General features: G+C 30.7%; 5 protein-coding genes across 10 annotated transcripts; 2 read left to right on the top strand and 3 right to left on the bottom strand.

Annotated features, from left to right (window-relative positions):
* Nucleotides 1-16,071: 16,071 nt before the first annotated feature.
* On the bottom strand, nt 16,072-20,960 carry LOC111317888 (uncharacterized). Of its 5 annotated transcripts, none has more exons than XM_022920392.2 (9): nt 20,768-20,960; nt 19,802-20,153; nt 19,152-19,185; nt 18,793-19,020; nt 18,193-18,282; nt 17,316-17,381; nt 17,114-17,205; nt 16,944-16,991; nt 16,072-16,344 (listed from the first exon to the last, which is right to left on the bottom strand). In XM_022920392.2, exons 2-9 carry the CDS (start codon nt 20,122-20,124, stop codon nt 16,227-16,229), a joined length of 999 nt encoding a protein of 332 aa, XP_022776127.2. In that variant the 5' UTR covers nt 20,125-20,153; nt 20,768-20,960; the 3' UTR covers nt 16,072-16,226. The 5 variants fall into 5 exon arrangements, with proteins under 5 accessions (XP_022776127.2, XP_022776128.2, XP_022776129.2 ...); XM_022920393.2 differs by having other exon boundaries at nt 20,669-20,944; XM_022920394.2 differs by having other exon boundaries at nt 19,802-20,156; nt 20,768-20,917.
* Nucleotides 20,961-21,696: 736 nt separating this feature from the next.
* On the bottom strand, nt 21,697-28,147 carry CAF2 (RNA-binding CRS1 / YhbY (CRM) domain-containing protein). The gene is made up of 6 exons (XM_022920389.2): nt 27,334-28,147; nt 27,131-27,258; nt 25,176-25,401; nt 24,920-25,047; nt 23,219-23,363; nt 21,697-22,387 (listed from the first exon to the last, which is right to left on the bottom strand). Exons 1-6 carry the CDS (start codon nt 27,977-27,979, stop codon nt 21,969-21,971), a joined length of 1,692 nt encoding a protein of 563 aa, XP_022776124.2. The 5' UTR covers nt 27,980-28,147; the 3' UTR covers nt 21,697-21,968.
* A 17,762-nt stretch (nt 28,148-45,909) lies between these two features.
* LOC111280249 (ubiquitin-ribosomal protein eS31 fusion protein) lies at nt 45,910-46,592 on the top strand. Its single transcript, XM_022867458.2, has one exon. It carries the CDS (start codon nt 45,974-45,976, stop codon nt 46,442-46,444), a length of 471 nt encoding a protein of 156 aa, XP_022723193.2. The 5' UTR covers nt 45,910-45,973; the 3' UTR covers nt 46,445-46,592.
* A 135-nt stretch (nt 46,593-46,727) lies between these two features.
* Nucleotides 46,728-53,061, top strand: INO (Plant-specific transcription factor YABBY family protein). Its single transcript, XM_089751970.1, has 7 exons — nt 46,728-50,300; nt 50,393-50,530; nt 50,663-50,795; nt 50,889-50,937; nt 51,042-51,117; nt 51,446-51,544; nt 52,622-53,061. The coding sequence occupies exons 1-7, from the start codon at nt 50,220-50,222 to the stop codon at nt 52,697-52,699; spliced, it is 654 nt and encodes a 217-aa protein (XP_089608096.1). The 5' UTR covers nt 46,728-50,219; the 3' UTR covers nt 52,700-53,061.
* On the bottom strand, nt 51,024-54,980 carry LOC111317670 (uncharacterized). Of its 2 annotated transcripts, none has more exons than XM_089751977.1 (4): nt 54,122-54,980; nt 53,850-53,955; nt 53,660-53,740; nt 51,024-51,103 (listed from the first exon to the last, which is right to left on the bottom strand). In XM_089751977.1, the coding sequence occupies exons 1-4, from the start codon at nt 54,188-54,190 to the stop codon at nt 51,066-51,068; spliced, it is 294 nt and encodes a 97-aa protein (XP_089608103.1). In that variant the 5' UTR covers nt 54,191-54,980; the 3' UTR covers nt 51,024-51,065. The 2 variants fall into 2 exon arrangements, with proteins under 2 accessions (XP_089608103.1, XP_022775843.1); XM_022920108.2 differs by lacking the exon at nt 51,024-51,103 and adding an exon at nt 53,186-53,420 and having other exon boundaries at nt 54,122-54,966.
* Nucleotides 54,981-72,089: the final 17,109 nt, after the last annotated feature.

Here is a 72,089-nt window from a genome sequence, read left to right as displayed (position 1 = left end):
ATTAGATTTAAGTTATCTAATTTTGATTTAGTTTGTTTATTTTGGTTTTGCATATTAGTTTAATAATTGCTTTAATTTTTAGTTTTCTAAATATAGTGAAAGTTGTTCAATTTTGGTACTTAATTATCTCTATTAAAGTTTTTGTGGGAACAAACTTTACTTATTCTATACACTTGCATATATTCAATCAAGTTTTTGGCACCGTTGCTAAGAATTGATGCAATGAAACTAATATTAATACTAAACTTATTGACTGTAGTTCATATTTTTATTTTATTTTGTTTTACTTCATTTGGTTCTTGGATACGTAGGTCTAAGAGTTTAGGGCTTATCCCTCTTGACCTTAAAATTGAAAGAGCTTTTAAGAGGCTAAGACGAGAAAAAAAACTAGCTCTTACTTTACAAAATATTATGGTTGAACCTCAAGAGCCTAGAATACTAAGGGACTATGTTGTCCCACAAATAGATGGTTTTCAACTCTCAATAAAAAGGCCTGTGATACATGCTAATAATTTTGAAATAAAGCCATCAATCAGACAAATGGTCCAAACTTTTGTATAGTTTGGAAAGTTGCCCAATGATGACTCCAATACTCATTTGTCTAATTTTCTTGAGATGTGCGATACTTTTAAACATAATGGTTTTATTGATGATGCCATTAGACTAAGATTATTTTATTTTTCTCTAAAGGATAAAGCTAAAAGCTAGTTAGTGTCTTTTTTTCTTTACTCTATTACTACATGGGATGATCTAGTAAAGAAGTTTCTTGCCACATTCTTCCCCTACGCTAAAACTGTAAATATGCATAATGATATCATAAATTTTATACAGTTTGAGTCTGAATCCTTGTATAAGGCTTGTGAGAAGTACGAGGAAATGTTAAGAAAATGCATGCAATATAGTTTATTTAAGTGGTTACAAATCCAAAATTTCTACAATGGTTTACTGAGGCAGATTACAACTAGCATTGATGCTGCTGCTAAAAGTGTTTTAATGAGTAAGTCTATTAATAAGGTTTATAAATTAATTAAAGATATGGCAAGCAATAACTACAGGTGGTCTAATGAAAAATGTTGGCATTTATGATATTTATGCCCTTTTCACCTTAACCTCCCAAATTACTGCCTTAGCCAAAGAGGTAAAAGCTATTAGAACCAACCCCATCCTTTCCCATGTCCAATCCATTCAAAGTTTTTTTTTTAACTTGTAATACTTGTAGGGGTAACCATTCTAGTGATAAGTTCCTATACATGTTGAAACAACTCAATATTTTGCTTTACCCAAGCAATAATATAATCCATATAGTAACATTTATAACTAAAGTTGGAAAACACCACTTAAACTTCTCATAAGGTAACCGAGGCCAAACTTCAAATTCAAATTTCAAACCTTTTTACCCCATAGTTTTCAACCACCACCGCCACAATACCAAACACCACATCCACAATACTAACCTCCTCTAGCACCATAAGAAAAGAAATAATTTTTTGAGGACATGTTCAAGCAAATCCTTCAAAATGAAATAACCACCATCCAAAATCAAGCAATCTCCATAAAGAACCTTAAGTTACAGGTGGGTCAATTAGCCAATGTTTTATATAACTTTTCTTAAGGCACCTTATCAAGTAACATAGAGACAAATCCAAGAAGGCAATGTTATTAATTCATCAAAGGATGAAGGGTTGAATAAGGTTGATTATGATTATGATGATATGATGAAAGAGCCCATTGTGGTGAAGATGTTTAGGTTTGTGAAGGTAATGAAATATGATCTTATTAAAGATGAAGGTTTAATGGATGAGGATGAAGTAATTGAAGAAGATCTTATTGAAAAAGATGATTCAACATTAATAGAGACTAAAGATAAGAAATTTAAAATTAAAAAAAAAAGAACCTATGGTAGGAGATGAAATGAAACTAGTGTTTGATCATGTGGTAGCGAATGAGGAAATTGAATGGAAAAGAAAATCATGGATGATGATGAGAAACATGAAGATGTGGGAAAAAATGCTAAAATTAAAGATTTAGATTTTATGAAAAAAATTGTTAATTTTAAATTTTAAGAAGAAAAGGTAAAGGAAAAGATAAAGCTAACTCTCAGAATGTCTATTCCAAATAAGTTATCATTTGATATCACTTAAGTAAAGAAGCTTGATATGGATGTTGTATTTCAAGAATTGGACAAAGTTACACTTACTTAGAAGAAATTAGTGCACCAAACTTAATGATCCAGGGAGTTTTTCTATTCCTTATTCTATTGGCTCTATTTTTTAAAAAAAAGTTTTATGTGATTTAGGATTTAGTATAAACCTAGTACCTTTTCTATTTTTATATAGCTTGGTATTGGATAATTGAAGCCTTTAAACACATACCTTCAACTAGCTGATAAATCTATGAAATATCCAAAAAAAAATGGTAAAAAATATTTTGGTAAATTAGATAAGTATACCTTCTCTATTTATTTTATGGTGCTTGATATAGCTATTGATAAGAAAGCTTCTATCATCCTAGGAATGCCATTTTTAGCAATTTCAAGATCATTAATAGATGTTTACAATGGGGAGCTAATCATGATATTTCAAGAAAGAAACATTGTGTTCAAAATTGATGATCCTATTGTTGTGAAAGTAAAAGTAGGTTGGAAACAAATCTTTAATGAAGATGCAAAGTTAGTGAAGAATGAGCTTATGATAGTAAAGCTAAGCCAACTTATAAAAGTCCAATAAAGAAAAAGAACAAAGTGAAAAATGCTATACCATGAAGAAAGGATAGGTTAACTAGTAAGAAATTACAAGTGCAATCTCTTTATATAATACCGGCCAATATGAGAAAAGTAAGTGTGTATAAGGAAATTGCATTTGTTGAGACATGCCCACCCAATTTATTAGAGCATCATCCAATGAAAGAGATCATGAAAAAAATGGTTAAGTGGATGGATGCTTTTACAAAAAAGGGTGTGGTGGATTTAAATGAAGGAATTTTATAGATAGTCAAGTTTAACTATAACTAGCACTTTTTTAGAAGCAATTCAAGTTTTAATTTTTAAGTTTTTTTCATACTTAGGACTAGATTTCTTTATTTCAATTTTTATTAGGAACAAATAACTCTTGTTTTGTTTGCTTCAGTTTTGTAGGAAAAAGAACTTATGGAAGCTAGGAGATAGAGAATTCCTGTAATTCATATTCAAATTTTAGTGAATTAGGAGAGTATCTCTCTTCTATTTAGCCTTTTATTATTCTTTTTTTGACGTTGAGGACAATGTGTCACTTAAGTTGGGGGAGAGAAAATTTGTACAAATTTTTTTCAAATTTTTTATTTTTAAGCTTAAATTGTTATGCTTTGAATCAGTATATTACTTTCTTTGTTTATTTTCTCACAATCCAATGATAGAAATTTGATTGACTTTGATTATAGCTTATTAGAAAAAAATAAATTTAGTGAAAGCATGAAATGGGTTTTTGAGTTTGTTTCTTTTTAATTGTGATATTTCTAAATTCTTAAGCACTTAGTTTTGATCATGAAAATACAAGCATATTTAGTTAAGGTTTACGTAGATATAGGATTGCAATGATCTTTAAAGTTATGTTTTGATTTTAAAATTTATTTAAGCATCTTTTAAGGCGAAATCATAGATTACACTTAACTCAATAGATGATTAAGGTCATCTTTAGACTATTTTAGCCTTTCAAGCTAACCTTATATGTTTATCCTTAGTTACCTTTTTTTAGCCTAATATGAATACCCTTTTTTTTTTTTAACCTATATGAAATAGTCATCTTTTAAATTATTATTTTTATCTTTCTACCTTACCCATATGCATATAGCTCAATCAATCAATTAAAATATGAGACCTATATTTCATTAGGATGGAAAGGTGGAGCTTGAAAAGAAAATAGTATGGAAATTTTGTTGTAAACAAAGAAAAGAAAAGATGAAAATAGTTTTTAAATAAAGAAAAACTGAATTCAAAAAGAGAAAAAAACAAGGGTGAAAATAAGAAAACATCAAGGTATACATGCAAATCATTAAGAAATTGTTATTTAAGAAGAAAGGAAAGAAGAATTTAAGTTGCGGGTGTTACAATTCTTGAAAGCTCTCTCATCAATATAAAAGATCTTAACTAATGCATATGTAAGGCTTATAAGCTTAAATTTTCCTTTATGCTATCTTAACCCTAGCCTGACATCATAAGCTTAATAAAGACCTATTGATTTTTGGTTAAATGTGTTACATTAGTGGATAGAGTATGTGAAAAGTAAACTTATGAAATTTATGCATGCTTTTTAAGATTCTATGTTAATTTCATGTTTGCATAACTTTAATTGAATGTCTTGCATTGATATGAGATAGATTATTCACATACGCATGAAAATTTACAATTGAAAGGGAGCTTATTCTTGAATGTATCTGGTGTTTAATCTATACTTAAGATTTTCTCTAATTTATATTCTTTATGCAATTTTTTAAGACCTTATGAGAATCTAATATTGGGAGTTATGTGCTATGATCTCTAGCAAATTTTTCTAATCTAGCTTAGTTTTATTTTGCTTAAGGACAAATTCGATTTAGAGGGTTTGATAACTCTATAAAATAGAGTTATTTTTAGTGCTTAATTTTATGAATTTTGCTTAGTTCTTGGTAAAATAATTTAATTTCCTTTTTTAATTTGTTTAATTTCTACATGTGTAAGAAAAATTTTGGAAAAAATGAAAAAAGATAAATTTTGAGGCAATTTGGCTAGATTTTGAAATTAAAATGCATAGGATATCATGAGATTGTGTCGCAATGGTTTTGGGACTGCCAGACGTAAAAAGTTTTAAAATCGAGAGAATAAAAGGGGAGTCACCATCAATCTTTTTTAGGGTGTGATTGATCACCCAAAAGTTTATCTTTTTAACAAAACTATAAAAACGAGTTTAAAGTTTATCAAAAAGATAAATTTTGATTTATGAAAAAACAGGTTGGGTTCGAGAGTCGGTTATGTGTGGGGAGGGATTAACACCCCCACAACGCCCATAAATTGGTACCATTTAATTACACGCTATTTTCGGTGTTGGATAAAAATGGTTTCAATTTGAAATTTAACACTAATTCCCTTCATTTGGAAAAATAAAATTTTGCTAAAACTCTTTATTTAGGAATATTGAGAAATCTCAAAGTTAAAGAATTATTTTAAAATTCTTCAACATCTAGGTAGAATTTAAAATAACTCTTTTCGCTCGAGATTTAACACAATAATTCTTAAAATGAAATAACAATCTTTATAAAAGATAATTGTTAGTGACTCTCCAATATCAAGGCAGAGTACCAAGAATTATTTCTTTCGGAATGTTATTTTTATTTTATTTTATAATATCACAATTTTTTTTAAATGTATTATTTTTTTTATTATAAAATATTTTATCATCAAATAGTAAATAAAAATTAAAGAGAGAATAATGCAGACAATTATCGATGATAACACACTAACGTATGTATGCTAATAAATGTCATGTAAAAAGAAATGCAATTTAAAAGTTAAATTTTTAAGTATAATTAGACCACCCTGACTCTCCAACATCTAGGCAGAGCTTAGGTGCGACTGTTTATATTTAAGATCTCAATTTACTATTATACTTGTTATTTATTAACCCTATTATTAAAGCGAATTAAGGACTCGTTTGAAAAACTCAATGGAATAAAATTTCCTAAATACCTCATCATCTAGGGGGTATTCGGGAACAAATTACTCAACTTGAGATTTTCACACATATCCTTAGAGTTTCAGAATGGGTTTGAGTAAGGGCTTGGGTGGACGTTTTAAAGGTTAGGATTTCAAGATTTTAAAGATTCGAAAATGCATATCAAATTTGGGTCTTTACCTTTCGATTTTAGGGGTTTTTAGAAATTTGGATTTTCAGGCTTTGGATCTTACGGTTTGGGATTTTTTAATTTTAGGATTTTAAAACATGAATATCTCTAAAAATCTTTAACATCTAGGTGGACTTTCGGAGCAAATTCAATTTTTTATGATTTTTTTAAAAAAATAATTTAAAAAAACATATATTTTCTTTTTATAAAAAAAAAAACTGTTTAAAAAATTCTTTTTTATGAAAACTTATTATCAAAAATATTATTAACTTATTTAGTATTTTGTTTATAATAATAATTTCTCAATATCTAGGCGAAATTATTATATTTTAAAACATGATTTAATTCCCTCCAACATTTAGGCAGGGAATATAAAAATATCATTTTATTATTCTTTTAAGCATTTTTAGTATTTTTGCTTTTAGTTATTATTATTATTAAAAATATTCAAATATTTATTTTAACAAATTTTAAAAAAAATTATCATGCATGAATATATATATAAAAAAACTCAAAATAACCAAAATAATAATATATAAAAAATTAAAAATTAAAAAAAAAAAACCTGAACTGAACAGGTCAACGTCGGTTCGATTGGGCCGAAAACAGTGGTGGCTCGGTAAGCGGTTCAGTTTGGCGGCCTACAGTTTGGTCCGACTCGAAACCAGTTCAATTGGATCGATCAGCAGCTGTGGAAAAAATAGGTCAACGAGTTGGGTTGCACGGATCTCGAGTCAGATCAGGGTCAACGCGCAGATCCTCTTTGGCCTAAACGACGTCGTTTTGGGCAATAACTTTATATATATAACCAATTTTTTTTTTGTTCAGCTCATTTTTCTTTTGTTCTAGAAAAAAATTTCAAAGCTTCTGGAAGAGCTTTTAGGTTCTTCCGGCGTCAGACCATCGCTCTGACCACCGTCTGGGTCACCACCAACGATTGTTGTCGGTGGTTGAAAACACCAAAAAACTTTCAGAAGCTTCTTTCAACAAGATATTTCCAACGTCCGTTTTACCAGAAACAGCCGCGATCAACGTAGATCGGGGCTTGAAGCTTTCGGTTTCCTTTTTTTTTTGTTTTTTTAAGAAACTGACTTTTTGTTTTTGGTTTATTTTGCAGGGCTTGTTCAGCGCTAATGGTTCCTCGTCGTAGGTGAGGACTGTATTTTTTTTTTTTTTGTTTTGGGTATAGATTTGGGGTTTTTGGGTTAAGGGCTTTGATGGGTTTGAAAGCTTTCCCCCCTTGAGGCCGAAAGGAAAGAGATCTAGTACTTTATAGGGCTGAGATGGTGGTAGCAGGTTAAGCTGGTAAGGTGCAAGGTATGGTGAGGGGATAGGGGTGGGTGGCCAGTGGTGCCATGCAAGGCACCACTGCCATCCTAGTTCTCTTTTTTTTCTATATTTTATATTTTATATTATTTTTTTAATAATTTTTAATTAATTAATTTTAAATTTTAATTAAACCAATATTATTATTAATAATAAACAAGAATTGAAAATAGTAAACCCAGACAAAATCAGTGTCTACAGATTGCATGAGAGAAACAAAACAAAATTAAAATTCTATTTTATCCCAAGAGATCGAAATCAATAAGAACTCTCCAAGAAGTCATCTTTCATTCAAGAACTCTACTTCAAATTAAAGAAGCATTATGCTCTTATCAAGATTACAACCCTTAGGATTCTTTATCTAGAAATAGTTATAATTTGTTAAGAGAAAGGACATATAGTAGTTGGGTGACAAACCAACTTATCTTTAGTGTTCTTTAGCTTTCTTGTTCTTTTAGTTTTTTTAAATTTCCAATTTTTTAAAATTTTCTTTATGCAAATTTGATTCTTGCACTTTTACTTTCTTGCAATTTAATTTCAAGTTTGTTTTAATTCCAATTCAAGCTCTTTTAATTTGTGTTCATGTGATTTAAGTTTCATTTGAATTTTGGTTTAATCTAAGTTGTTTTACGATTCTAATTTAATGTTCTTTAACAGTTTTGGTTTAGATTAAATTTTTTGCATTATAGTTCTTTGATAGTTTCAGTTTTTAGTTCATTGTTTAGGTCTAATTTTACTGCATTAATTCTTGTTTTAGCTACTACATATCTTAGAATTAATTTAGGGTTCAACTTCATTATTTTGCATTGTAGTTAATTCTTATTCACTATTTTAGCTACTGTATTAATTTTTTTGCACTATTTAATTGTTTTGCATATAATTCAGGTTTAATTTTATATTTTAGCACTTTTAAAAATTGTTTAGTACTTAAATTATAGCTACTGCATTAGTTTACTTAAACAATTCAATATTAGATTTAAGTTATTTAATTTCGATTTAGTTTGTTTATTTTGGTTTTGCATTAATTGTTTTAATTTTTGATTTTCTAAATATAGTTAAAGGTGTTCAATTTTGGTATTTAATTCTCTCTATTAAAGTCTTTGTGGGAATGAACCCTACTTATCAATTTATTACTTGATACAATTGTGTACTTGCATATATTCAATCATAACATGCCTTGCACACTTTCATTGTTGCATTAAGGCTAGAAGTGTAATCAATCGAGTTTGAGTCGATATAGTATTAAACTTGAGCTCAAGCTCGACTCCAAATTCGAGGCTCAAAACTCAGCTCGAACTCGATTAAGTTTTATTTTTTAACTCGAGCTTGACTTGAGATAGAAATTGAGCTACTCAAGCTCACTCAGCTAGGCTCAATTAACATGTAAAAAAAAGTTTGATTCTTATATTTGACAAAAGCTTGATTATTTGTGCTCGAACTCGAACTCAAATTTGAGATATTTTATCAATTAAAATAATTAAAATTTATTAAAATATAAAAACTTGATTAAGTTCGAGAGTTACTCAAGTCGAGCATAAAAATGTTCGAACTTGGCTCGATTGATTAGTCGAGCTACTCGAGCTCAAGCTTAACTTGATAATAATCGAGCCAAATTTGAATTTTATTCGAGTCAAACCAAATAGCTTGTGAACATTAATGTATTATTTACATCCCTAATTAAGGCTTCCACATCAACATGTCCTATGTGCCTTCATTATTGTGTTAAGGCTCCCACGCTAACATGCCTTAAGTGCTTTCATTTTTGCATTAAGGCTCCCATGTCAACATTCCTACCGTGCCTTGCACATCATTATCAATTGTGTTAAAGCTCAATGCCAACACACTCAATGTACCTTGCATGCTACATATCTCTCTGTGTTAAGATTACTATGTCAACATGCCCATTGGGCCCCGCACGCCATCTTTATCTCAGCAATACGACTCTTACACCAACATGACTAAATGAGGCTCATGCACCAAGATAAAATCACAACAAAAGGACTATCCTACAAAAGGTAACACACTTGCTATTTTTAACAAACCCATTTTGTTTTTATGCGAAAGTAGATGTACCTAAGTATTATCATATTACAATTTTCTTATAAGCTAAGTTCTTTTCAATTCCACAACCATCCCAGTATCATTTTATAAAGTAAGTAAGCAAATTATCACACAAGTTGAAAAAGTCTAAAGAGACAACCTTTCTAGTAAAAAGAATGCTCAAAACATCCACTGTGTAAATTTTTCAGCACACAATGTCTTATGATGGCTACCCAAGTCACTTAATGATTTTATTAAGTTTAATCTAGCAAATTTTCATATTCCTTTGTATTTTCAAATACTTAGTATTGAGAAGATAATTAAGTTCAAGGCACACATGTTGGACAAAATCAAGCTTGTTATGTTGGTATAAAGTTTTCAGTTGTGACCACGTAAGTTAAATCATTTAAGTAGAAAGGCAAAGGTGAATTGTTGAAAATTTCTATCTTAGCTATTTTTATATGTTGACAAGTACCATGAAATTGTTATTGACAAGTACCGAGAAATAGTTAAGTAAAAAAAACAATAAGGCAAGTATATATTGGTGTGAAATTTCTTTTTTATTGATACCAAATGTGAAAGCAAGAACAATAATGTAAAAACAAAAATACAAGGCAAGAAACAAAAAAATCTTAAGCAATAGAAGAAAGGCCACCATCAGGAGGAGCAAAGGTTTCTTTACTCAACATAATCATAACCTCAATTGGGGGAACAACCGTATTAGCTTCAACTTCGCTGCCCACAAAAGTAGGCCTTACACTAAAATTGCTAGCTTGAAGATAATTAGAATAGGTACAGCATTCAGATCAAGGCCCACCAAGATTTTACTCATCCTTTTAGACACCCTTACTTTTTTTAACAGGGCCATATCTTTTAGGAATACAATATTGAAGCCTTCTGGTGGCATCTTTATTTTTGAAAAGTCCACCCTTTTAAATCTTCAAGCCCACTTATGGCTGAACTTGGTACAAGGATGATAGTCTATACTGCTCGCTAGTGGCCAAGCAAACCCCAGTCCACTTATCCTCCTGTTCATTTAGCTTTCTAGAAGACTCAGCTTTCTCCCCCTTTAGCTTTACCTTAAGTTTGACTAGCTTTTCTTCCGATTGAAGGGTGTGCACTAGTGCTTGATTCTTCTTACTTGTATCTAGTTGGTACGTACAGTGGCCGCTACCAGCTCACTTTGCAGTATGTTATTTTTTTCCTTTACCTCCTTTAGGTAGATGCTAGTTCTATCTAATAGCTATTACAAGGCCAGTTTCCTACTGGTAGTCTCCCTTAGTTGGGCCATCAACTCTTTAAATAGGAGGCATTAAGAATCTTTAGCCCTTCAATGGAGGCATTCCTTTCTTTGACCAACACCTCTTGGTCGGCCCTGCTCTTTACCTCATTTTGCTGGTCTTTGACTTTCGCCCGTAACTCCTCCACATGCAACTTTACTTACTTGTAAAGGCCTACCTTATTTGTTAAAGATTTCAGTAAAAGCATAAGTGTAATTAGATAAGGTGTAACAAGAAGCAATTCCATATATCCACAACACAATAATAACAACCCAACATTATCCATTACTTACCTTAATAGCCAAACACAGCTCAGCTGTATGTTGCTAATTCGAGGGAACTACTACATTCTTTCCCTGACGAATCTAGGAACGCTAAGAACAATGTTGAGGGTGTTTGGTTGATTACCATGAAATTTACAAAAAACATACAGTCTAGACAGCCACTAATGTACCTTGTAACCAAAGTAGCATTTTCAAATCGGCCTCCAATTATTTGTTGGTGGGTCTGTTGGCACCAATGCTTACAACCACTAAAGGCATGTTGACAGGTGGTAGATGAGGCAATATAGCAATGGGAGTTGGAATGGTAAAAGCAGCAATAGTTGTTGCAAGTTTAGGCACAGCTACTATAGGCTTGGCCACTTTTACAAGAGGCTTAAGTGTTAATGGAATAGCAAGAGCAAGAGTTGGTGCATTCACAACTACAGTAACAGGCACTTTTAGAGAAGAGATAATTAATGCAAGCATAACTCTACTCAGTGTGTTGGAACTCCCTACTGCTAGCCTTTTTACAGGAAAGGGGTTGGCATATAAAAACCTTTTCCCATTTTGCTTTACTTGTTAGAACATTTATGAAGCTCGAAAGCATGATCCATCTTTGTAGAACAAACATACAATAATTAGAATCAGTTAGTTATGAACAAAGTCAGTAGCATAAATAAAAATTACCTTTAAAAAAGGCTCTTAGTATCTAGCATGCCTGCCCTTTAGTCTCCCCAACATCCCCTGCCAGTTCGACACCCTAACCACCCTTTGCCTTCTCAACCCCCTACACACTAACAAGGATAGCCTTACTTGACCTCTCATTAGGCAACTAGAACACACCTTCAACAAATGGATCGTCCTAATGAGCGTCAGGCTTTTTATCCTTCATAACTACCTTTTTCACTACAACAACATAACAACACAATTCACGGTGTCAATTAACTATCACAGCAACATAACAACACCATAATTCATAACAAAAATAGTATAATACATAACAAGTAAATGGATTTATGTTTTTTTGTCTTGAGTAGCCCTTTTTTTTTCTCTTGGTTGCTTCTTCCTACCCACTTTTATCCTCATCTAAAACTCATTGGATGGCAGCAATGAAGGCCTAGTCTTCACTTGAGATCAAGTAGTACTTATGAATGTTCTCACTCATGGCCACCTCTTGATAGAAAATTTTGGTTTCCTTCTGGGCGTGGATTTATTTGGCTTCATCATTTCCAAGCTTTATACTCCTTCAGTCAATGTGCTAGCATAGGACCTCTTTATTTTGAAAAGAAACCTCATGCCTAGCATCTTTGTTCGTGCCATAATGTACTTATCATAGTGGGAATGATTGTTGGAAAATAACTCCACTATGCAAGATCTTCCATGTGCTTGGAGGTAGTACAACAAGCCATTAATCTCCTGCAGTATGTATAATGCCAAAATAACGTATATTGGATGCACCCACTTCTATAGTTTGCAATAAATCAAGTAAGTGACTAGGATTGTCCATGTATTTGATTCCATCCATGATGTTGCAATATTGAAGGTGGTCAGCACCAAATGTAGGAAGAGATGCAGTAACAAGTAAAACCCATACCTAAAATTATGCAAGTAAAACCCTACCATTCCCTTAAAGTCTCCTATTTCTATGATAGTGAAACCTAGAGGTGGTAGGAGACCTTGTACATGGGATTGGAAGGGTTCAGTACCACACAATTTAGCATCAGCTCCACCATGACTGGCATTGCACAGGAAAGATATACATTTTGCAACCATGTCTCTGGAGCCGATTCCTTAAGCTTTTTTACCTCAACCTTTATGCCCTTTCATTTTTCCCCTTCCTTTTGATAGCAGTTGGGGTGGTCACATCAATTAAGGGTGTCCCCACTTCTCTAATCATGATATTGTGTCCACAGTCTCCACTACTGTGCCCTGTTTGGCCCCTGCCTCTTCCTTAAGCCCTTTCTCTTTCCCCTAGCCCCCTAAGTAGCCTTTTCCCTACCCTGGCCGCCAACGTTGGTGGTCAGTGCCCTAACCCTCTCCTCATCATTAAAGCTATCAATTATGATTGTCCTTTTTGAAGCGATTCCTCTCTCAAAGACCAAAAAAGATAACATAATGTAATAAAACGTAAAGGATTTCCCTTACTAACAAATTTTTTTTGCTGAAAACTCGAAGGATAATAAGCAAACACGATGACACTCACAATAAGATTTCTTTAAAAGCAAGTAGTAGAAATGAGTTTGAAAATTCCTAAGTGTTTTATTTATATTCAACCAAACACCACAAGTGAAATGATGCCAATTAGGTCCATTTCAAGCATTAAATGATATCTTTGAAAAGGTATCAATTCGAATCATTTCAGTCAATCCCTAAACAATCCAAATTAATCCCTCATAAAACTTGACCCTTTGGTTACCCTTTTTCAAAACAAACACATTCATTCCCCTTTAAAAAATTGGTTCATTTTTTAAATTTAAAAACATTAATTATGTCTGACCACTCTCCAATCCTCAGGCATCATGTATTTCGAATAATCGCACCATTCAGAAACATAGCATGTACCCCATACCACCGCAATAGACACGTTCCATCCACATGCACTTAACACAGAGCATCAATTTTTTCCTCAAATTTTTCCCAATCCCCATCTATTGTTCCTAGTGTCTTGACAAACATCACCGCTTGCCAAGAGCATACCTCCGGCCTCATAAGAACACATCATCAACACAGCTAGTTAAAAGCGCGCTTTTGCCTCACAAGGACTCATCATCAACACAGCTTGCCAAGAACGTCCCTTTTACCTCACAAAAATACATCATCAACACAACTCACTCAGAGTGTGCCCTTCACTTCACAAGGACACATCATTAACATAGCTCACCAAGATCGTGCTCCACACCTCAAAGGTAGACGAAACCAGCATCGTTTGTCAAGAATGCAATCCTTGCCTTAGAAAGACACATCATCAAAAGTAGTTCGTCAAGGCAACGTTGCCTCCCTGCCAAACACATTTCCCTAGATGATTGGTTAATGGGTCTAAGGATGGTCACTTTATAACCCTCTTTCAAACCCAATGGCAACGTTCATTTGCAACTTTTTGTCCGCCTAACTAGCACATGTCCAACTACCACGTCACCTTGCTTGAAGAATTGGCTTGCCCATCGTGAAAGAAAGACTCACCCAACATATCCACTAACATTTTATCAAGACATCATTTTAAAACTGAATATTTAATTTCCAATTTGTCTAAGACTATTAAATGTAGCTCACGTTTGTTTGAGATCATTAAATGCAGTTTGCAATCACTTACATAAACACTCCTCAAATTTCACGTAGACTTACTTTCAATCAAAAACTGTTAATTATCTTAATTAAGTCACCACCATTCATCTTAAAAAAGAAGTTTAGGTACAAATACATAGGACTTAAGACTTAAGTATTTTTCCTTCATTGTAGCTTCCTTCACAAATCTCACCTTTTTTCTCTCTTAACCCTAAATACCTTTCTAACTGAAGCATCAAAGTGCGTCTCGGATAACAAACTTCAATGCTCTTTGACCGTATAGGTTCAGTCCACCTCACCTTCAAACTCTCACCAGCTCCTTCCAACTAAGACATCCAAATACCATCAACAATTACATTAGATGCTAAATTTTAACAAGCAACATCATTTAGAGAAATGAAAACTAGCCAAAACAACTCATTTTGTATTTGATGTTTTGAGATGGACAACAAAACCAAAAATGATGATTGAAAACAGTTAAATTGACTTTTTTTTTCCCAAGAGAATGAATTTGAAAACTCATCAACCCTCGGTCAAGAATAAAGAATTGAAGATAGAGTAGTATTGTTTTGACACATGAATTAATACGATGGAGCTAAAATCCTCCGGTCAACACTGTACAGCTCCTCTCTCAATCTCTCTAGTTGACTTGGTTTTGCAAGTTGCTTTGCAAACTAGTATTTGCCAAAGGAAACAGAATCAAATTCCATACTTTCCACAGAAAAAGAAATTCCCTGATGTCCCCGGAGCCATAAAATAAATAAAAACATTTTCCATATTTGGGGAAATCAATATTAATCATGATTCGAAAATGAGGCTTTTGCTTAGGTATCACTATCTGACAAGTCACAAGTGCTCGCGTGTTTTGTCACATGCACTGCAAACTCCGTGAAGTATGGGATACTTAATTTTAGGTCTCTACTTTGACAATTGCCTAATTGGTAGTATTTGGTAGTGTTCACTTCAGATTATTTTCTTTCTTTTTTTTTTTGTGGGCGGGGGGGGGGGGGGTGGTTCATGGGCAGACAGTATTGACCTTTGTTCATTTTCATGCTCACCGCAGTCCAGTCCAGTCTAGTGCCCATTTTTATTTCATTTGTGCCATCAACGGACTATATCTGTGAGTTTGGAGAGTAGACGTTTTTTTTAAAAGAGCGGACAGAACCGCGTAAACAATACAAGCCTGAGGTCTTATTAAGCCATTATTATCTTTTTGAGTAAACCTAATTAAGTAATCTGACTGAAAACTCTACCCCTACCATATAGTTTATCTATTAGCATGTACAAATTGGGGTAAAATATAATAAATCTTTATACTTCATTAAATTTATTATATGTTTTCAACGACGGATTTAAAATTTTTTAAAAGTATTTATTTATAATATATATAAGATTATTCACAAATTTAATTAATTTTATCAACGAAAAGTGTTTAAAGTTTTTATAAGTGTTTAAAAGAAAGTTTTTGTTTCAAATTTTTTATTTTTTAAATGTTTATGAATAATCTAGTCCAAAGAGTGAATCTGCCACTGTATGTCTTTTTTATTTATTATATTCAATTAACCCTCTAATAATTTATTTATAATCAATTAAGACCTCATTAGGTTGAAAATTACTTTAACACTATTAACTCCTTCAACCAACTGAAATATAATTGCCAACGACAAGCTGAATGACGTGGAACAAATATTACCCCGTGACATTGTTTTAGACGTGTTAAAATTTTATAAAAAATTATTACATGTGTCGAAAATGGCCACCTTTTATGACACATGTCCAAAAAAATGCCACGTGACTATTAATTTCATATGCGACACGAAAATTCTAAACTAGTTGACAAAGGAATTTAATGATGATAAAATTTTTTAACCAAACAAGACTATTGATTATAAATATGAGATTAAAGATTCAATTAATGGTAACAAAAAAAAAAATCGAGACTCATGATATATTTTAAAAAGTAGATAAGCTTATTTTGTGTTTTGGCAACGAAGTTTCTATGTATAGTATGCAAGTCGTACAACCTTGGATATTTGAATTAAAAATCTTCTGCATTTACCATGTGGACAATAGTTGCCATACAAACTCAATCACATATTGATATAACCACCCACCATGAATCCGAGATCTCCCTATATCTTGCATTACCTTCAATTTCAACATCAACAATCTCTTCTTTTTCTTTTTACACCCTTTTCCGAAACGACTCGGGGAATGACCTTGACAAAGAAAAGTCCTTGATTTTAATAATTAAAGCAAAGAAGCCATAGCATGGGATGTGCATCAGTCCTACTCCCAAGTACCTGTTTTAGTCCAAGATGGAAACAGAGATGGTGAGCACGTTGGCAGGAACTAGTGAGTTAACTTCAGTACTGAGACAATCACCACAAGTTGCCTACATTTAATAGCAAAACAAATAAACATACAGGCGTTGCCATCTTTCCAACACCCTCTACAGATATAAACAGCACAAGGAACTAAACGTTGCATTTGCTTTAGGATAAGGTCACTACTTCTCTACAGACATATTTTAGCAACAAATTGGTAACTGCAATAACTTTTAGGATGACAAAAGCTACATCCCCCTCAAATGAAGCCTTTCAGTAATGCCCCGTTTGGGAGCTCAGGCCAGTGTGATGGGAGGGTTGGCACCCAAATTGTCACTGGAACCGTGACTCCTAAGAGCATAACAATTTTAGAAACAAACTGATGCCTAACAAATCTTTCTGCAATATCAAGAACCCCAATTTCTAAATGTAAGTAAAATTCAGCCAATCAAAGAATTTCCACTTCAATTGGTTTCTTAAGATTTAAATACATAAAAGAAAAAAGCTCTAAATGTATGTATGCTTTGTACCAAAATATAACCGAAATGATATTTAATAAAAGTTCAAATATGTACCATAAGGGAGCATATGAAGATGACAAGTCAAGAAATGGATATGGCCACCTGCAAAGAGATAGGTGCCAAAATATTAGTTTAAGCCTTTCACAAAGAGAGAGAGAGGAAAAAGAGTAAAATAAAATATTTGAACTAGTAAATAAAACTGTAAAATTAAAATATAACTTTACCAAAGGTTAACACAAGCATGAATGATCCATTGGAAAACAACAAATGTGCCCGTCCATAAAACAAAATACGCAATTCGAAACAAAGGGAACCGCTGCAAGGAAAAGGTAGAATTAGCTTTTCAATTGATCAGAATATACTGGAAAATGGAAATGAAATACCACTGGGGCTACTTTTTTTTTTTTTTTAAAAAGGAATACTTACCATGCAATTCAAAATTGTGTCACCAAAGAGGAAAACAGCATTGACTGAGTGCAGAGAGACAATCAGCTGCAGTTGAAAGTGTGGACATAAATCCCGGATAAAAGATGTCATATAAATAACAGAAGAGCAATTCCACTCTTCTTACTTGAAAAGCTAAACAGCAACAGGTGAAAACACAGCAAAGACTTTCCATCTTTTATAACCCAAGTTACTTAACAGTAAAACCAACAGATTGAGACACTTTCAAAATTGTACATTTACTACATGTCATGTGATGATATTTGCTTATAAGTGAAGGAATCTAATGACATGTAACCAAATATTTTGACAAAATTTAGAAGTTACACTCTCGGAAGGCTTCTAGACAGTCAACAAACTTTCATGGAGTTCAGTCCTCATATTGAAAACACAAATAAAGGTCACAGTAAGAGGTTTTGTGGTTTCATTGTAGGTTATCTGGCCCACTATGCGCATATGCATGCACAAGATGAAGAATGAAAGAATTAATGAATTAGAGAAGTAAAGAAGTTAACAGCACTAGCCACAAAACTTTTTGATCACCTTCCCAAGTTCACATTGCAGTGTGTTGCAGATATTTAGGCACAATGGTCAAGTTCAAAATTGAATGGACTGCTAAGCCAATTTGTGTTTCAAATTATTTATCAACTTAAAATAAAATAAGATAGATAAAACCTTGTCAACTTGCTCTACCTCTGTATACCCAATAAGCTTACATAAGATCTCTCCTTTTATTTTGAAACATGTTATAATTCAGCCAATAGAGTGAAGGGGCTTCATCACATGCACAGCAACAACTGTTCCAATTAAAAGAAGCAGATAAATCTCAGGCAACTAAAGTTTCTAGCCTCATACTTACAAAATTCAGACCAAAATCTTCGGATGTTAGGAATGGAAAAAGAATAAGCCAAAATACTGAATCAGTGAGCATTACTGCACCTGCGCAAATCTATTGGGAGACACCAAGAAAAGAACAAAATATCAGGTGAATGGCAGTTAAAATGTGATCTCAATAATTAGGATATAATCACAGCAGATAGCACTAGAATCGCAGAAGAGCAATATTCAAGGAAACACAAAAATCATACAGCCAATTCACCCAGAATTTTTAAACTCTCCACGACCAGGGAAACATAATCATTAGGCCCATCACAATAACTCAATCTATACATCTAGGCTTTTGATCACACTTCTTTCACTTCACTATATAATAACTACTTGATCTTCCCTTGAACAGAGTTCACAAGACCTTCTCTTCCAGCAATTTTGGTGAGCATTCTTTCTTCAAGATATGCTGTACTAGTTAAATCCAAGATTTTGCTAAAGAAACAGAAGCACATTAAATACAATAGTTATGGCTACCAGTGGAAGACAAAAGGGAAACGAGGGTTCAGATAAGTAAAAATCTAGAAGTTGAATTTTGCACAAATGAGGAAGCTGATTAAAGGAGGAAACTTACCTGATAAATAATTTGAAAGGCATAAGTCCATGCACCTGCTCTGGGAGGATGATAAGGTGCTGCATTGGCATCAAAATGTTTAGACTGGTGGGATACATCTGCAGTTTCTCCAAGAGTGGGGGGTATGTAGGTGCCTTGCTCAGAATCTAAACTTACACAATCAGCCCTATCACCAGCAACTTTTCCCCAGTGTTTTCGACATCCATATATGGACATTGCAGATCCAAACTACAATTATTATTGAGAATATCAACAAGCTATGGAAAGGGATATCCTAGTAATCTGAAACTGAGGGAGCACCATAATTCAAAAAGAACAAAGAACAAATAGAAAGGACAAAAATGGTACAAGAAACATACCCCAAAGTAGATTGTGACCAAAGTAAATGTCCACCTGTTCAGGAACAAAACAAACATGTTATAACAAAATACAAACCAAACATTTAGCAACAATAAAGATCAAAAGGAAAGCTGGTCTAGTGACAGCATCCTGATTACTTATAAATCACATTAAACTATTTTTTACTCTGACTCTTTCTTATATTTAGGAAACTTGAAACCTTAATTCAATCAAACAGTTCAAATAATTAAAAGCTGCTTCGACCTCTACAAGGAGAACTGTTTTTACAAAAATAGATAATATAGCATTATTATGCAAAGGTTGAATCCACGCTTACTGATTATATAGGGCACTATATTGTTAGCTATTTTAAGCATGCTCAAACCACAATGGCTTTTGGAACAAACCTATTCCAGAAAGAAAATTAATTAAGAGGGATCATTTTTAGAAAAATGTCATCTGGCACATCCACAATGGTAAAACTAGAATCAATGCAGAATATGTAAAGCTGGAACATTATAATGCACCATCATCATGTTGTAGAAGTGCTGCTCAAATTCATTATTCAAGTAAATATGATCATCTCCAATATAACCAAGTTTACTTTCTATTGCAATATATGTATGTATGAAGTAAAAGAATAGGAAAGCTGTAGAGATATATCACTCACTGAGTATAAAAGTAAAATATGCCACCTCCATCAATCACAACATTGGCCATAAGCAATGCCAAAAGCATGATGAAAGCAAACACTCTAAAACTAAGCAGCCAAGCAGGGTGAATGCTTTTGAGACATGTATTCCAAGCTTCATCCTCATATAAAAGCCCTGGAGTCTCCCTGTAATTTTCTCTCTCCTGATGTTCTGATTTTTTCCGGCCTTCAAATTTCCAAATTATAATTGCTGCCAAAACCATACAGGTTAAGATGAATAGCGCACAGAGTGAGAACCTCCAGTTGAACCAGTAACTTATGGTGGCAGTATCGGCAGTCATGACGGGCTGCCAAGTATGTGTTGTGGATCCTGCTAAGAAACTCAAGAAATTACTCCTACTCGCTCCACTGGTTATCATAATTTCTTTATTAATATTCCTATGCACAATGTTTGGAGTTGGGACGACCAATGAATGTGTCTCTACCCAAATAATTCAAAAAGAGTTACTCTTAAAATCAAATAAAAATTGAAAATCAAACAGCAGAAAGAAAAGTAATAATCTTCCGCTGCCAAAAGAATAATCTTTATGAGAAGAAAAAAAAAACAAAGAAACTCTTTTTCTTTGAAAAAAAAAATGGGTATACTATTTGATTGCTAGAACACTTCTTCCATTTAATCATAAACGGAAAACAAAAATAGAAAATTTGGAACCGGAATCCTCAAAGTCAGTCACATATATATTATATATGATCAAAATTCAGGCTAATGTTACAGAATTTTGAAGGGAACGGAGGGAAGCAAACGCAGAGGAAGGAATACTAGAAAAATAAACAACATGACTAAACATAAATTTAGAATGAAAAAAGAAAACAGAGATTCCTTACTTTAGATGGGTTGTTCCCATAAAGCTATGATCACATTAACAATGGAAGAGAGAAGGGTCGATATCTATGATAAAGAAAGATGGGTTTTAAGGAGCTTACTGTCAACGAATAAGAATGGTGAGGATTTTATTGAACAGCTGACTCCACGTTGAAAATGGAATATGCTTTGCTTCTTCTTTGTGTCGTAGTTTACCTTTGTCTTGAGGGTAGAGGGCAGGGAAGCTTATTGTCCTTGACTCTGATTTCTTCAATTTTTAAAGGATGGCCTATGCCTTTTGTTTATTAGTTCGTTGGATGTATTTTTAAATGCTTTTTTTTATTTATTTAGAAAAGAAAATGGCATGGATTTGGTTGGAGGGATTGGGGGAAATGAGGTAATTTCTAGAAGGAAAAAAGCAATCAAGTTTTGGTTAGGGAAATTGAGGACAAAAAGTGAACAGCTGGACTTCTTGTCCGCTACAAAGATCACTAAAACCCTGACACGTTACCCTACTAGCCAACTCCCAACCACAAGAGCAATACGTAGAAAATTTTACTTCTTCCAACAGAACTATTATTAGTATTTAGTAGAGGGGATCGTACATAAAAGTCCAATATAAGTTATATATGTTTTCAGCTGCTTGGTTTGATGACCGGCAAGCTTTAAGAAGAGACGTTTAATCCCAACTTTTCTTCCTCCTATTGTAAGGTTGTCTCTTTTAAAATTAAAATATATATATAAGTTATATATATAATTTGTATATTTATATTATGTCTATTTTATATTAAATATATATAATATAAAATTATTATATCATAATATTTTAATATATCAAATATAAAATATATTTTTATTTTATTAAATTTATCAATTTTAAATCATATCAATTTTTTATTTTTTATTTCATTGTCAAATCTAAAATGGATTTACCCTCTATGTTTAAGAAAAAAAAATAAAAAATAGTGATAAAGAGAAGCCAACATTTTTTTCTCATGTGGAAAAACATGATAAAATTAAATATTTAGTTTTCGACATATATATATATATATGCTTCAGGCAATAAATTACGATTCATTAGAAATTGAAGGACCCAGTTGCACATATATATACATTTAAATCTACAGCTGTACAATAGGAAAAGCTTGAGAGCAGATGAAGAATATGACACAGACATTTCCGTTGCTATTTAGAGACATGTATAATCATACATCCCATTCTACCCAGCTTTTTGATGGTGAAAACAAATTCAATAGATAACTACAGAAATTGGAGCTCAGCATAATGAGCTTAAAAATAGTGTAATGATCTTTCCCTTGTCCTTCATTTGGAATCCCTTCGGAGCCTTTCTGCTATCCTGTCAACAGGTAATGACCCCAGCGGGATAGACGAATCCACCTCCTCGAATGAGTCAACATCATAATCTTCATCATTAATGATGTCATCATCGCTATAATTATCATTTTCACCCCCTAAATTGGACGAACCATCTTCCAACTCTGCCATGGAACTACCAGAACCATCTTCGCTGGACAAGACTACTGCTTCACAGGAATGCTCTGTGGCCAGAGACGTGCCTTCAAATTCCTCCACCTTCTCCATAAGAGCATCGGGCCCAAGAGCAATCTCATCCAACAACAATGCCTTGTTTGACTCGATTGCACGCTTCCAGAGGGACATCATTTTTGGGCTAGATATAACCTTTTTGGCATCAGGTGTACTACTACCATCAGAAGACTTGGCTGCAATACATCAAACAAACCTCATTAAAATTCAAAAACGCATTGTTCAAAAAAATAAAAATTCAAAGATGCAACACACCATGTAACATAACAATAAAGCAAGTTATCAAGGAAACCTAATAAAGGAGGTGGCCACAAAATGCAACCACCATAGTCAATGCAATACTATTATCAATCTTCTCCACATGGTAAAACATAACTATATCTACATCAATCTCAAAATTTTGAAAAGAAGATAATTAAGGGAAAAAAAGGGAAAAGAAATTAAATTGTCAGCATTAGCAAGGACAGTAGAGAATCCACTTGCTAGGAAACTGCTGCTCTTGCCACATCTAATATGGACCATTGCAGCTTTTCCTAAATACTGGATCGTACACTTGTACTTTTCAGCTTTTACCCACATTACAAACAAGCTGCCTGGTCTTGTCCAAATTAACTTTCTACTTAACTTTAATGCCACTAGAGTTATGCCTCCCTAGCTCCTAATGGCCAACAGAAACTTCCTTGAATTTCTTGGAAATACATAAATTATAAAACAGCTTGAAATGATGGGCATTGCGATTTTTTTTTTTTTTTTGCCAGAAGCATTGTAATTCTCCTTACAAACTGTAGATTTACCGTTCCATGACACTGTTTGTGATAGGCACTACATGTAAACTTACCATGTCACCTCAGCATTGTATAGAAGCCACAATCACAAAATTCCATTAGATTGTATGACAATTTATTGGACCAAACATTGAAAGTTTTGATTACCACACTGTGCAGCCTAAATTATGCTTTTGAAAGAAAAACAATAAAATGTACCCTATTACTCTCTGTAATGCATACCTGAATCATCTACACCACTTGAAATGTCAGCTTTAGCAGGAAGTAAAGCTGGTGGAGCTTCCCCGTACATGGATTTCCAATCCTGTCCCCTCCACATCAAAATTTGTTCATCATCAAAAGATAATAGAACACAAGGAACCAATTCCTGAAAAATAAGAAGAAGAAAGGTTAGAGGACAAAGAGACTAGACAATTATTAAAGCAACTCATAGAGAAACTAGTAGAATGACCAACAAAACATATTTTAACAGATATTATTCTGGATTCCTATCTTGTCAGTACATTTTGTGTTCAAGTAAGCACCAGATGCAAGGGAAACATCTGTTTTTGAAGGCTCTGAAAATTGGTGTCACCTGATCTAAAGACTCTTGGACGGCTTCACTAACAGTAGCTTGGCTCATAGGCGCATATAATCAGTAAAACTCAACCAATAGAAAATAAATCTCAAGTCCTTAGTGCCTTGAATCTCAAACCTTTTAAGCAAACTTTCAGTTCAAAGGCTTTCAGCCTTAAAACAAAAGATATGTAAAATAAACTAAATTGCATCACTTAAGGAATCCCCTCAGAAGAGTCAATCAAGACATTACAAGAAGAAATTTATTCATCACTGAAATCAGACATTAAACTATTCTGCAAGGGAGGAAAAGTGTGGGGAAACTGAGCATTGTAAGAGAGCCCATCCCTCAAGTTTCTAATGAATCTCTGGATCTATACCAATTGAAAACTATATCAAGTAGCTCCTTATTCAGGCAAGTTGATAAAGAAACCACAAAATTTTATATCTAGCTCCAACCTGCATTCTTGACCAATTCAGAACCAATACAAATCGCCTTCAAAGATGATATCTTAATAATAAGCATAGAAAGAGCCCATGACAAACAAGAAATTCAACTTTTAATACTAGACTTGAATAAAGAACATAAGTAAGTTCGAATATTAGCTAAAATACTAAGAAAGCCCTTGTACTTTCCCATATTTCCTATATAAGCCTCTATCCTTCTATCGTACACAACTGAGTGCCTAAAGTATTATTTTTGCTTAATTAAAGGTGAAAACTACTAAAATTAGGTATTTTCCACCACATTAGCATCTATTTGGTCATCATCTTCGCCAAATCAGTGTACATATTGCAAAATATGAAAATTCATGCTGCGGTGGCACTTTCATGGCAAATAGCATTCGCCAACATAGCATGCCATATCAACACCTACAGTGCATTTTTTTGCCACATACATGCCATGTAGATGTTGGGCATGGCAAAGATAACTAATTTTAACAATTTCCATCCAAATAAGGACTCAATTGAACAAAAATAATACTTTAAGGGCTCAATTTGTTACAATAGATTGATAAGGGTTTAATTTTTTTACTATTTTAGCTTTAAAAAAAATTTCAAACAAGTACTAAATATAAATCTATATTTTTATTTTATAAGTTCCTCCGCTAGCATTATTATTAGATATAGTCTTTTATCACAAGCTCAAACCTCCTAGGAACCAACTTAAGATCCTTGCTATGGGACACTTTTGCATGAAACCGATGTTAAACTAGCAGTGCCAGACTAGTCATTCTTCAAATTTTGGTATTGCCTTGGTTTTTGGTTAATGAATTTGATCAAGTCCCCAACAATTTGAAACCAAGATAGGCATTAAAATCAATATAAATTATAAAGCCCCAGCAGTAGCAAAGGAATGTTACAAACCTTGAGCTTAGCACCTATCTTCTTGTAGTCACTTGCATGCATCCCTTTGCAGTCGATCTTCACCAAAGGACTTCCTTCAAAAGCATCTCTAACATCTTTGACTAGGGAAGCATACACACCATTTTTTGCTGCAACATGAACAAAGATAATTAGTACTTCTGAAACAGGCAACTGCATATTAGTAAAATCTCTCCAAAAATCAAGTAATGAAAACACTCAAGCAATGCTACCCATGAATAAGTAATGGTTGATTTACCTAGTTTACATATGGGAAGAAGAGATTTCCCTTTCTTCCGCAGCTGATCTGCTTCAACTTTAGTCAATCCTTCTGGAGCTTCTTGGATAAGTTTTGGATAGACTGGAGTAGCTGGTTTCCAAAGCATCACTGGGTACTGTGGACGAGTTCGATAGTTGTAGTTTCGACCCCGGAAAAGATAAACAACACCACCAACTCTATGAATTATTTTTCCCCCAGTTTTTTCCTGAAATTAAAAATAAACTTAAGAGAGAAGGACATAAGAGATTTGTCTATTTACCTGAGTAAGACATGTCCATTCAAAATACAAAAGCCTTAGATATTAAAAAAAAAAAAGCAAGAAAAGGTTAAATAAATATTGCACTTAAAAGCTATGGTCATATATAAACATCTCTTAACATTGAATGCCAACTTACTTCCAGCAGAACTTTGTTTGTTGAAATGGATACCAAAAGAAAACAAAAAAACAATAAACATTTCAACTGGTTACCAGAACATGTTTCTCCTTTCACAACCCAAATCAATCAAAATATCTTTTATCTACATTCACAAGGAGAGAGAGTGAGGAGTGCATCCTCTTAAATCACAGAAAAAGAGATAAATTCAACTTTCAAACCAATTCACAAGCAGTCTTACACTTTACACAACTAATATTTCTAAACAAGTATGCAAGAAATAATATCTTCATCTGAATCACAACCAAAAAGGAAATGATTTGACATTGAAGAATAAAAGACTTTTACTAACTTATTACTATTTGATAATGTTTAAACATTATCACCAAAATACCACACTAAAATTGTCCACGTAGATTATGCAAAGAGACCACCAGACATGAGACACGTGAGGAATCACAGAAGAAAATTTTCCTCCAACAACCCCAAGATGGAAAGTAGGAAAATGCGTAGTTCCCATCATTAATATCAATAGTAAGACAACAATACATATAAGGCTTAAATATAAAAATCGCCCATGTACTACACATTTTTTGTCAATTTGATATCTAAAAATGTAAAATTTTTATTTATTTTTTGTCAATTTGATACCTAAAAAAAATAAAACTTTTACTTATAACCCAAACTTTCATTTCATTAAACACTTTAGTACTCCAGACTAATACCGTTAGTCAGGTTGTTTACGTGGCATTAATACCCAATAAAATCATAATATATGGTATAAATATCAAGTCATCGCCACATCATCTTTTTTATTTTTTTATTTTTTAAATTTTTTTTTCTGATGTGATGTGATGATAATTGAATATTTATGACAAGTGGTATGATTTTATTGATTATTCATGCCACATCAGCCACTTAACTGATGGTAACAATGCAAGGTATCGAAGTATTTGATGGAATTAAAGATGGAGTACCAAAGTGAGAATTTCATATTTTTAGATAACAAATTGATAAAAAGATGAACAGTAGGCATTTACATATACCTAAGTATAAACCCATAATTATCAATGGTAAGACAAAAACCAAAGATATGCAATAAAATCATGACATATGGCAAAAATATCCAGTTATCGTGCATCATCCATTTTCCACATCATCTTTTTTATTTTTTCGATTTTTTATTATTTAAAAAAAAAAAGAGAATTTTTTTTTTTAATTTTTTTTCTGATGCCATGTAATGATAATGAATATTTATGACAACTAGTATGATTTTATTGGATATTCAAGCCACATCAGCCACTTAGCCGATGGTAACAATGCAAGGTATCCAAGTACTTGATGGAATGAAAGTTGGAGTATTAGGTACCAAACTATAGAAGATGAATACTACAGAGGCCATTTTACATATTAACCCTATGTATAAACCCATAATTATCAATGGTAAGACAAAAACCAAAGACAAGGCTACATTGCTAACAAAAAAAAATAAGGAAACATAGTTCCGCATGAACATGAAAATTCAAAAGATTTAAATAAAAAAAAAAAAAAAGAGAATACCTCAATATGACGGCAAACATTATCCATGTCCACGGTGGGAACTCCTTTGCATTTAATTTTGCAAACACGACGCCGTTTCCAATGCGTGTGTATCAAATCCAACATATTATGCGTCAATCCATCCCGCCCTAAGAGCACAAAATCCTAATTAATTAAATATTAATCCCCAAATCAGAACAACAAATCTAAAATTAAAAACTCACCGAGATTAACCTGACGATTATCAGATAATAGAGGTTTAACAAGCATCTTAATCTCCCATTTCTTCAACGGCTCCCCCAATATTTCCTCTCTCGTTTTCCCTTCCCTTGGGTATTTCCCAAAGGGAAACGGCCCTGGCATTTCCACGTATTTCACGCCTTTTTTATCGGGGGGCGGAGGGTTAAACGAATCGAAAAGTGGAATCTTCTTCTTTGACTTTTTCAACGGAGCCTTCCCTGTCCAGGGCCTCGGCATCGTTGGCGGCGCGAACGGCAAAAAAGCTGGCTCTCGAATAGCTATGGGCTCGGCCTTGGGCGTCTCGGAGTAACTGAACTGGAATTCAAAAGGAGCGCCGGGGAGCTGATAGGATAAGCCATTTTCGCCGATGACGACGCATCGATCACCGTCTGATGAGATGACTCCCTTTTTGACAGGCTTGCGGTAGTTGGAGCGGCGGTGATGGAGGGAAAGGGCGGGGTTGGAAGGGGGAAGATTAGGTTGGGGGTTTCGTCTGTGAGGGGGAGGGTATTTGGGAATGGGGATGGGAGGGGAGGGGGGAGGAGTGGTTGAAGTGGCGTCGTTTGGGGGTGGGTTTGATGGAAGGGAGGAGAAGAGGTTGAGGCCTGGGAGTGAGGCTAGAATTGGCATTGAAAAAAAATGTAGAATTTGGATTGGTTTGTTTCAATTTCCTATTCAAGAAAGTGGAGTGGATAATTGATAATTCCTTCCACTTCTTCGGTTTCAGAATTGAGGAAGGAAGGTGACTGAGAGTGAACGCGCCAGGAGATAGATTGTATGATATTTTTCTTCGAACCTAGTAAACGACTGTGTTTTACGTGGCGATTTAAGTCAGCGCCGTGTTTTTTTCTTTTTTTGCGAAAATTTTTACTAATATACAATTTCATAAATCAATATCTACGCCAGTATAATAAAGTTATCCCAAAAATATGAGATTTATCAAATTCAAAGACACTTAAGTTAAAACATAAAAAATAGTAGAGGGTTAATTAAGATAATATATTAAAGTTAATTAAGCAAATCAATTTTTATTTTTATTTTTATTTTGTTTTTTCTTTTTTATTTTATTTTTGTTATATTTATTTTTTATTTTTATGTTTTGATTTGCTTGTTTATTTGTTTATTTTTTATTTACATACATACTTAAAATTTTTTATTAAGAATATGTTTTAATCATTTGACAACATTAAAAAAATATATATATGTGTTCGACAAATAAATTAGTAAATTTTTTAATAATTGGAGATAATTTTAATATATAAGTATATATTATATTATTTATTTGTATCATATAAATTTAAAAAACATAAATAAATGAAATTTTTTAATGATGAAATTAAAAAAAAATTGTAAGTGATGCTTGAAATTCATAGGTGATGAATTGTCTTAATTCTTTCCACAAAGTGTTTGAAAGCTTTTGGAATTTTTTTTAATATTTTGTTTTTAATAAAATATTTTGTAAAAATAAAGGTTGATAAAATAAAAATAATTTTTTTATAAAATTTCAAATTAATCTGATAACAGACCTTTTTCAAAAAAATGAATAAATTTTTTGAATACTTTTGAAATGAAAAAATTTTCTTAAAGTTCTATCAAAATATTAGAAAAAATCTTTAAACTTTTCAATATTTTAAATAATAAAATTTAATTAAACCATTTAGATAAAATCTTTTTAAGATAATATAAGATTAATTAGTATCATTTTTAGATAGAGTTGTGAAGGAATTATTATTTCTTTTGCACATGAACTAATTAATAACATATTATAAAAGTTATCCCAAGTGAGGATAACTTTAAATTGAAGTTTAATTCAAATTTGAGCTACTAAATTACTTTTTATTTGATAAATAACTATTGATTGATAAAAAAATTTTAATAAGTTATTGGATTTGAGTTTTTATAAATTTTGAGTTTTTATCATTTATTATTTATAATAAAAAAATAATAAAAGTACAATAACAATGATAAATATAAATACAAAATTATATAAAAACAAAAAAATAAAAATTAAGTTACTTTTCTTTTTTTTCTTTCTTTTGTTTTAAATATTTTTATAAAAAAAATTTATAATATGAAAAGTACAATAATCATAATTAATAAAACACAATAATCATAATATAATATAAAAATAAAAAAAATAATCGCCACATATCAATACTATATTTATTTTTAATTTTAATATTTTTATTTTATTTATTATTTTTATATTAAAATAATTAGTCTACCACTTTGTTGGGTGACTGATTCTAGTACATTTTATAACAAAATCTAATTGGTTGAAAAAATATATATAAACGGTTGGCGATGGTGATTTTGTTATTTTCTAGGCATTGGCCCCCGGTAAGTCAGAGTCGGCTGTTATTCCTCAATTCTTTTTGTTTTTTTATATATTTATAATTATTTTTAATAAAAATAAAAAATTAGTTCACACATGAAATATTATAAATATTATTTTGTAATATTTAATATATTATAATTATGTTTTTATTTTACTGTTTGTGATTCTTTTTATCTTTGTTTTACACGGCTAATTTTTATTTTTTTTATAAAAGTACTTAAATCATTTGATTTTTTTTATAAAAGTATTTAAATAATATATATATGTAAATATATATAATATATAAAACATAAAATAACTTTTTACATTTTGTAAATTTTCTTTTGAAAAACAATCTATTCCCATTATATTTTATTGGAATAAAAATTAAAAATAAAAAGCAAACAAAATTTTAAAAAACATAAGAAATAAACAAAAATAAAATAAAATAAAATAAGATCACATTAAAAAGAAAAATTTGAGAACGTTAAGAAACTTCATGTCTGATTATGACAATATTATGTAACCTGAAAAATGAAAAAGAAACAGTAATAGAATAAAATCTTCATTCTCTTTTATCACAATAGAGAAAGTGTGAAGTTTTTAAAATGTGCTGGTGTGTTTTGTAAATGAACTAAAGTAATTTTATAGTTGAAGTGAAATAGAATGAACAATTGAATTAAAGCTGACAAACGGTTCAAATTAATTTAAAATTTCAAAAATTTATCAAGAAATAAAGCTGAGAATTATAAAAAAAAAAATGAAGATAACGATCGAATAAATGCAAAAATAATTAGATAATAAGGAAATTAAAACACATGAGTGTCGATAGACAATCCACCTTGGACCAAAGAACTCATCAATCAACAGGGGGAGTGTAGATTGATCCGTTTGAGCCATGTTTGATCGACATATACCAATGTTAATCGACAATGTGTGCCAGGTTTGTTGTTTGCAAGGCTATGAAAACAAACAAACTAATGCTTAAAGATGTCTTGAACTCTTTTTGTAGTCTTCACTTTTGTACCTTGGGGATGAAATAAAGATGGAGTCATCCAAGTAATATAGAAATAGCTTCAAGACATATTGCAAATAAAATTATTTTTTAAAAATATTTATTTTGTCCTTATCAATAATCATATGCAAAAAAGATATATCAAAATACTTTCAAGATACAATAAAGCCTTATCTAATTCACATTGCACTAATGAGTTCAAAACATTAAAAACTCTTCAACGAGAGAAAAAATATCTTATTTGTAACAAAGTTTTCTAAAGCAAAACAATGCCAAAAACCAAGCCCTCTACTTTGGAAGAATGAGAGAAAAGAAAGAGTTATCGTATTTTGAACATACTTGAACCATACCAAATGAACTCACACAATAATTATTTGTAGAAATTAAATCATAAAATTGTGACTCTTTGATTATGTTGTTTTAATTAAAGATTACTTCTTTTAATTAGAAAGATACATTTGTAAATCATTAATTACAAATTAATTCATTTGAATGTTCACTCTTTTTATTCCAATAGAAATCATTTTTCATGTTTCAAAAAATTTCGACTTTTCCACTAAAGCAACTAACTTCTCTTATAAGGCAGTGATTAAATTATGCTAGAGGTCCCTATATTTTATAAAAATTTAGAATTTAGTCTATGTATTGTAATTCATATAAATTTAGTTCTCATACTATTTTGATTTGATAATTTTTGTTCAATCACAGACAGTTTTTATTGTTAAAAATATTGATATAGCAATTAACTTAATAATATGACCATTGATTTGATGATATGAGTATTAATTTTGTTAACGTGGTATTGAGTTTGCTTACGTGACCATTTTAATAGATAAAATTAGTTGTTAAGTTATATAAATGATTCTTATATTCATATGAAATTTGAAATTTAATTCTTATAGTATAATTCATAAAAATTTCTTTCTCGTACAATTGAATTTAATAATATTTGTCCAATTACTAATAAAAATCATATATTTTAAGTTTTTAAAAAAAATCAAAATTTAATTTTTTTAAAAATAATATTTCAAAATTTCAAAAAAAAATTAGAACTTTTTAAAATATTAAATTAAATATTTTAAAATATTTTAATTTTAAAAAATCATATTTTTAAATTTTCTAAATCTTCAAATTTTTTAGAAAATTTCTTAATTTTTTAAAATATTAAATATATTTTTTTAATATATTACATTTTTGAAATAAATTCTTTTTGAAAATTTTTATATATTTTTTCAAAATTTAACATTTTAATTTAATAAAAATAATTTATTTTTGTTTTTAATTTTTTTATAATTTTTTATAATTTTAATTTTTTTAAAAATGTTCTGTTTTTTAATATTTAAATAAAAAATAAATAAATTATAAAAAAGACACAAATTTTTAAAATTTGTTCTGTTTTGATATATTTGCGTTAGAATGACATAAAAGTTTGAGCTAAAACAGAGCAATGATGAAGCACAAACAACTTCTAATTTCGATTTATTCTTTATTTGAATAATATAAAAAACATGCAGAAAATTTTTAATATTTATAAAATCTTTTTAAAAAATAAAAAATATAAAAATTACTTAAAAACATAAAAATTTAAAAATAAAGAAAATTTTAAAAGAATTTCAAAAATTAAAAATAATAAAATTAAATATTGTGATTAAATAAAAATATTAAAATTAGAAAAAAAAATACAAAAACATTCAAAAAAATTAAATTTTTAAAAAAATTTTAAAATATTGGAAAAAATAAATTTAGTATTTTTAAAAATTTAGAAAATTTCTAAAAAATCAAAATATTAATTTTTTTTAAATATGATTTTTACATAGCAAAATGTATAAAAATTTTTGAAATTTTAATTTTTAAAAAAATAAAATATAATTTTTTAAAAATTCAAAAAATATGATTTTTATTGGTAATTAAAACAATATTATTAAATTCGACTTGTACAATGAAGAGAATTTTTATGAATTATACTAGAATGATTAAAATTCAAATTTTATGAAAGTATAAGAACCATTTTCATAATTTGATAATTGATTTTATATATCTAAGTTATCATACAAAAAAAATCAATGTTACGTTAATAAAGTTAATGTCATGTTAGTAAAACTAATACCCATATCATTAAGTCAATTGCCACATTAATATTTTATCATAAAAATTTGACGGAATTAATGATTTGTTTGAGATTATCAAATTCAAATAATATAAGGATTAAATTTATATGAATTATATTATAAAAACTAAATTTCAAATTTTAGCAAACCACATGGACCTCTAGCATAATTTGACTAAAGGCAATCAACTGTCTCTTTGTATTTTCTGTTCCCATAACATTCCATGAAGCAGGATAGTCGACTTCCCTCAATTCTAAAATACTCAAAACTTATACAATTAATAGAGTAATCGACTTTAACTATAGTAGTTGGTTACCTAAAGTAGGCACTGGACTGTTCCTTTATTGAATTTCATACCGAAACCTTGATACCTTTTGGAATACATAATAGTCCGCCGTTTTAGCATAAGCAATTGATTGCTCCTTAAGATTAATATATAGCTGTTGACTGTTCCTATAATAAGCTTTGTTATATTGAATCTTAAAGCCTAGAATTAATCTTTTTTTACCATAGAACATTACTTTAAGTTATTAAATAACTTAATATGATTTAACATTATTATATTTAAAAAAAAATTTTCAACAAGGTTTAATAGATTGAATGATCGACAATAGATTTGACAATTTTAAATACAACATGATAACATAATATAAAAAAAATTATGTATAGGTTTAATTTAATTATGTGTCATGTCTTAAACATGATGACATGATTAAGACATGATATTATTCATGTCATAGTTGTGTCAAATAATAATGACATGCTTAAGATACAGTATTATTCATATCATAAAAAATTTTTAAAATTAGTTTAATTTATTTAAAAAATAAATTAATAATTATATTTATCATATTATTTTAATATTTAAATATATTATAAATATTTAATTTTAAAAGAATTATTTATTTAAATGCTAATTTAAATGATATTTTTTGTTTAAATAAACGAATTAATCATGTCTAATTGTATTATTCGTATATAATCGTGCTAATCATATTGTGTTAATCGTATCGTGTCATATTATTTGAGTAAAAATTAATTTTAAATATATTAATCATGTCATGTTATATGTAATATATATAATAAACATGTCGTATTCGTATTTAAATTATTTATATTATTCATGTATTTATATCATGTTCGTAACATAATTATTCATGTCATGTTAAAATCGTGTTTGACATAAAATATAATATGATAACACGAATTACCATATGTAATAAAATGCAATCAATCAATGGAACCGTAAAGCAATGTCCAAAATCAAAGGGAAAAGAGAGGGAATTTTGAATTTCTTTCCACACTCCTCACTTGAACGATGACTAAAGCTGTTGGTCGAGGCTCAATCCTGGTTCATCGACACATAGTTATGTCGATCAAACCAAAAACTCATGATTGATATTGTTCTAAGTTAATCCTAATTATAGTGTGCTGAAAGTCCAAATTTCACAATAATCTGATTAGATCAAGGGCAATTTTGTCATCTCAAATCCATACAAGCCCTTAGCACGAGAAACAGTCTTGATTTAAGAAGATAACTTAGCCTCAGGTCCAAACGTGGGTTTAATAGCCTCAGGTTCAACTGTGGGTTTAGATTAAGTAAGCTTGGATAGTCTAAGTCCAAATAAAGTGCCGAATTTGGTGTTTACATTATTCCAGCTCTTGTTGGAGTTATCGATGTAAAAACCTTTTAATCATCTTAGTTAGACTGTTGTAGGATCTTTCTAAAAAAATAAACCATCTAGTGCGTTAGAAAATGAAAATTTCACACTCTAGTAGTAATTGGTAAAACCATAGATGCATGATCAATATCTTATTTTTAAATTACGAGTTCTTTTATTTATATGAAAAATTAAACATTGAGATATCATTTTTTAATAAGATAGTATAAATTATATGAGTAATAAAAGAACGTTTTTAATAAGATACTAGAAATTACCTTAGCTTTGTAAGGATTGATTTTTTTAAAATATCTTAAATTAAATAATATTACAATAGTAGTAATACTAAAAATATAGATAATTAAAGTTTTTTGTGAAATTTTCATCATAAAAAAAATTTTAAGCAATCATTTTTTAGTTATTGATTTCTTTACTTTACAATCTCTTAATGCATTAATTTTAATTAATTAATAATAAAATAAAATAACTTAAATTTGCCAATTTTTTAATTGCATCTTGACATTAGGCTTAAACAAAAACAATGTTGATAATAAAAGGAATTTAGGCCAACTTTAATTAATTTTAATTAATTAATAAAATAAAAAAGCTTAAATTTATCCCTTTTCAAATTACATCTTGATATTGACTTAACCTAAGGTATTTTTTTCCTAAACCTGGCAAATTACTTATTCTTAAAACAAATGCCTCGTATCAACATTAGGGATGTGTACTTAAATCCAAGATATACAATCACAAACTAATTTGTTGCTATAATTCAAGAAAATTTAAACCAAATGAATTAAATTATATAATATTTGAAAAGGAGATAAGCCAAAAAAAATGCGATAACTAAATTTCATATTTGCTTAACACCTAAAAATTTGTTATTAGAATAGATAATAAGGCTATAAAAGACTTTTTAGAAAATAAAAAATTAGATAATAATCCTAAAAGAATTAGATTGTATAATTTTTTTTTATGTCAATTCAATTTTTCTATTGAATATATTAAAGGAACTAATAATGTTCTAGCTAATTTTTTAAACAAGCCCCATGGATAGAGGTAAAAAACCTTTCGAACAAAGTGGAGAATGGATCACAATAAAGAAAAAGCAACTCAAATAAGGTTCTTCTAATCCACTTATTTATTCTAACCAAGGATTACAATTCCAGTCACCATTCCTACCCTTAAAACCATATCCTAACCTAGGATATTTTTTCCACCCTCAACCATATGTGGAAATGCTATAGATTCCTTTACAACAAGTAATGAAACCCTATTAGTTTACTCCATTTTCTAAGGATTAAAAATCAATGAACTTTTATGTCATACTTTAGATTTTGGATTCTAATAAAGTAATTAGAGTCAAACCAATGATCTATACCAAACAAGATATAAATGTATTTGATATATGGATTACTAAACTTTTAAAAAAAGGACTTATAGACCCAATAATAGTCCACACTCTAGCCCAACATTTATGGTAAGAAACCATGATAAACAAAAAAGAGGAAAGCCTAGAATAGTAATTAACTATAAAAGGCTTAATCAAAATTTAGTCTTTGACATATATTTTATTCCATGAAAAGATGTATTAATTAACTTAGCAAAAAATGTTAAATATTTTTGTAAATTTGATTGCCAGTTAGGAGTTTGGCAAATAATGCTAACTGAAGAGTAAAAATCATTAATAGCATTCATGTGCCAAAAGGCCATTATCAATGGAAAGTCATGCCATTTGGACTTTGCAATGCTCCACAAATCTTTCAAAAATAGATGGATGCAATTTTTGGAAAGTATAAAGATTTTTGTGTAGTTTAAATAGATGACATTCTTATGTTTTCAAATACATTACAAGAAGATAGAAAACACCTAAATTTAATAGCTTAAGAATTTATAAAACATGGTATAACATTAAGCCCCAAAAAGATAGAGATTGCATAAACAAATATAGGATTCTTAGGATTAAACTTATCTTTAAAAGACCTTACCTTACAAGATTATATAATAGTAAAAATTAAACAATATCTAGAATAATTGGAAGATAAAATATAGTTTTAAAGTTTTTTAGGTTTTTTAAATTATGGCAGACAATTTATAAAAACTTGTCTAAAAACATAAACATTTTACAAGATAAGTTGAAAAAAGATATAACTTTTTCATAGACAAAAAACAATTCTAAAATTGTTAAGCAAATAAAATCATATCTTAAAGTTACCTAAAGTATATCTTCCTAAACCTAAAGAATTACTTATTCTTGAAACAGATGCCTTAAATCAACATCAAGGATGTGTATTTAAATGTAAGGTACATTATCACGAATTTATTTGTGGTTATAATTCAGAAAAATTTAAACCAAATGAATTAAATTAGATAATATTTGAAAAGGAGTTACTACCAACAAAAAATGCAGTAAATAGATTTCATATTTTTTAGCACCTGAAAAATTTATCATTAGAATAGATAATCAAGTCGTAAAAGACTTTTTAAAAAAAATAATAAATTAAAAAATAATCCTAGAAGAATTAGATTGTATATTTTTTATGTTAGTATAATTTTTTTATTGAATATATTAAGGGAACTAATAATGTTTTTGCTAATTTTTTAAGTAGGCCATACGGATAACATTAAAAAACCTTTCGAGCAAAATGAAGAATGGACCACAATAAAGAAGAAACAACCCAAATAAGGTTCTTCTAATCAACTTGCTTATTTTAACCAAGGATTACAATTTCAATCTCAATTCCAACCCTTATAACCATATCCTAACCTAGGATATTTTTTTTCACCTTTAACCATATATGGAGATGCCATGGTTTCCTTTACAAGTAATGAAACCCTATCAGTTTATTCTATTTTCTTAAGATCTAAATCAATAGACTCTTATGTCATACTTTGGGACTATTCAAAAAACAAAAAATTTGTTCAACTCACAACAAAATTTTCCCTAAATAATTAAACACTTTTATAGCCTATGATTACCTCATGACATATATAATCTCATAAATGAAGTTTGAAAATATCAATTTTAAGGTAGTAAAGTAGTTTTTGAAAAAATATGACAAGCCTTGCTAATTGATTGATTGACCAACAAGGTCAAAAGATTTCAAATATTTCAAAATCTTATTTTAAATAGCTTGATTTTAAGAGATTGGAAGGAATTAGAATTTTTGAATTTGATGAAATAGAATACTCATTTGAAGAGATAAACGATCTTGTAGATATTTGTGATTTTCAATTAAATCAACTTGTTTATCTCTTAGATATTTATGATTTTTAATCAGATTAAATATTCAATTAGGGATGAAATAGAATAGTTACTTCATGAAAAGTTTCATGAATATTTTCATTCCATTTATTTAGAGAATAATGGTGTTTCAAAAGCATTCCCAATAATCAAATTTAGACTTGATTATGACCTTAGTAATAAACTATAAAAGATTTAATCAAAATTTTAGTCTTTGACATATATTTTATTCCATAAAAGATGTATTAATTAATTTAGTCAAAAATGCTAAATATTTTAGTAAATTTGATTACAAGTTAGGATTTTGGCAAATAATGCTAATTAAAGAGTCAAAACCAATAACACCATTCAATCAACCAAAGGGCTATTATCAATGAAAAGTCATGCCATTTGGACTTTGCAATGCTCCATAAATCTTTCAAAAATGGATAGATATAATTTTTGAAAAGTATAAAGATTTTTATGTAGTTTATATAGATGACATACTTATCTCCAAACACATTACAAGATCATAAAAAACTCCTAAATTTAATAGCTCAAGAATTTATAAAACATGGTACAATATTAAGCCCTAAACAGATAGAGCTTAAAAAAACAAATATAGAATTCCTAAGATTAAACTTATCCTCAAAAGGCTTTACCTTACAAAATCATATAATAGTAAAAATTAAAGAATTTCTAAAACAATTAAAAGGTAAAAAATAGTTTCAAAGTTTTTTAGGTCTTTTAAATTATGGTAGACAATTTATAAAAAAACCTGTCTAAAAAAGAAAAAATTTTATAAGATAAGTTAAAAAATATATATACCTTTTTCATGGACATAAAGCGATCATGAAATTGTTAAGCAAATAAAATCAGATCTTAAAGTTATACCTAAAGTATATCTTCCTAAACCTGAAGAATTGCTTATTCTTAAAATAGATGCCTCAAATCAATATTAAGGATATGTACTAAAATTCAAGGTACACAATCACGAACTAGTTGTGGTTATGATTCAGAAAAATTTAAACCAAATGAATTAAATTATATAATATTTGAAAAGAAGTTGCTAGCCATAAAAAATATGGTAATTAGATTTTCTATTTATTTAGCACATGGAAATTTTATTATTAGAATAGATAATTAGGCTGTAAAAAACTTTTTAAAAAAAATAAGAAATTAGAAAATAATCTTAAAAGAATTAGATGATATATTTTTTTATGTCAATGCAATTTTTTTTATTGAATATATGAAGGGAACTAACAATGTTCTTGTTGATTTTTCATAGATAGAGGTAAAAAATCTCTCGAGCAAAGTGGAAATGGACCACAATAAAGAAAAAGCAATCCAAATAAAGTTTTTCTACTTAACTTGTTTATCCCAACCAAGGATTATGATTTCAGTCTCCATTCTAACCCTTAGAATCATATTTTAACCCAGGATTTTATTTTCACTCTCAACCATTTATGGAAATGCCGCAAACATAACAAGTAATAGAACCTTATTAGTTTACTCTATATTTTTAGGATCCAAATCAATGGACTCCTATGTCATACTTTGAGATTATTCAAAAATGAAAAATTTGTTGAAACCATAACAAAATCTTTTCGAAGTAATTAAAAACTTTTATAACCCAGGATCACTTCATAAGACATATAATCTCATAAATGAAGTCTGAAAATCTCAATTTAAAGGTGGTAAAGTAGTTTTCGAAAAAATATGACAAATCTTGATGAAGGATTGACCAACAAGGTCAATAGATTTTAAAGATTTCAAAATTGTGTTTTAAATAGCTTGACTTTAAGAGACTGAAAGGAACCACAAATTTTTAAACTTGATGATAAAGAATAATTCTTTGAAGAGGTAAACAATCTCTTAGATATTTATGATTTTCTAAAAAGGGACCAACCATTTTTTCCTTCTCTTTTAAAAATTAAAAAATTTATTTTACATGAAAAGACTAAATAGGTCTTACCAAGTGATATCTTTAATAAGATTAAATACTCAATTAGGTAGTGATACTTCATGAAGTAGCTATTTTACTTCATCTCTAGCTTCATAGCTAACTTCTATGTTTTGATCAACTGATTCAATTCTTTCATAAAATTCATTTTTAACAAACTTTTAAGATTTTTTAACAAGTCTAGTAAAGTAGTAATTTGATTTAGAAAAGTTCTTTTTTGAGCTTTTTCTGCTTCTGAATTTTTTAATTTTTTTAAGAATTGCAAAACATCTCCTTGAAATGTTCCACAAAAATAATTTAAAATTTTTTCTTTAGACCATTTATCTTTGTAGTTTACTACAATAGTCATAGATTACAGCCAATCTTCTATAGTTTTTCATATAGTCATTGATAAAGACTTTTTTGAAAGGTCTAAATAAGTGTCTTCTTGAGCTACATTTCTTTTGTTTAAAGATTTTATAAAACTATATTATAATATACGTTCTATAATAGTTCCAGAAGATATTCTAGTTTGTTTTATTTCATTTTTATAAATATCATCTTTAATTCTATTTTCTAACCTACTTTGACAATTTGTTTCTTGATTAGAAATTTTTCCTATTTTTTTTCCCTTTATCAATTTTTGTTGATCTAAATCCATAGGTGTGGGTTTAGTATCTATATCTTTATCTACCTTTTTCAAAGGATGAAAATTCTATACTACTAGTTTTTTGTTTTTCTTTTATTACTAGGTTAGTAGCTAAGATTTTATCTTTATCATTATCTTTTTCATTGATATTACTTTCATCTATAGCATCATAATTAAATATATAATGATAATTAAATTTTTTAAAAAAGTTCTTTATAAATTTCATAAAATTTTTCTACCATATTTAAATAATCAATCCTTTCTATAGGAATGGTTACCTTTTCTATTTTATATTTAAGATATTTTATAAGACTTTTATAAGATTTAAAATTTAATTTTTTTAGTTTAGAAAATTGAAGTAATTGAGATGATGATGATGGTTTATGATTATTAAGTGTAAGATATCATTTTTATAATATAATAGTCCAAAGTCATTTGTTTTATTTTTATCAACATCTAACTATTCTCATATTTGGTTAATAGATACTAATAACTATTTAGATTCTTGGTTTAAATCTAAATTAGTAATTTGTCCTAAACTATCTATTTTTTATTCTAATATGTCTACCCTATTAAATAATTTTTTAAAGAAAGAAGTTGATAAATCTACTAAACCATTTAGACTATGACTGATTGTAGGTATATAGTTTTCTAATCTAGGTTCAATATACAAACTATGATTATGAAGTTTTTTCAAACAAACATAGTTTTCTATTTCTTGTTTTATGTTTTGGGTACCTAAAGCCATTTGATTACTATGAAAATATCTCTTAAAACTATGTTAAATGACTACCTGATAGCCAATATATCAGCATAAAGACAATAAATTGATACATGGATTTTAGAATATAAAATTAAGTAAATAAAAAATTAAGTAAAAAAATATTCACAAAGATAGTCGTACAAAGAAAACTCCCACTAAAATATATATATCTGCACTTACTATATATTTTATAACTTAAAACTCTGATACCAATTACAAAGAGAGTAAAAAAAGATAAAGACATAGTTTTACAATAAGATTTAGAGAGTACTGAAAAAGAAAATTGCTATAGAAATCAATGCTTCTTACAATAAGAAACACTCCTATTTATACAAAAATTTAACACTCTGATCTAGTTTACAAAATTATCGATAACTCTTATTGAGTTTATTGTTAGAATTTTATCTTCTAGATTAGAAGCCTCATCTATTAGTTTTTAAAGCTTATCTGATAAGAATCTCCTTTTGGTTGTCATGACTTTGACAGTTGAAAAAATCCCCTTTTAGCATGCTATCTTTGGTAGACTGTTATGATTTTGACTCCTGGTAGCTACCCTTCTTGAATATTATCTAAATTAAGTGCCCTTTATATTCTAGATTAAAAGAATGTAAAAAGGTAGTCCTAGACTTATTCCATTGTTCTTATCTTTTTTTGTACTGGATTAGAAAAGAGACTGGGTAGTCAAGATCTTCCATTCTGGATAGTTTATCCAAAAGTTCAATTGTTTTAGGTTCCAAAGGTTTTGGACAATATCCAATATAGTGTCTTGTAACAAAAATCCTTTTACCATCTATTTTAGTAGTGATATTAGGACTTGTTGAATAAGGATTTGAAGACTAAGGGATTTCATTTAATAGTTCATTAGCTTTTGTTATCATAGATAGTCTTACTTGAAAACTATATATATCTGTTTTGTTGAATTGTTCAATAGCAAATATTAAATTTTCTTACTTTTCATTTACAAGGGACAAATAAAATACTTTTTTTAACTTCTTAGATTTGATATGGTTGAAAATATTTCTCTATGAAAGAGTCCAGATAAATTGGTTACTGTAATATGTATATAATGAAAATATTTATCATTTTTTTACAAAATAAAAAATTTTGGATTTCATAAAAACATGAAACTGCCTTATCAAATGAAAAGATAAATTTTGAAAAGTAATAATACCAACAAAACCCATTTTGATACTTATTATATCATAAGGGTCATGATAAAGTCTAAATTTGACTTTTGGGAATGCTTTTGAAATACCATTATTTTCTAAATAAATGGAATGAAAATATTCATGAAACTTTTCATGAAATAGCTATTCTTCTTCATCCCTAATTGAATATTTAATCCTATTAAAAATATCATTTAGTAAAACCTTTTTAGTCTTTTTATATAAAAGAGAATTTCCAATTTTCAAAAGAGAAAGAGAAACTACTTGTTCCTCTTTTTAAAAATCACAAATATCTAAAAGATTGTTAATCTCTTCAAGGGAGTATTCTTTATCATTAAATTGAAAAATTTATGGTTCCTCCCAGTCACTTAAAGCCAAGTTATTTAAAATAAGATTTTGAAACCTATTGACCTTATTGGTTAATCTTTTAGCAAGTTTTGTCATATTATTTTGAAAAGTTGTTTTACTACCTTGAAGTTGAGATTTTCAAACTTTATTTATGAGATTATATATCTCATGAGGTAATCCTAGGTTATAAAAGTCTTTAATTACTTGGGAAAGATTTTATTATGGTTTCAATAAATTTTTCATTTTTTGAAAAACCTCAAAGCATGACATAAGAGTCCATTGATTTGGATCCTAAGAAAATGAAATAAACTGATAGTCAATTACTTGTTGTAAAGGAATCCATAGCATTTCCATATATCATTGGGTGGAAAAAAATCCCGAGTTGAGATATGGTTCTAAGGGTTGGAATGGACACTGAAATCGTAATCCGTGGTTAGGATAAACAAGTTGATTAGAAGAACCTTGTTTGGGTTGTTTTTTCTTTATTCTAGTCTATTCTCCACTTTGCTTAAGAGGTTTTTTACCTTTATACATGGAGCTTGCTTAAAAAATCGATAAGAACATTGTGAGTTCCCTTGATATAATCAATAGAAAAATTATATTGACATAAAAAATTATACCATCTAATTATTCTAGGATTATTTTCTAATTTCTTATTTTTAAAAGGTCTTTATAGCCCAAACCTATGGTTTAAACTTTGAATAAACAGAGAGCTTATATATTTATTCTTTTTTTTTAGTGATTGTAGTTTTTCTAACTTATCATATAAATATTACGCTCTTGTTCTAAAACATCACTTAATTTTGTCATTTCTTATTTTTCAATAGATATCTCAATAGTTTCAAAACCAATTTGATTATTAGTTTCAGAAATATTACTAGAGCTCATCTTAAAAATATACTCATATTTTTTTGAATATGAATCTGTTTCAAAGATTAATTCATAAATAATTTCATCTTCTGAAATTTCTTCTCCAATGCAAACTTCTAAATCTCGCTCTTTGAGAGTGTTGATAACTTGTTTAACACTCTTTCCTCTGTTAAGACATTTAGATTTTGTATGACATTCTTCATCACAAATGAAACATTTACATTTGAAATTTTTTTAGAAGTTTTTCTCCTGACAAATATTTTCTTTTAGTCAAACTTATGCTTTTTTAGTTTCCAAGTGACTAATTTATATAATCTATTCTTTCTATATTTCTTAGAATAGGTTTTAGATTGAGATTTATAGCCAAATTCCCCTTCATTAAGTAATATTTATATATATTGTCTATCATTTAATCTACTTTTGACTTGCTTAGCAATCTTTGTTTTAAGGTAATGCTTTATGACTTATTTTGAAGTAAAATAAACTCTATTTCCTATAGAGTCTAAATAATCTCTATTTTCTATTGTAGGATTATAATATTCTAAATATCTTGAATACTATTGATTACAGATTTCATCCCAAGGAGAAGGTAATTTATGAAAATATTGTTCTTTTCAAAATTTTGAATGTGTTTCATCCAATTTTTTATATTCATGACTATAATTTTTTAGAAAATTCTTCTAATTATCTTAAATCACATAGTTTTATCTTTGTTAATATATAATTAGCTTCACTATTTTGATTAACTGATTCAATTCTTTTCACAAAATTCATTTTTTTTACAAATCTTTCTTTAAAAAGTCTTTAATTGATTTAACTTTTACCTGTTTGGATTTAAGGCAAAAACTAAAATCACATATGTGCTTATGAGTTTTAAGTAATAAAATTTCTACCGATTCTTTATCTCTAGTAAATATTATATTGTTAGGGTTTAAACAAAAAGATAAGTATATATATAATTAATTCCTAATAACATATTTTCATGCATAGAAGGAAAACATAAAATTTTTAGAATTATAAATTTTTTGTTCATAAGGTAAATTGATACTTTTTTTATAACCTATTATGATTGTTTTTATGATTTATTTCTATTACTACTATCGGATGTTTCATTGATTCTCATTTTTTTAATGGTAATGCATTACTTTTACAACTACATATAATGGTTCTTGTATCTATTTAAACATTTAGAATGTATGGTTTATACTTTTTAAATTTAAATTTTGTTTGAATATATTATAATGCCTTTTTAGCAGATTATGGGAAAACATAATAATTTTATCATCTTGAGTTTTATATTGGGTTATTTGTTGCATCCAAAATTTCTCCTTACAATTCTGTTGCTCACCATATATATACCCATTAGCATTGGCATCCAAGTCTATCTCTCATTTGGTTCCCTCATCTAGTCCATTGCCAAATATAATGTTTTCTCATGCTGAGGCTCCATCAATGAGTAAGCCACTCCAAATCTTTTTTTCCTTTTTTCTTTTCAGCCATACAAACGCTTTTGTCTCCACCTTTTTTTTTTTTTCCACCTCTGTTGCTTCTGCCAAATTCTTTTTTTTTTTTTTTTTCACCTCACCAACCTCTGTTAGTGGGTATCGATGGTTGCGGAATAAAAAAAACCCAATCAAACTTCTGTCTTTTCATTCCTGCCGATTCCACTCTTCCTTTTTTTTGGTGATTTTTGCTAATGGTTTGTGCTTGATGTTTTATATTATTGCTTTTGATTAGTAAGTTATGTGAAGTTGAAAATTGGATTTGTTTATTGAATTGTCTTTTTGTATTAGAAGTTTAATTTCAAAATTACCCCCTTAAATTATTTTTAAGATAAATATGAACTATTCAATATGAGGAAGAAGATAATTTTAATTGTAAAGTATAGATCTCAATGATTAAAATTTGAAACTTTAACTTAAAGGTCTCAAATCTAAACATTAATCAACGAAATAAAATCCCAATATTAAGAAGAGAAATACAAAATGGGAATTATCTCTAATTTTATATCATAAATTAACATGCCTATATATAAATTAAAAAAATATATATTTATTTGTATAATTTAAGCCATGAGCTTCTTCACGTATATAAAAAAAATATAAATAAAAGAAATGAATTAATAAATATAGGGGGGTATAATTAGAGTATTGAACAATATTGATATTAAAATAAATAATGATAAGGAAAATAATCTAGCCATATTTTCATGCATTTACCTTTTTATGTTTGTTGTCTTTTTAATATAACGAAAAGGCAATAGGAGAAAAGCTACACATTCATATCATCAATCCAATTTTTTTTAGAAGGAAAAATTTTGTTTATAGAAAAAATTAGAAGTTTTGTGTCTCCAAAACACCCAATCACTCCCTGTGGGCCCCATCACAACTACATCGTACGGATTCCACGTCCTCAACAGCATAATTACCCATGAACCCGCACAACCGTTACTACATGAAAGCTAACCCTAACTATAAATGCCATATAAATCCCCCCACTTCTTTCATTTACCAAGTCCTCCTTCTTCCCGGCCGCGCCAAAACAAAACCAGCAGCAACCATGCAGATCTTCGTGAAAACCCTAACAGGGAAGACCATAACATTGGAGGTTGAGTCGTCCGACACCATCGATAATGTCAAGGCCAAGATCCAAGACAAGGAAGGCATCCCACCGGACCAGCAACGCCTCATCTTCGCCGGGAAGCAGCTCGAAGACGGTCGAACACTAGCGGACTACAACATCCAGAAGGAGTCCACCCTCCACTTGGTCCTCCGCCTCCGAGGTGGTGCCAAGAAAAGAAAGAAGAAGACTTACACGAAGCCCAAGAAGATCAAGCACAAGAAGAAGAAGGTGAAGCTCGCTGTGCTCCAGTTTTATAAGGTGGATGATGCTGGAAAAGTCCAGAGGTTGAGGAAAGAGTGCCCTAATGCAGAGTGTGGAGCTGGCACTTTTATGGCTAATCATTTCGATAGGCATTATTGTGGGAAGTGTGGCTTGACTTATGTCTACCAGAAGGCTGGTGGTGATTAGCTTGGTTTTTTCCTTGGATTTTTATGGTATTGTTATGAGTTTTTACATTGGCTGTTTTGGTTTTAATTTTAATCCTACTTTTTATTTAATTTAGTACTTTTGAAGTGGATGGTAATTGTTGGAATTTTGAACTAATGTGGTTCCTTCATTCCCTTTTCTTTGATTGTTGTTCTAATTCGTTGTGTTTGGTATGGTGATTGTAATGATTCTTTGGTTAGTACGTATAAGTTTGACTTATATTTGATACTATATAGAAATCAGTTTAGATAATAATGATGTTTTATAATCCAATAGTATTTTAAGGATTGTGAATTACAGCAGATAAATCAAGTAGCCTGCTATTTGCATTTCTCTTTGTTGTTTAAAAAAAAAAATCAAAGAATACTAGTCCAATATTTCTGCTCCCAGAAATGGGTTTGTCATGCATAAACATTCACACTTGGATATTGCCATGAGCTGAAGTTAGTTACTTTTGAAACAAATGAAATCTTAGTGTTGCTTATTTGTTAGTCAGGACCTGCTGTGATTCTTTGTATGTCATTTTAAACTATGACTGGAAGACCATTGCCTGGCCAATTAAAGGAATCATAGTCATATTTATCCAGACTGAATTTTTTTTATCTTAGTACCTTACAAATCACATCCATGTTATTACATAGAGATTATTGGTAGAATATGAATGTTTGTTCCCGTGCATAATTTTCCTTTAATCTTAGCCTGGTCATGATGTTTGATTTCTTTAATCTGACCGAGCAGTGATGTTTTTGTCTTAATGTTTGTTTGCATATATATTTGTATCATTCATGTTTGAGGGACTGCCTGTGGGCAATGGTTTGTGGATCATGTTGCTGTGGGGTTTCAAGTAATGTCTACCTCTAAATATAATAATGATTTACTATGTATACATTGTGTCAAACTAGTCATAGAACAGGGTCTGTAGCTTGTAAGAGTTAGCTGTTCTGTCACAGATACAAAATGTTCCCAACTTTAGAAAATCACTTTCAAAAGTGATTGGTGCTAGTGTTCTATCATACCCGTTTTCGTGAAACTGGACTCATGGTGATAATATGATGCTATCACTTTATGAAAGAAACAATAAATTTATGGCTTGTGGTATGCTTCTAAGTTGCTGATGTATTTTTCCATTTATTAAGCCTTCTTTCCGTTTACAGGCAAAGTTATCTTTCTTTTTGTTGAATGATTAATGGAGTTGGCTATTTTCAAGTTTGTCTGAGTTTGCTGCACCAAACAACATAGTTCAATGTTGGTGCAGTCTCACTTCATCGGACAACTTAGTTCAACATCATCAACTTCGTTCAGTGTTGGTGCATGTACTGCACCGAATAACTTAGTTCAATGTTGGTGCAGTCTCTATCCACCACACAACTTAGTCCGCCATCAACTTAGTTCAATGTTGGTGCATGTTTGGCATCGCGAGAACTGGATTCAGATCTTCCTTATCTAATTAAATCAAGGGAAAAAGGATTCCTGTCAGAATTGTATAATTATCTGTGGTTTTTGTGATCCAAGTTAATTTCCCAAAGGGGATTTAATACCTTTTGACATCCTGCTTTGCAGCCAATTAGCTAGTTATTGCCCACTGCCGTCCTGGTTCTTATTGTTACCATTTTGAGGGAAATGTCAGGGCGATTGGTGCTTAACCTAAGGTCCATCCCAACTCTACCATCTATAATTATACAATTAGAAGCAGTACCCCCTCTCGTGCTGAATATTACAGTTAGGGCATGTAAGCGTCTTTGATATCATCCTCCCTCTAGCGATGGAGAGGATTGGAATGATGTTGCCTGCTTGCGGTGCCTTTCACCTGTGATGAAAAGAAAAACGGAATGTAAGTGAAACCTTTCTTTAGATAATGGTCAGTGGTCGGTCATGGTCTCTGGAGTCTAGAGAACTGGTTTTGCAGAAAATTTTCTTGTGATTATAGGTTCAGTGACAAAACGTGGAATTGATTTAGCCACGCATTAATGGTGCGATATTTTTTTTCTTGAGCAACGGAGTGGGTTTTTTTTTTGTTTTTTCGAATAAAGGAGTGATAGTTTAAGAGTAGTTGTATAAACTAATTGATTGCCTATATTTTTAAATGAAGTAACATATCTCCTTAGCAAGGCACAAATATATAGCACAATACATGTCTAATCAAAGCTCCTAAAGGTAAGTCAACACCAACATTTGTCTGTGATCTTAAGTTTTAGGTTTTTAATTTCAGTAATCATATTAATTTCTTACAATTTCAAATATAAGTGTATATATATATATATATATATATATATATAAATTATCAGTTCCCAGGGCAATGTCCTTACTTGGACAATTCCCAGGTGAAAAAGGAAAATGTACAGGTGAATGAGAAAACCAACCTGATCGTTCCATTTATTTATGTATCCAACAAAAAATACCTTGATGCTAAGCCCGTTGATTCCTACCAAGCCATCACTGCTAATTTCTTATCGTCATAAATTCGGATGTTTATCCTAACTGGTCCTTCAAGACAAGTTCATGGTAAGAATTGGTCCCTCAGTGAGTCAATGTGAGTTTACCATATTTCAAAGCCATTGCTTTAGTTGATCATTCACTGTTTTGTTAATGCAACTGTCTCCATGATAAAACCATCAAATATATATAGGCTGTACTGACATTTCTATATTTGAACCATGGTTGTGGGGACATCACGTGCGAGCACATGGGGTACTGAGACAGTCAACAACAGAGAGTGAAGTGAAATGAAGGAGATGGGCAAGTAAATGTTAGCATTAAGGATGATGTTAGTGCTACCTGCAAAATAAAGGGTTGCCATGTAACAGGAACAAAGACAGCAGGGAAAGTTGAAGTGAGGCACTGCTCTTTGTCAATCAAACTTACCCTCTTTGAGGAAAGACAAATCCTAAGATGCCTATTTTCCTTCTCCATACACTTTTCTAGAAACTTCCCCTCCCTCCAAAATGGTAAAACTCTCAGCGCTTTCACTTTCTTGGGAAGGAATTGAGGGCTTAAAGAGACAGAAGAGTAAATAATAGAGAAAACAACACATGAAACCAATAGGCACTAAGTCCCTTTACAAACTGGCTATAGAACTTTGAACCTTATGGCAAACATCAATACCAAACAAGTTGAAGTTTGCTATAGTTTTTAGCAATTTAATTAAAACAGTGTGACTCACAACGTTGACAAGCTAGGCAGGATTACTTTTGTCAGAATATGAATTGGCAAGAAAGTGATTTTCTTCAACTTTTTCTTTTCCTTTTCTTTTAAATCTAAGAAGAGATGAGAACTGGGAGAACAGGGTTTGAAAAAAAAAGTGCTAGTAGTTTTTTTTATAAAAAGACTGTAATTAGAGATAAAAAAAGAATTATAGATGATGAATTTCGAATTTGCCAAATGTCATATTTGAGTATATAAACCAACTAAATTAATTTCTTAATTAGAAAATGCTAATAGTTCGATATAGAAAATTGTGTTGCCATATATATCCTTGATATATCATTTATTGTTCCATGAATGGAAGTACTTATTTTTTGGTTAAAAACAATAATGAAAGCACAGTGTTTAAGGAATTATAAGTATAAGATACCAATAATAAGAGAAAGGTAATCATTGTAATTAGCGTCTTCTACAATCTATAAATTAATCCCACCCCCCTTGGATCGGAAACCCACATCATCCTCATTGTAATCATATCCAAAATCACCACCTCTCTCTCCCTCACTTTCTCACACACACAAACTCTCAGAAACAGACAAATCAACAGAAAAAAAATATGTCAACAATGAATCATCTCTTTGATCTCCCTGAGCAAATTTGCTATGTTCAATGTGGTTTCTGCACTACAATTTTACTGGTAACACCATTGTATATAATTGTAATTTTCCCACAATATATATATGTTAAAGTCTCAGCACTCTGCTCATAATTAGCTTTTCAAAAGTGCAGGTAAGTGTGCCATGTAGCAGCTTGTCGATGGTGGTGACAGTGAGATGTGGGCACTGCACAAGCCTTCTCTCAGTCAATATGATGAAAGCCTCATTTGTCCCACTCCAGCTCCTAGCTTCCCTTGGTCATGATGATGAGGTATAAGTATATGCTTTGCAGATTTTTGGCGATTAGGTCATATTAGTTTGTCAACAAATTAATCCAATACCATTCTTAATTATAGATGATTATCAATACCATTAACATTTTATATGTGCTTCTCTCAAGCAGCCAAAAGACGAAGCATTTTCGGAAGAAATGGCTGCCCCTAGGAAGACCTTAGACAGGCGCAGCCCATCCTTGATGACCTCTTCCGATAATGAAGAAGAAGATACAGTCCGTGTGAATCCCACAGTCAACAAGCGTGCGTTCCCTTTTAACTTTGATTTATAGCTGGAACTGGAGTAACATAAAGCAGAACTTATCATTCTAATACTAGTTTAGTCACATTTTACAGCCCCAGAGAAGAGGCAAAGAGCTCCATCAGCTTATAATCGCTTCATCAAGTAATAAGAATCCATCTCTCTTTATACAAACAAAGATTTCTTTGTCTTAGGACAATTATCATATACATAGATTCATTCTTGGTGGCATTCATTCTTGGTGGCAGAGAAGAGATCAGGAGACTTAAAGCTCAAAATCCCAACATTCGACACAAAGAAGCCTTCAGCACTGCAGCAAAAAATGTAAGTTTTAGAACCCAAAGGGTTCAACAAAACAAACCAATCCTTTCCTGTACATGTTTGTTATCTACTGTATATATATATAGGAATATATGTATGTATGTATGTATGTATAAAAGAAGAGACCAATTTACATGATGTAAAACAAAAAAAAAAATTACATATTTTTTAAGTATTGATTTCAATAAATATAAAGACGAGAGAAACAAATAAAAACTTTAAAAAATATTTAATCTTATCCTTGGATATATTAAAATAAAACTTTTTTTTAATTTTACACGGTACAAGGTACATAGGGATGTCGTTTCCTAAGCATGTCTTAATATTTCAGTGGGCCCACTTTCCTCCCATGCACAACAAAGGAGACGGGGAGAGCTGTGGCCAGAATGAGGGAGAGGCGTTATGGAACTCAGATGCTACTGATCAGCTGGTAATTAGCTTCTTCTGTCTCTGATGCCTGTATGTTCCTACTAAAGATTTCTGATAATTTTATCAAACAGAAACTAGTATATTACTTCAAGCACATTCGGCGTCAACTATATGGTGGAGCCGTAGAGACTATAATCAATTTCATTAGGAATAAATAACTTGCTATGAATTTATTGAAACCCCATGTAATTGAACTAGGAGAAGTACTTGTGAACATAAGCATATGACAAGTTTGACACACGCAATTCCTTATGTTATAGAACTTTATGAGATCGTTCATTCATGGTGCATGCATGCATTTGTCTGTGAACTGATCACTGCGTAGTGGTACTGGATATATAATTAGATTTCATCATGAGTCATGACCATTGACAATCAGCTTTACTCAAAATTATCTGATCATTCAAACCATTTATTTGAAAATATCTAAGTTCATGGAACTATAGAATAAGTATCATCATTAATTACACTCTGTTAATTAGTAAATATTTGTGGATGTGTATTTGTACTTCAGTACATATGCATGCATCAATCCACTCTTGCATATGGCCTTTGCAGCCTTTGCATGCTTATCATTCTTCCACGCTGCAGCCAGCATAGGTACCTTAGGCTTCTCATTCTGAGGGAGAAAATAATTAACTAGCTTAGCTACAAGCTATTGTACTATTATAAACAGTTCATTACTCAAAGGCTCCCCATTTCTAGCTAAGGAGATAAAATATTGTCTGGCCTCAGATTTACAGCACTCAGAGCACATAAATGCATAAAGCCGGAGCTGACATAAAGAGAACTGAGACTCTTGAACTGATATATGGTCATAAAGAAGTTTTATATATAGCTTACAATTAGATTAGATGAATTGAAAAGATTGCTCTTAAATCCCATCAAATTAATTTCTTGAAATTCAAGGCTAGTCATTTTCTTGCAGTTCAACACTTCAACTACTACATCTAAAAAATTTAATAAGTTAGCCTTTTGGGAGCACTTGAGCATACTGCTAACACTTTTACCTCCACAGTGTTGGGGCAATTTATGCCACAGGAAAGGGTGCATGACTTTATGTTGTGACAAATTTCAGGTTCACATAGAAGGCAATGATTTCCGTGAAAGAAAAGCAGGAAGGAATTCTATATGGGCCAAGTCACCCTTTGGGTGAAGAAGAATTAAGCCCTAATTTTACTATTAATAGTATAAAATTAATTTCTACTACTCTATAATATAACTCCTTTAGGGTTAAGTGATAGTGATATTTATAGTTAGTTGTCACATTGATTTGTCATTTTGCGGGAGATGCTCTTGGGAATGAGGTCTTCAGTCTTCACTGCAAGTTGGCAGATCTGTACTGATCACTGACTTAAACAAACTTTAAGTTTTTAGAGAGATTCAATGTTTACTACTACTAGTACGTAGTACTATTTTATCTACCCTCTTCTGAAATTTTAGTAACCTGGAAAATGGTTACTCATATATGTTGGTACTATTCGCAATTTCTCAAAGTGTTGTGAAGTGATGTTTATATATATAATTATTTCATACATTATCAGTAGAATTCTTAAACTCTATAAATGGTACTAATAAAGTGATACATATCATATATTTTTAAAAAAATTGAAAAAGATATGAGAAAAAATACTAATTAAAATGACAAAATGTAAATGCTAATTAAGGGCTAATTTTTAAGATCATACACAAAGAGTTTTTGAGTAATTTCTAAAACTAATAAAGCCCTGTTTTTCAAAACCCTAATAGGATGCATAATTAAGTTTGAATTCCTGTCCTTTAGAATTTAAACATCGTATTGCAATAATAATTCATTCTTATTCACTTCAAGTACTGTTTCTTCCTTCCAAATCTGGGTTTCCTTTGAATTTACCTACCTGAAAAATGAAAAACGGCCAACGTATAATCACCAATGCAATCAGTATATAGGAGATATATAAATATATATTTATATATCTGAAATATCTGAATGGCAAGCCAAGTAAATAATATATGACTTGGATCAAAGTTATGTACTACATATACTTTTTTGTTTTGTTGCATGATCTATTTGGACTTAAAATATATGGAATGTTTAGGGTAGGGTAGGTTAGGGTACATCTTAACTCTATCTTACCCATGAAAGGCCTGTAGGAAGAGAGAGCGTGAAAATATGCTTGAAAAAAGTCCGTATTCTCTTTTTGTAGCTCCCTCCACACTGCAAAAATACCTTAATATCTACTTAATTTCCTTAGTTAAACGTTAAATTCCCAAACAAGGCAATATATATGTTATGGCATGTGTTGCATTTGTGATCACCTACTCACCTGTAACTGTAATGCACGGCGGAATGCTTGCATACTTTGCTAATGCCTCGGCGCATTGTTGTCGGTTCATGTGAAGAACCAAACATCTCTCTATCAGATGCTGAACCTGCAGATTTCCCCATGCAAAACCAGAAAAACAGTAATGGCTAGTGATCATTAATCCTATTTACTTATATCATAAACTTTAACTTGATTTTTGAATTTTAACCAATGATTCTGCTATTTGATAATTTTGGACTAGTAAATGCGAAGTTGGGAGGACTTTCACTTACCATCCTAATGTAGCTATGCGGGTGGCAATGCAGACAAGGGAGAACATGGTGATGGTTGTGATAGTACATTATTTCTCTCGAACAGAAATGGACGAAACAAAGAGAATACCAAAAGAAGCAAACAACAAAGAATATAGAAAATAGACTAGAGAATGAGAGCCAAAAGAAATGAAGTGCACACAAAGCTACAAAGGAACGGAGAGAGATATCTAGAAAATTTATAGTACTAGTAAAATGGAACAACCAAATTTGTAGAGAGCGACTGTTATCCACAGATATCCGAGTGAAGGGCCAAAAGAGCACAAGAAATCCAAACGATAGATTCACCTCATCTTCAGGAGATAAGAGAAAAGATTGTATGCTTGTTTTGATATAGAAAATGGGTGTGTTTTGATGATGACAATTACTACAGTGAGCAAAGCGTTTTGAAAACCATCAGCTAGCCTTATGACCGATCGCTGCAAACTCTTCCAACGGTGAATGGTCCCCCTAATGAATGCTAAAGGATAAATGTAGGCTTCTTGATTAAGTCAAGAGATGGTCAGTGACAATGGGTTCTATTAGATCTTTGGATTAATGGATTCTGACGCTACGAACCAAGGGGTTTGCTTTGTGTACAAAAAATGAGCCACGTTATGGAGTTAAATTGGTGAGTTGGGGATAGGGGAGACACAAACATTGGGCCAGGGTCCTTTTAATTTGTTAAAGCGCAAGCAAGGAAGAAAGAAGGGGGCCGGCAGCTTGGCACCACAAAGTGGAGGCATTCAATCAATTCTTGGACTATGAGCTCAGGAATTTTGTATGATTAAAGAGCTTGTTTCAATGAGTACTGTAAAAGAGAGGTCTGTAAGGTCTCTGAAAACTTTCTGTGGTCCACGTACGACTCATGAGCTTGAATGAGATTTATATATGGAAATTTTGCAAAATACTAGCTACCTGTTTCAATAAATGAAAAATTTAAGGGTGCAACAGAACTTGAGAGTCCTTCAACTGCATTATTCAGTCTTACGGATTTGGAGTTGCCCATTTTATCAAAATTTAATCTAATTGAAAATTTTTTGAAACTGAATACTTTAATTTTATATTTGTTAGAAAAATTTTATTATTATTTTGCCAATTTTCTAAATTACTTGTTGTCAATCAAAGATTTTATATATATATATATATTATAAATGCATTAGTGTATTCATTCCTAAATAAAAAACAAAATTCATGCATGGAAATAATAGTGTATTCAACAAGATAGTTTTGTCAATGACTTTTTGATTTAATGAATAAAAAATTAAAATCTTAAAATTTTATATCCAAATTTTCTATGTGAATTTACTTATTTAATTATATTATAATTTATTAATTGGTTATTAATTAATTATTCCATAATTTCTTATATGGATTTAATATTTATAATTAAAAAAAAATATTCCTAAATGAGAAGATATATATATATATATATATATACATATTTGCTCGAAAACTAGATAATCCCTTCATAAGGAGTTTTTTTTTTTTTTTTTTTTGACCTTTGATTGGACAACATGTGAACAGAAAATCTTATCGGCACAAATCGAGAGAAGATTTTATGCAACAATTATTTCATGTATTTAAACCATGCTATGTAATTACATTTTTTTAAAATTTTAATTAATTATTTATTATTAAAATTTTTAGTGAATCTATTAAAATAAATATTTTATTTTATTAAACATAATGTTTAATAAATAATTGAATTTTTTAAAAGAATATAAATACTAAATACATAACATGATTTGAATGAAATAATATGTCATGCGAAGTAATAATTTTATAAAAATGTTTTTAAAAAGTTATTTATGAATAATAAATAAATAAATAAATAAACATTTAATATTACTGCGCCATAAATCCGCATCAAATTTAGTCAAGATAGGAAAAACATTCTCTTTAAAAGACTAGTAGAGATGGCAACAAAAAAAAAAAAAAAGTTAAACGAACAAAAGGAAGGAACGTGAATTTCAACCATACAGTCAAACAATCAAAGAGGAAGTCCATGGCCGTTTTTCAGCCATATAGTCAAGCCTTTTGTACATGGTGGAATAAATTAGTTCTTCTGCTTCTCTTCTAGTTTGTTTGACGTGAATCTTGTATTGAGAGAAATGAATGTTTCATGTTGAAATAATTTTCTCGTTGATATTAAATCTGATAACACCTACTACCTATTATCTATAAATATATATATATAAAAGTAAACCCCAGCAAAAAGTCATTTTGCCCTTAATTTTTTTTTTTTTTTTACCAATTGGTTGACACCTATTTAAAATGATGAAAATGCCCCTCTTATATTATATGATAAAAATATTCCTCCTATAAATGTCAAATTATTATAATATCCCTTATGTTTTAAATAACAAAATACATTTCTTAAAAATGATAAATTATTAAGATATCCTTATGTCATAATTATAAAAGTGTCTTTTATCTCATAATTGATTAAAATTATTATAATATCTCTTTTATTATAATTATGAAAATATTCTGACTCCCGTAATTGACTAAAATTATTATAATATTTTTTTATCATAATTATAAAAATACTTTTTATCAAAACTAGTCAAAATAATTATTATGCTCCTTACCATAATTAAAAAAAATATCTTTATAATTACTTCATAAGAAGTTGACAAGTGCCATTTTATTTAAAAATTATTATAATATCACTTTTAATTTACGTATTAAATTTTAACATAATAATATAAAATTAATCATATATTAAATTATTAAAAATACCCTCATCATCATTTCATTGAATTTTGACATTTGAAATTTTATTCGAAAATTACTATAATACTCTTATTAAATTACATATATTAAATTTTAACATAATATAAAATTAACTACATATTACATTATTAATCTCATTGAAATTATTAAAATGCCCCTATGATTCTTTGATTAAGAGCTGAAACATTTCCTCAATAATAACATCCCTTTATCAAAATTAAAAAAAAAAAAAGTCCCTTTTACCATAAATTAGTTAAAAGTACGATGATACCTCTCCTACCATAATTTGATAAAATTATTGTGATGCCTTTTATTATCATAATTATAAAAATATTCTTCCTATCATAATTTATCAAAATTATTATAATACCCATATCATAATTACAAATTACAGTTATAATTATTTCATAAAAAGTTGACATGTGATTTTTTTAATTATTATAATATTTTTATTAAATTAAATATAAAAATAATTATAAATATATTTAGAATAATAAAAATTGATAACTAATAATAATAAATTTTAACAGAAAAATAGCTCATCCACACGTAGTGGGCAATTATTTTTTACTATATTTTAATTTGTCTCGTTGTACTATTTGAATCGAGAAATTTTGAAGAAAAACGGCCTTGGGCTTCCTCTTCCATTGTTTCACTCAATGGTCGAAAGTTGAAAATCACATTTGTGGATGTTTTGGGCTTTACCCAGTTCAAGACCAAAATGCTCCATTACCTTTCCCCCGACTTGGGATCATGTGGTCGGACTCATGGCCTCATTATCCCCTCGGCCTTCGAGGAATGTTCGGATTTTTTCCCTCTCAATGAAACAGCCTCAGCGCAAAAGTCAAGGTTACAAAGATTATTCTATTCATTCTTTTAAGGTTAATAATAAGACTGAGAGAGAATTGTACACTTAGACGTACTACACTATATACAAAATATTTGAGTAAGTTGGTTTCACGGGTCAATCGTGACAGTATTTGCTTGCACGCTGTCAAATCTATACTTACTATAGTATTATATATTATATAAAAGATATTAAATGATTTGGTGACAGTACTTTGATTGCAAGCTGCTTTTATTTCATGACAGCTAGCCTATGCCATCTCATTATTGATTTTAAAGGCTTTGATTAAGATTCCTATACCTTCTGTACTTGACTCCGTAAACACATCAGTCGAGATGCAACTAACAAAAATAGAGCTGCTCGGATCCAGATTAAAGGTGAAATTCAAACATAAATAGATCTCATCTACCATCAAAACTGTTATGACAATTGCAATTATTCCAGCCCCTTCTAAAATACAGTGCCAAAGAAATGGAAACCTTAATTGATCCACTGATTTCAGTTATAACGTGATCAAGGAAATTCAGAGTACACCAAAAGCAACAAATTCGCATCACATCCGTCAATCATATTCTTTGACTAGACTATTATCTCAGGAAACAGCACTGTTCCAATCGTTTTCAGTATTTCAAATACCAGGTAGGTCCATACATTCAGGCATCCATCGTAGAACTAGAACTAAAACTAAAGAAAATAAGTAGACTAATACTATTTACGCCCTTCCGTTTCTCTGGCTTCGGACCATAGTCCACATTACACAAAACTGAATCACAGACAGGCGCTCACACAACTGCAACGGAGCATGGGGGGAGAAGTTCTACATTTTTCCTCAACTGGTCTCAGACTTCTCCAATGCTGCAAAAAAATAAATTCAGCGTCAGTGAAAGGCAAAACCAAACAAATCCCGCACTAAAATGCACATAAACATGAGCAATAGAGAAAGTCAAAACAGATTGAGGGACGGGAAGGGAGACAGATTACTATTGTAGTTCAGAAGCTTCTCAATGAGGTCAACATGAGTCATAAGCATTCTCCTACAGCAATAACGAACCAAGCCCAAAGCATCAAGAGCATCTCTGCATGCCAAACAAGTTACAATTTATTCTCTGCAATACCGTTCTCAGTGTTGAAGCTTAGCTGACTACCATTAATGAAGACTATGATTCATAAATCAGCAATAAATTTGGTTATGATTCACATCAACTTCCAACATAATATTATCAAATACAAGCTTGATTGCTTAGATACATTTCCTTGCGTCCATATGGGTGCATGGACACTTGCACATTTCCATAGTTTCATAACAATAGCCAACATTGATAATTTTGCATTTGGAGGGAACACGACAAGCGTGCAAAACATGTTTTTTAAACCGGAAAACTCCATAAGTAGTCCCTCAACTTAACTTTGGGAAGATAAAACTTGTAAGAACTCTTGAAGTTTCAATGTTTACCCTTAGACCTTAAATTTTCAATACTGAGAGCTTACCATTTACTGATGTTCAATTCAGCAAATGGCGGTAGTTCAAATAAGTCAATGGGCACGAATAACTTCACGTGATTGTGGAATGAATGACATCAGATTTCAAAAGGTTGCAAATAACTAGCTAAAATCAATAAAAAGAGAAGCAATTAGGATCTAATTTACATTTTGCCAAAGCATTTCTTGATTTACCAATATATCTCTCCACCTCCTCTCTAAACAATCAAGCAACCTAGTTTCCCCTGTACTTCCCGCCAAATTCATCTGATTCCCTACCATATCCTCGCCAGAGTTTTCCCACAGAGTCAATTTTCCAAGGAATATTAGCACCTCTTTTTTATAACTACACTCTTGCTTCACAAAGTTCTTCTGGGTCACACAAATCACCAAGTCATCCAAATTAGCCAAAGAAAAAAAAAAGGAAAAGGAAAAGAAAACCCAAATAACTGAAAGTCTATAACTTAGACTGTGGATATCAATTTGTCCAAAAATATAAAATATGAAATAATATTACAAAATATAAAATACAAAAAAATACTAAGAATAATACAAAATACAAAATAAAATATAAAATATAAAACAAAAATACAAAAAAAGAACAAAAACCAGAAAAAAAAATCGAGGATGACAGTGGTGCCATCCCCGACACCACTGCCACCATACCTCACCATGCCCTACCCCCATCACCTAACCCTACCACTGTTAGATATGGCCAAAAAAATAAAAGAGGCATGAGACTCGTGCTTACACCTTATGCCGAGCCCCATGCCCTTCCTCCCAAACACACATGGCTGGAGCTCTATAAATAGAGCTCCTAGCGAAGCCAAAAGACAGAGAGAAATAGAGGGAAGGAGATGCTGCCAAAGGGTTAAAAAAAGAAAATAAAAAAAATCAAACAATCTTTCTCGTAGGGAAGAACCTCGCGTCAAGCTTACACGAAAAAAAAAGGGTCAGTTTCATAAAAACAAAAATCAGAATACAAAAAAAAAAAGTCTCATCGAAACTTTGAAAGAAGATCTAGGGAGGTAGAGACTCTTTTTAGTGAAAAGAACCTCGGATCTGAACTCAGGAGGTCGAGAGGAACATTTTGGTGTTTTTTAAGAATTTTTTGACCACCGACGATGGTGGCCAGTGACCGACGAACGACGGTGACTGTGGCCAGTCGACACGGCATTCGGCTGAAGAAGAAATGAGAGAAAAAAAAAAGTCATTTTTTTTAGAAGAAAGGAAAAATGATCGAAATTTTTTTTTGAATATTTTATATAAACGGTGAAAATCAAAATGACGTCGTTTAGGCCAACGAGGATCCGTGTGTTAACCTGGACCCGACCTGAGGTCCGCGCACCTAATCCGACGACCCGCTTCTCCATCAGCCTCTGATCGGTCTGACTGAACCGGAACCGAACCATTTAGATCGAATCGAACCGATACTGAACTACTGAGCCACCCAGACCGTGCCCAAACCAAGTTGAATCGAACCGTGCATTGACCGGACCATTGACAGGTCCAGTTTAGGTAAAAAATTTTTTTTTAATTTTTTATATATTATTTTATTAATATTTATGCATATTAAAATATTTATATTTGTAGATTCAATGATGAAATATGTGGTTAAATTTTTTTATAATTTTGTTAAATTTTTAAAATAAATTTTAAAAAAACAAAATAATATAAAAATAAATTTAATAATAATATTAAACTAATAAAAAATATAAGAAAAGAAAATTTTTATCCAATGATCAGATTCAAAGGTATTTCAAGTAGTGATGCCTACAAAATCTCTAGCTGAAAAGATTTTTTTAAAAATACTACCAGTGTATTTGAGTATTTATAAAAAATTTTCAATACAGTAAAAATTTTCTTTTTTTAAAGTAATAAATAAAAATTGGTTAATATATTAAAAATATAAGTGATAAAAATGAGAAGAAAAGAAATTTTATTTGATGATGGGATTCTAAAAATATTTCGAGTAGAGATGCTTTAAAAAATCCCAAGATGAGAAGATTTTTTGTAAAATATTATTAGTGTATTAAAATATTTATAGAAAATCTTCAATATAATTAAATTCCTTTTTCTTCAAAATTTCAATTTTAAATAAGAATATTAATAAAATAATTAATAAAATTTCTAACAAAATAGAATAAAATGTGTGCATAAACATGGTAACATTTTGCATTGCATGCATGATATTTTTTTTACAAAAAATAAATTCGAGCCTCCGAGGATGAGATTCTAAAGTATTTCGAGAAGCGATGCCTAAGAAATCTCTAGGTGAGAAAAAGTTTTTCTAATGCTACCAACATACTGAAACATTTTAGGAATTATTTCAAAAAAAAGTTATAATTTATTTTTCTCGAGGATAAATTTTTTTTCTAATAAATTAAAAATCAAGGAAATTATTTTTCGAACACCGAAAATTGGATTATTTTTATCAAAATCAAAGGATAACACGTTGTTAATTGGTACCATTTTTAACGGGCGCTGTGGGGGTACTAATCCTTCCCCACGCATAACCAACTCCCGAACTCAGACTATTTCGTAGATCGTAAAATTATCTTTTTAATAAATTTTAATTAATTTTAAAACTTTATTAAAAGAATATGTTTTAGTAGGTGACCAATCGCACCTAGCCAAAAAAGATTGGTGGTGACTCCGTTATTTTATTTTTATTTCGTTTTCAAATTCGTCGGACGGACACAAAACCATTATGACAGCTTGACGACTCCACTGGGGATGCCTTTTATTTTCTAGAGTCAGGCTAAAATTAACTATTTTTTATCCTCAAATTTTGATTTAAACAGTCTTAATCAATTTCTTAAATTTTTATTTTTCATTTTTAGTAAAAAAGGTAAAAAAAAAAAAAAAGAACAAAACAAATCAAAAATAAAAAGCAAAAAAAAAATTTCACACACATTTCTTTTACTATGCCTCTTATGTTTTATTTTTCTGTATATATTACTCTCAATAAATTAGGATATATTTACACACAATGGCACGATGCACTCATACATAAGCTCTATACCCGGGTTCCGTTCTTTATAAGAGGAAGTAAAGTAACTATGCTCTCGTGAGGTGATAACCTCTGTAAGCGAAATATTTTCACTTGAATTAAACCCTTTCCGTTTGTAGCCTGTAATGGGTGAGGATCGGGATGCCTTACTAGTCCAACATGGACGACAATGAAACAATTTGGGAACCTTTAGACCCTGTCAATCTAAACCCATAATATAATAAGCCTAAGAAACCAGCGTTATGTAGAGCCTTGTCCATCTTCTTGTAGGAAATACCTAAGAATAAAAGTTATGTATAATACGAAACAAAACAAAACAAACAAAAAAATCTCAAAACACTAAAAAAATAAAAAAAAATATTTTTTTCTTAAATCATATCCTCACACTAACTCAATTTTGTTTCTTTTTCTTTTTTTTTTGGCATTAATCATATCATACAGTTGTGTATCGAGATATTTGCTCTAGAACATATTTCTCCCAATAAGTTTTCATGGATCCCATAGAATTATAAATTTCCTCATCCTCAGTCAGTGTGTCATGTGAGTCGTATAATGAAATACATGTTTGATAGAAAGAAGCTCAACAAAAGAATAAAGATTGTTTGCCTACCGGTTATGCATTTAGATCTCACAAAAGAGGATTTAAAAGAGTTAGTTGCTGTCTGGGGTCAGTTAAGTGAAGAAAGAAAAAAAAGCTTTTGTAAAAAGTATGGGCAGATTGCATCTCTCATTTCAATAGTGATCGATGAACAGCTGGTCAAAGCAGCTATACAGTTTTGGGATCCATCCTATAGATGCTTCATTTTTAATCAGAAGATTTGGTGTCAACTATCGATGAGTATTCAATTTTGCTCACGATAGAACTACAATGTCCAGATAAAGTATTTACCCGAAAGCCAAAATCAGGTTATCGTAAAAAGTTAGCCAAGCTTATGAGGGTTAAAATAGAAACCATTGATTCCTTCGCGAAGTCTAAAGGTAAACATCTCGACATTCATTGAGACTTTCTCTGAAACTTCATTCAAGAGCATTTAAATGATGATCAAGGTATGGTTGTGTTTGCTCTAGCATTGTATGATATGATAATCTTTTCGAAGACTTTGAGTTACATTGAGATAACTGTAGTAGACTTTTTTGAGTAAATTAAAATCCAAGTAATTAATCCCGCTCCAGCAATCCTAACCGAAACCATCAGGTTATTAAATTTCTGTCGACGAAACAGAAAAGGATGATTAATAAGATGTGCATCTCTATTATACGTATGGGTTAGAAGTCATTTCAAGTGTGAGAAGAGTGAATTTTTAAAACCATATCTTCGAAATAAGGCATCAATCGAAGAGTTTTGTAAAAGCCAATGGTCAACATTAAAGACTAAAAAAGAATGGGTCATTTTCTTGCGAAGGCTTACTGGGATGAAAAAGAATGGATGGTGCCTTGGATGCCTCGTGTGCCCTTATTTTATCATGGAGAAAATGAGCCATGGATACCGTTGTTAGGATTATGGGGCGTTATAAGTTATGTTCCATTAATGATACTTAGGCAATTTGGTGCATAGCAGTTTGTTCCTACTACTCATGGTCTGGTCCAAGTAGAATTCATTTATGGGGAACCGAATCCATCAAGAACCTCAGAGCAGTTGATCCAAGCATGAAAGAGAACATGAAGAATGAGGTTAGGGCCTCTCATCGACAAAGTCACTTTTGATTACCAGATTTGAAAAGTAAGGCGACCTAGAGACATAGTACTCCCTCCTAATGACAGCTCATATCAATTGGTTAATCTTTCGAAAGATGTGCAATTATTAGAAGTTGAGCTTGTCAAAAAAGAATTAGAAGCTAAAAAAAAAAGAAATAAAAAGAAAAAATTTGAGATTTTACGAGAAAGTAAGGTAATTGAAATATGAAACAGAGATACAATAGAGCAGATTAGAAAAAGTCATAAAAGAACGAAATCTGGTTAATAGTGATTTGAAAAATCTACACCAAAAAAATAAAAGGTTACGAGTTCAATTCAAAACTGAAAAAGTCACCAAGTCTTACTAAGTCGACAACGTGAAATGGATGAGCTCCGAGAGAAGATGAACCAATGAAAAGGAAAAGCTCAAGAAAAGTAAGAAGAGACCACCAAAATTTCTCAAGAATGTCAGAATTGGAAGGGATTATACTCTACAACCTCAGCAAGATTGGTGAAATGCCAAAACGAAAAGGAAAGGTTGAAAGTCATGCTCGTAAAAGAAAGAAAAAAGTACTTTAAAGTACTGAATGAAAAAAAATCACTTCACCAAATGATCCAAGGGTTAGAAATACAACTACAAGACCATAAGAGCCATATTTCAGCAATGATAGATGAGTGGCATAGAAAGGAAAAAGATTGGATCTTCACATGTGATTCAAAAAGGGATGCTCACATGAGATGGGAGGCAGAAAGCTTAGGGAGGCACCAGTACATAGAGCACTTGACTAATCAAGTTTTCAAGGCAGTGAAGAAAGCATAGGAGATGGTTGAAAAGGTAGAAGCATTAAGAAGAGAAGTCAATCCCATAGGAGAATATGGACAATGCCTAGTGAACTTTTTAGATGAGACAAAATACCATTATGAGCAAGTCAAAGCTTCTATGGATATAACTCTAAGATAATAAATCCTATGTAATAAAAGTTATATAGGATCAATAAAAATTTTTAATGTGAAATTCGTCCAAGAATAAATATCTTCATGCATCATATACATCATTTTTCATAAAATATGTAAAAAAAATAAAATTTTCAACACATAGCATTCTAATTTTTTTTTTTTTTCTTCTTTTCAAAATAAAAACTTTGTAGTAATAAAGGTTCAAGAATAGCTTACCTATAAAAAATTTTAACCCAACCTACTCGTTATTCATACAATACCAAGACTCAGACAAGAATTATAGAGTAAGAATAGGCTAGCCAATTTGAGAGAATTGAGAAAGCTCAAAAAGAACTAATAGGGGATCTTAGTATAATAATGGATATACTCAAGAAACTTGACAAGGGAAAGGCAGTGAAAAAAAAATCCTAGCTTTCAAGAACAATTGCCAAATATGGTAGATCCTGTCTACCCTCTAGGGTTTGAACCACGACTGATCCAACCTTCTTAAGAAATTAGAGTACTAATTCCTACTCCCGATGGATATCCCAATTCTTATCCAGGAATAACATCCACACTTGCTCCAAGATAATTTTAAAATTTTGTTAATCCTGTTATGATGGAAAAACCACCTGAGTCAATCTTAGTTTCTGATTTGGATGATCCTAAGAAAAGAGAAAAGCTAGGGATGCAGACACCTGAAAAAGTAAAAGATACCAGTGCCCGAGAAAAGATGAAGTTATTGAAAGAAAGGCGTAGGGTTGTAGAGGAAATGAATTTTTATGGCTCCACAGCTGCGGTTGACTTTTGTTTAGTTTCAAATGTGGTCATTTTACCTAAATTTAAAGTCTCTGAATTTGAAAAATATGATGATACCAAATGCCCAATGACTCATATCATCATGTATTATCGAAAGATGGCAGCACATGCTCGTGATAAGAAGTTGTTAATGCACATATTTTAAGATAATCTTACGAGTTCTATGGCTAGATGGTATGTTCAATTAGATATGACCTATATTCATTCTTGGCAAAAGCTTACAAAGGCATTCCTTACATAATATCGACATGTCACGGATCTAGATTCAAACCGTTTATCTCTATAAAGTATGAAAAAAAAGCAACTGAAAATTTCAAGAAGTATGCATAAAAATAAAAAGACGTGGTTGCACAAGTTCAACCTTCTCTCACTGAGAAAGAAATAACTGTTTTATTTGTGAACACCCTAAAGTATCGTACTATGAGAGATTGATAGGTAATGCAACCAAAAACTTTATAGATATGGTGATATCAGGTGTGATCATTGAAAATGCCATAAAGAATGGTAAGCTCGATGCAAGAGAGATAAGTGGAACAAGAAAAGTTTATGCGTAGACCAGTAACTATCTATTATGATAAGAAGCTAACATCAAAGCTAGAAAAGCCCGTCTTCTGACCAGTGGTGACAATTAAAATTTTTAACCCTTTTTCATATCAGAATGATAAAATAGTATCTTGAAAGTATGATTATGACGTCATAGTTAACCCAGTTACTACCAACATAATGGGTGTAGGAAGCATAACTCGAAGTGGTAGGTGTTATACCCCAGAGGCTTTAAAAAAGTTAGAAAAAAGAAAGCCAAGGTAGGAGAAGAAAATGAAAGTCAGATTGATCTTGATGTAGTCCCACAAAAAGAATGTCAGAAGCCAGTATCTGAGAATGAAGCATGTGAATTTCTAAAGTTAACAAAACATAGCAAGTATAGCGTGATAGAATAGCTTAACAAGATGCTAGCTAAAATTTCGTTATTGTCATTATTACCCAATTCAAGGTCACATCGTAATGCTTTACTGAAGGTGCTAAATCAAACATATATGTTTCATAATGCTTCTGTTGAATATGTGAAATAGTTTGTTGGCAATCTGACGATTTTAAACTATATCTCTTTTAGTGATGAAGAGATTTCTCCTAAAAGTAAAAGAGGTACCAAGACTCTTCACATTACTGTGAAATGTAAAGATCATATAATGGCTAAAGTTTTGATTGATAATGGCTCATCCATCAATATTATGCCTGTGACTACTCTGACAAAACTCTCTGTTGATAGATCTTATATGAAACCTAGTCATATGATAGTGAGACCCTTTGATGGAACCAGAATAGAGGTGCTGAAAGATATAAAAATGCCATTACAAATTGGCTCATGCACTTTCAACGTGAAATTTCAAGTTATGGACATCTCTCTTTCATACAATTATTTATTGGGTAGGCTATGGATCCATATGGCAGGTGTTGTTCCATTCTTATTACATCAAAAAGTCAAATTCATTGTTGAAGGAAAGCTAACATATGTGGTAGGAAAAGAAGATTTATTCGTAACTCAACCAATAAATACTCATTATGTGGAATCAACAGATAAAACTCTGAAATACTCTTATAGATCTTTCGAGATTGCCAATGCAACATATATAGTTGGATGATCTAAATTATATTTGTCACACTTATCTATGACAACTAAAATGGTAGTCAAACAGCTTACCAAGATGGGATGGTGACCTAAAGTTGAACTTGGAAAGAACCTGTAAGGAATCACAAAGCCATAAGCCATATATGAAAAGAAAGATTGGGCTTGGGATATAAGCCAACAAGAGGGAATAAAATAAGAATGGTGAATGAAAAAAGAGATAAAAGGATAGTTAATTTTAGGGGATATGAGCCGGAGTCAAAGCCTATGGTCATTCCATATCTTTATGATTCTTTTCACTCGAGAGGATATATTTATCCAGATTTATCGGGAGCCCTAAGTACAAGATTCGTAGAAAAATTTTCAGAGCTGACCATTCAAATGGTAGATGATGAAGAAAAGAAAAGTCGAAGTGAAGAACTATTTGTGTACCCTTATCCTTTAGATTTTGAGCTGGATAATTGGAAAGTTACAGAGTTGCCAATTGTCTTTAAAATTTTAGAAAAGTAATGTACTGTGAAACTTTAAATCCCTAATTACTTTCTACGAGTATTAGGAGATCTTTTATGATGTGTTTATGTTTGTCGTTTTAATAAAAGACTTAGAAGATGCATCCGTATTTCTTCTATTATTTTCATCTTCATTTTACTTTTCATTATTTTCTTTCCATCATTTTTTTGACATTCCATTTTTGTATATCAATATTCTCTTCATCTTACCCTTTGTAGGGTCCCAAATAATGAATAGAAAGATAATCATGACAATAATCTCGGATTTAATTTTGAAAACTTAATTCATGTTGATGAACTTGATAATGAGAAAGATTCAGATAACTACACATTGCCTCTTGATTTGTTAAAATTAATAAAACATGAAGATAAGCCAATTGAATCCAATCGGAAAATTACTGAATTAGTGAATTTAGGAGATGGTGAAAATAAAAAAAAGGTTAAAGTTGGTATATCTCTTTTACTAGCTGAAAGACATAAGCTAAAAGAGCTACTCCGAGAATATGTAGATGTGTTCGCGTGAACTTACCAGGATATATCAGGACTCAACACTGATAGTGTAGAGCACAAGTTACCTTTAAAACCAGGATGTAAGTCGATGCAGCCAAAGCTAAGGCGCATGAAATCAGAGATGCTACTAAAAATTAAAGAGAAAGTGAAGAAACAATTTGATGCTAGATTTTTGAAAGTGGTAAAATATCTTGAATGGGTAGCCAACATAGTGTCAGTTCCTAAGAAGGATGAAAAAGTGAAAATGTGTGTCGATTATCAAGATTTGAATAGGGCAAACCTTAAAGATAACTTTTCTCTACCTCACATCAATACTCTAGTGGATAATACTACTAGACATTCCATATTTTCTTTTATGGATGGTTTTTCAGGCTATAATCAGATCAAGATAGCTCGAGATGATATGGAGAAAACTATATTTGTGACCATGTGAGGGACATTCTGTTACAAAATCATGCCTTTTAGGTTGAAAAATACCGATGTCACTTATCAAAAAGCAATGGTGACTCTCTTCCATGACATGATGCATAAAGAAATAGAGGTATATGTGGATGATATGATTACGAAATCTCATGAAAAAGATCATATAGTCAATCTCAAAAAGTTATTTGACAGGTTAAAAAGATTTCAGCTAAAGTTGAATCTTTTTAAATGTACATTTGATGCCAAGTTAGGAAAACTATTGGGCTTTGTGGTCCATGAAAGAGGAATTGAAGTGGACCCGGATAAGATACAAGTCATCCAAACCTTATCTCCTCCTCGTACCCCAAAAAAAGTGCGAGCTTTCTTAAGATGGCTGAACTAATTGCTCGTTTCATCTCTCAACTCACCTATAAGTGTATCCTATTTTCAAGCTTCTTAGAAAACATGATCTATGATAATGGAATGATGAATGCCAAGAAGCTTTTGATAAGATCAAAGAATACTTGTCAAATCTATCTGTGTTGGTACCGTCAATCTCGAGAAAACCTTTGATCTTGTACTTAACAGTGCATGAAAATTTGATGAGATGTGTGTTAGGGCAAAGAGATGAAACTGACAGGAAAGAATGAGCAATTTACTACTTGAGCAAGAAATTCACTGATTACGAGTCTAGGTATTCACCATTAGAGAAGATATGTTGTGCATTAGCTTAGACAGCCCGAAGGTTCTGATAATACATGCTTTATCATACCATTTGGCTCATAGCAAAGTTAGATCCTATTAAGTATATCTTTGAAAAGCCCTCATTGACATGAAGAATAACATGGTGGTAAGTTATGCTTTCAGAATATGATATTATTTATGTGACTCAAAAAGATATAAAAAAAAGTGCCGTAACCGAGTTCCTTACTGATTGTGCTACCAAAAATTATGAACCAATGAACCTGGAGTTCTTTGATGAAGATGTGATGGCCATTGAAAAAAATGAACCTGTTGAAAAGTCTTAGAAGATGTATTTTGATGGAGTTGCTAATGCTTTGGGTCATGGTATTGGGATAATTTTAATATCTCCTGATGGGCACTATTATCCCATTACAGTCAGGTTAAATTTTAATTGCACAAATAATATGACTGAGTATGAAGCCTGTGTTATGGGTCTGTAAGCAGCAATTAAAAAGAAAATTAAAGTATTAGATGTGTTTAGAGATTCAGCTTTAATCATCTATCAGTTATGAGAAGAATAGGAAATCGAAGATTCCAAGTTGATACGATACCATAAGTACATTTCTGAGTTGGTTAAATAATTCGAAGAAGTTCAATTCGAGCATTTGCTTAGAGAGAAAAACCAAATTGCTGATGCACTGGCTACTCTGGCTGCAATGATTAAAATAGATGTAAATACTAAAATCTAACCCATCAAGTTAGATGTGAAGGATGAACCAGTACATTGTTCAGGTGTTAAAAAAGAAGTTGATGGTAAACCATGGTATCATGACATTATACAATACATTAAAAACCAGCAATACCCAAAATATGTAACAAAAAATGATAAGAGAACTATTAGAAGGTTGGCTATGAGTTTCTTTCTTGATGGAGACGTCCTCTATAAAAGGAGTCGAGATCAAATACACTTAAGGTGTGTGAATGCAGCTGAAGCGAAGAGGATTATTGAAGAAATGCATAATGGAGTTTGTGGGGCACATGCAAATAGTCATATGATGGCTGGATACTATTGGTTGACAATGGAGAGTGACTGTAATGATTATGTCAAAAAATTTCATAAATGTCAGATCTATGCTGACAAGATCCACATTCTTCCAACAGCGTTGCATGTTTTGGCTTCTCCATGACCATTCTCTATGTCAGGTATAGATGTCATCGATCCCATCACTCCAAAAGCTTCAAATGGACATAGATTCATTTTTGTAATGATTGATTATTTCACAAAATAGGTAAAAGCTACATCATATGCTAGCGTGACCCGATCTGTGGTATGCAAATTCATAAAAAAAGAGATAATATGTAGATATGAGCTTCCAGAGACAATTATTTCTGATAATGCCAAAAATTTAAATAGTAAGATAACGAATCAAGTTTGCACTTAGTTCAAAATTGGTCACCGTAATTCGACACCATATCGTCCAAAGATGAACGAAACAGTAGAAGTTGTAAATAAGAATATCAAAAGAATCCTGAAAAAAATGACTGATACTTATAAAGATTGGCAAAAGAAGTTACTTTTTGCTTTACATGCTTATAGAACATCAATTCGAACATCTACTGGGGCCATTTCGTTTTCTTTGGTATATAGAATGAAAGCTGTGTTATCGGTCGAAGTGAAAATTTTCTCGCTGAGAGTCCTTATTGAGGTAGAATTAAAGAAAGCAAAATTGGTTTGAAATCACTACGAGTAATTAAACCTCATTGAAGAGAAAAGACTTACAGTACTTTGTCATGGTTAATTATATCAAAAAAGAATTATGAGAGCACATGACAAGAAAACACGTCCCTGTTGCTTTAAGGAAGGAGATTTAGTGCTAAAAAAGATCCTTCCAAATCAACATGGTAATTGAAAAACATGGACACCAAATTCGAAAAGCCCGTATGTGGTAAAAAATGCTTTTTTTGGTGGGGTAATGATTTTAGTAGAGATAGACAAAAATGATTTACCTACTTCGATAAACTCAGATGTTGTGAAAAAATATTTTTCTTGAAAAAAAAAAGTAAAAAAAGAAAAAATAATGACTTATCTAAAGCTGAAAACTTAAAAAAGGCAACTTGAATGCGAAGAAAAAGCATCATTCCACAATACAAGGGCCAGTGTAGTTTGATAAACTCTGAAAGATTAAGAAAGTCATCTAATTTAATTTTAGAAAAAGAATCTGAGAATATTTTGTTCATGATTATCTTATGATCATCATTTGAGCACTTTTGTTTCAACTCAAATGCTTTGTCATGCACTTATTACTAGTCTAATAAAATATGCTATCTTTCTTTTAGAAATAACACATATCCATTCCCTTATTCTCATTTTTGTCCGCCATATGAATAGAAGAAATGTGTAATTGCATTTTATTGGTCTTCGATTTAAAATAATGAAAAGAAAAATAAACATGAAAGATCTTAGCATTACTTTATAAAAAAAGTTGACAAAGGTAAATGAAAAAGGATGAGAAAAGCATGACAAGACATTGATGTTGTAGACTTTTGAAAAAGAAAAATATTGTTGTCAGATGTTAAGAACAGATTGGTCGTATAAGAATTCTGATAAAAAAAGCCAAAAACGAGAGATTTCAAAAACTTTTTTACTACAATAAATAATTTTGATTGCATTACATTTAGAGCACTCAGTACATGCATCCACGAGCAGTTTTAAT

The sequence above is a fragment of the Durio zibethinus genome, chromosome 2 (assembly GCF_047325235.1).
Source record: "Durio zibethinus cultivar Kanyao isolate XHJ-2024 chromosome 2, ASM4732523v1, whole genome shotgun sequence".
NCBI lineage: Eukaryota > Viridiplantae > Streptophyta > Magnoliopsida > Malvales > Malvaceae > Durio > Durio zibethinus.
The sequence above is the reverse complement of the archived record's forward strand: the minus strand, read 5'-3'. Positions and strand labels throughout refer to the sequence as shown.

Coding starts and splice junctions, on each gene's coding strand:
- LOC111317888 (XM_022920390.2), bottom strand. CDS start 20,202: ATGATAACCAGTGGAGCGAGTAGGAGTAATTTCTTGAGTTTCTTAGCA. Junction 17,206..17,315: donor ACACAATTTTGAATTGCATG/GTAAGTATTCCT, acceptor TTTTCCTTGCAG/CGGTTCCCTTTGTTTCGAAT. Junction 16,992..17,113: donor CATGCTTGTGTTAACCTTTG/GTAAAGTTATAT, acceptor ATCTCTTTGCAG/GTGGCCATATCCATTTCTTG.
- CAF2 (XM_022920389.2), bottom strand. CDS start 27,979: ATGCCAATTCTAGCCTCACTCCCAGGCCTCAACCTCTTCTCCTCCCTT. Junction 27,259..27,333: donor TAATCGTCAGGTTAATCTCG/GTGAGTTTTTAA, acceptor TTGTGCTCTTAG/GGCGGGATGGATTGACGCAT. Junction 25,402..27,130: donor ATGTTTGCCGTCATATTGAG/GTATTCTCTTTT, acceptor TTTTAATTTCAG/GAAAAAACTGGGGGAAAAAT.
- LOC111280249 (XM_022867458.2), top strand. CDS start 45,974: ATGCAGATCTTCGTGAAAACCCTAACAGGGAAGACCATAACATTGGAG.
- INO (XM_089751970.1), top strand. CDS start 50,220: ATGTCAACAATGAATCATCTCTTTGATCTCCCTGAGCAAATTTGCTAT. Junction 50,796..50,888: donor GAATCCCACAGTCAACAAGC/GTGCGTTCCCTT, acceptor CACATTTTACAG/CCCCAGAGAAGAGGCAAAGA. Junction 50,938..51,041: donor GCTTATAATCGCTTCATCAA/GTAATAAGAATC, acceptor TCTTGGTGGCAG/AGAAGAGATCAGGAGACTTA.
- LOC111317670 (XM_089751977.1), bottom strand. CDS start 54,190: ATGTACTATCACAACCATCACCATGTTCTCCCTTGTCTGCATTGCCAC. Junction 53,741..53,849: donor GCCGTGCATTACAGTTACAG/GTGAGTAGGTGA, acceptor GTATTTTTGCAG/TGTGGAGGGAGCTACAAAAA. Junction 51,104..53,659: donor TTCCTACAGGCCTTTCATGG/GTAAGATAGAGT, acceptor TTTTTGCTGCAG/TGCTGAAGGCTTCTTTGTGT.